This window comes from Ricinus communis, chromosome 6, assembly GCF_019578655.1.
Source record: "Ricinus communis isolate WT05 ecotype wild-type chromosome 6, ASM1957865v1, whole genome shotgun sequence".
Taxonomy (NCBI): domain Eukaryota; kingdom Viridiplantae; phylum Streptophyta; class Magnoliopsida; order Malpighiales; family Euphorbiaceae; genus Ricinus; species Ricinus communis.
The window spans coordinates 12,030,614-12,102,702 of record NC_063261.1 but is presented as its reverse complement, the minus strand read 5'-3'; the positions used below and the strand labels follow the sequence as shown (position 1 = coordinate 12,102,702).

Here is a 72,089-nt window from a genome sequence, read left to right as displayed (position 1 = left end):
GAGGGTTGAACATAAATTTTGTAGGGGGAAATTGTTAGTAATTAAAAAGAATGAGGGACTAAATGGTGAAGAAGAAAAGTTGGAGGACCAACTTGCAATAAAGAAAAAGAAAAAGAAAAGAAAGAAAAAGATCGGGGAAGAGAAGAGGGGAAGAGGAAGCTCGGTGACATGCATAGTTTTACACATATTTGCTTGCATATTATTGCGTATTCTCTTAGCAATTATTGTGTTTTTATTCCAAGATCACCCGTGTTTTGTGTTCTTTTGCATTTCAAAAGAATCTATAGGACCATCATCAGTATTTGAGCAATTATAGATCAATACATGGGAAAACAGATGGGAGTTCATCAAGATCGGACAAGAGCTCGCAGTGCATACATTGGTCAAGGCCGTGCTGAAACAAATATATAAGGAAAACTAATTTTTTAGGGTTAGCTAAGCAAGGAGTGAGAGAGAGCCCTGGCGGCTGGTTCGGTTTTTGCATAGTGCTGAGTGCGGAAGATAGTTGTAGAGAGGAAGAACCCCGGAATCGCAAGGTTCCGAGTGCAAAACAGTAGTGGACCAACTCAAGAGGCAATTTGAGAGATTAATCGTAGTGGAAATCCAGATTTGGAGCTATTCATCCAATTCGAGAGAAAAGGGTGTACATGTTTCATTTTCATTATTCTTCCATTGTAATTGATTTCCTAGATTGTTTTAAACATGAACATGTTTAGCTAGATTGATTAAATCCATTAGGATTTCTTTACTATGTTGGCTTAATATTATATTGTTGGATTGTTTGAGTTAGTTTTGTATTCTTATTGCTTTCAGAATTAATAAGATAATGCATTATTCATGAGACATTGTGAATTGTGGTGTTTAGATTGCTTTGTGTGATTGAGAAGTCCATTTGGCAATTGGAATTTTGAATAGCAAGAGCTGGTTAATAATCACTTAGAGATAAGGATAATTAACTAGCCGGATTAAGAATTAACAAAGCTTAATAGAGGCGGATTAAAGCTTAATGCTAATTTAAGAATCAATCGTTAGGAAGAGATTCCAACTTTAGGTTATTAGGTTTAGGAATTCAGTTATCTCGAGAGAGAAACCGAATTGAGTTAAAAAAATTTCCATGGGTAGCATAATTTGGCTCATCAATCCTTTATCTTTTGTTTGATTGCTAACTAGTTTAGGTTCCCTTTGGGTTTGCTTTCTTGTCTTGTTTATTTCATTTATCTATTTATTCCGGCATCTCCCTTAGAACTTAGCTAGTAGCTATTAGTTAGTTTAGAAATTATTCATCATTCATTTTAGGTTAATGTAACAAAGAACAAAGAAGTAACTCTGGGCTTTCACTTTCCCTAGGAATACGACCTCGATACTCGCCATTAGTGCTAGACTACATCGATAGGTTCACTGCCTTAGATTGTAGCTGCATAGATAGCAACCATCAAGTTTTCGATGCCATTGCCGGGGAATGTTTGAAAACTAGAGTGAAACTTGCTATTTGTTAATTTAGCCATTTTTTTATTTATTTTTGTTTTGTTTGTACATATTTATTTAGTTAAGTTTATGATTCAAGTAGTGGATGATAAGGAGGTTCAATGCTAAACTCTTTGTATGACACGTTGGAAAATGGGATTAGGAACCAAGAGAGTGCTAAAAATTAGGATACCCATGCATCTTTAGAAGCTCGAGTGGAATCATTTTGCAGGGCTACCGATCAACTCCCCACTCCTATCCTTTCATCTCAAGTCTTTTGTGAATTTTGTTGTGGTTTACATTTGAGTAATGATTGTCCATTGTGCAGTGATTTTACTCATTGTTCTTATAACTGTGAACAAGTGAATTATACGGGAAGTTGGCCAAATGACTTGTATAGAAGCACCTACAATCAAGAATGGAGCACTCATTCACCCTTTGGATGGAGCTTAGATGGCCAAGAACCACCAGGATTTCAGCAACTACATCAGTAGCCTAATCTTTCACCTTCAACTCAAGATGAAAAGTTAGTGTCAGAGGAGCTGATGATGAGGTTCATTGCAAGTCTTGATGACAGATCCCAATAAACAGAGAGGGTACTTGAAAGTCAACAAGCCTCAATTGAGAACATAGAGCATCAAGTAGGCTTGATCTTCAAGTTACTAGCGGCAGAACAATGGGGAACTCCATCAAATGCTACTGAATCTGAGGAACATTTGAGCGCCATCACTTTGCGTTCAGGTGAGAATTTTTCTAGTTTATCTACTATGTTTGACGATGATGCTTCTGTGTAGGACGATTTCTTGAACATGGAGATGGAACCAGAAAAGGAAGAGGCGAACATGATTCCTCTAAAAGACTATCAACAAGAATGTACAATTGATGATGCTGAGTTGTAGTTATAGGAATTTTTGGTGGATTTTCCACAAGTCCCTTCGATGATGGAAGATGAGCACGAGTTATCCAATGAAGAAGTTTCGGAAGAGCTCGAGTTTCTTCTAGCAAGTGAACCAAGACAAGGACTGGATAAAACCATTGACATTCCTGAAGAAATTGCCTAACCGTCGATCCTTCCAATTGGTGAAACTTCAGCTTTCAAATTGAAAGAGCCCCTAGAGCATCATGACTACGTGCAATTATACGAGGAGCGAGTTTTGCCTATCATACTGGCAACTTGCTTGACAGTCGGGAAGAGGAAATTGACGATTATCCCTCAAAGCGGATACTTGAAGCCATTTGCTTGGAAGAAGGATGGATGGTCGTCGATCACGCCCGTTTGCTTTTCACCATGAGTCTAGCTAAGAAGACTCATCACATAAAAAAGAAGTGCTTTTGGGAGGCAGCCCAAATTCTATTTTTCATTTTAATATTTTTTTTACCCTTTCATATTGAGACATTTAATTGGTTTTAAGTTTTCATATTTTATTTAATCATTATTTTTAGTTTGATTATTTCTTTATTTTATTATTTTCATATTCTACCGAGAAGGCACTGAATTTCCACAACATCAGCCTCGATGGATGATCAGAGCAGTCCCCTAGATCTTTTTATTTTTCTGCATTTATTTACTTTATTTTTCATACATGTCATGCACTTGGATTGTATTGCTTTTGTTCTCTTAGTTGTGCATCCCATGCGGGATATCCATAACATTTTACACTGAGGACATTGTATTCTTCAAGTGTCGGGTGGTTGTGGGTAAACCTTATAATCCTACTCTCTCATACGGTTTTTAGACATATCTGTGTAGTGTTAGGATGTTAGGACACTGTGTCTTTATGCACTTAAGTATGCTATTTTTGAGCTAATTGATGACTTGAAATATAGAATTGTAGTTACTTTTCTTTGTTGTTCATTGTCCTTGGAAAACAATTGATGGTGTTTTACACATCAGCCCTGCCGGGTTAAACCAGTGTTATTTAATTGTTTTTCAAATTGTCGAATTTTAACTTAGAACGTTGATAATGTCATACGCATGTGTTTCTTAAGTAATAATTCAATTAATGATGTTGCGAACCAATTGCACCTAATACCACACCTCAAAGTGAGATTTTGAGCCTGTTGAGCATTCATTATACTTATGTTCTTTATATTTCTTGTTTGAGTGTGCATTGTACTTGACTTTGCTTCTAGAACTTGCTTTGTAATGCTTGTTGAAGTTGCATGAATATTATGAATACCATGAGATGATTTGGGCGATTTAAGATTCACCACATTTAGCCAAAAGTCTACGCTTTATGTTTCCATTAGTTAGCCAGTTTTGAGCCTTAACCTTTCTTCATAATCTACACCTATACACTTCAATTATACCATTCTTTACATTTGTCTTTCCTTTACCCTTACGCTGAAATTTCTTTTTTATGATTTGCTCACCCTTATGTGGGATTAAAATGCCAGTTGCTATGCTGGTAAATTCACTAAATCTTTTTGATATTTTAAATGCTCCCTCTGATCCAAACTGTATTTTTATTCTTTATGTATGCGGCAGTTCTTATAAGCTGCTAGTTTATTATTCAAAAAAATGATGAAGAAAATGAAAAAGAAACAACAAAAGAGAAGAAGAAAATAAACAAAATTCTTTAATTATTTATCTTTTTATCAGATTTAGAGCATTTGCGAGCGTTATTCTACGAAGTAGGGATCTTAGTGAATAATTCTTTTTGTATTTTAGGCATTTAATCCTTTGAGCATATATTGTTGTTTATCGCACGAATTCCAACATTTTCACACTTTTGTCCAAATCTTCGTACCTTTACCTTAGCCCCATTACAATCTTGGTAAAGACCCTTTGATTTTGGTGTTTACTTATTCACAATAGCGAAGATCTGATTTATGAGCAAGCTTATGGTGAGTGGGTCTTGTGCATTTGCTTTGAGGGATTTTTATTCACCTAATATACACTTTGAGCAACTTGAGTGATCCTTGTGAGGCATTGGTTCGTGATGTTTGAGTTGAGTTGTCATTTAAGTTATTCGTGCATTAATATTATTTCCATTCTCTGTTAATGATTTGCAATTTGATTTATGATTGAGTATCCTTTGAGATGTGTTGAATACTATTTGTTATGGACTAGGGGCATAAACTGTAAGGAATTACTGACTGCAGTTTTGTAAGGAGAATTGTTAATGGCTTGAGGACAAGCAATAGCTTAAGTGTGGGGTGGTTTGATATGCATAGTTTTACACATATTTGCTTACATATTATTGCGTATTTTCTTAGCAATTATTGTGCTTTTATTCCAAGATCACCAGTGTTTTGTGTTCTTTTGCATTTCAGGAGAATTTATAGGACCATCATCAGTATTTAAGCAATTATAGATCAATACATGCGAAAACGGACAGGAATTCATCAAGATCGGACAAGAGCTCGCAGTGCATACATTGAGCACAGCTTAGGTCAAGGCCGTGCTGATCACCACGGCCTAGACTGTAGCCGTGACCAAACATTGGCTTTTGATCCTTGAAATTGGAATTTTGGGCACAGTTTCCGTAGCGACCACGGCCTCCAGCACGGCTGTGGTGGCTCAGCATCGGCGGGGGCACGACCATGAGGAAACGCGAATTGGTGAGATGCGAATGTTCAGCACGGCCTTGACCACGGCCGTGCTGAAATAAATATATAAGGAAAACTAATTTTTTAGGGTTAGCTAAGCAAGGAGTGAGAGAGAGCCCTGGCGGCTGGTTCGGTTTTTGCATAATACTGAGTGCGAAAGAGAGTTGCAGAGAGGAAGAACCCCGGAATCGCAAGGTTCCGAATGCAAAACAGTAGTAGAGCAATTTAAGAGGCAATTTGGGAGATTAATTGTAGTGCAGATCCAGATTTGGAGCTGTTCATCCAATTTGAGAGAAAAGGGTGTACATGTTTCAATTTCATTATTCTTACATTGTAATTGATTTCCTAAATTGTTTTAAACATGAACATGTTTAGCTAGATTGATTAAAGCCATTGGGATTTCTTTACTATGTTGGCTTAGTTTTGTATTCTTCTTGCTTTCAGTATTAATAAGATAATGCATTATTCGTGAGACGTTGTGAATTGTGGTGTTTAGATTGCTTTGTGTGATTGAGAAGTCCATTTGGCAATTGGAATTTTGAATAGCAAGAACTAGTTAATAATTACTTAGAGATAAGGATAATTAACTAGCTAGATTAAGAATTAACAAAGCTTAATAGAGGAGGATTAAAGCTTAATGCTAATTTAAGAATCAATCGTTAGGAAGAGATTCCAACTTTAGGTTATTAGGTTTAGAAATTCAGTTATCGAGAGAGAGAAACCGAATTCAGTTAAGAATTTATCCACGGGTAGCATAATTGGACTCATCGATCCTTTATCTTTTGTTTGATTGCCAGCTAGTTTAGGTTCCCTTTGGGTTTGCTTTCTTGTCTTGGTTATTTCATTTATCCATTTATTCCTGCATCTCCCTTAGAACTTAGCTAGTAGCTATTAGTTAGTTTAGAAATTATTCATCATTCATTTAGGTTAATATAACAAAGAACAAAGAAGTAACTCTGGGCTTTCACTTTCCCGAGGAATACGATCTTGATACTCGCCATTAGTGCTAGATTGCATCGATAGGTTCACTGCCATAGATTGTAGCTGCATACATAGCAACCATCACTCGGCTGCACTGTCGTCTATAGCAGGTAGGGGAAGGCTTCGGAGCTGCGCGAAGATAGCCATCGAAGAAGCTGGTGTTGGCGAGCATGGTGGCAGTAACTCTTCGATGCCATTCAATGCATTCCCGGCAATGGCGGTAGGAGATTTCGGTGACGATGAACTCGCATGAGTGTGGGCTTCCTTTTGGGAGCAGCAGGGACGCAAATGGTGGCCGGAGGAAGAAAATTCGACGAGGTAAATAGTGTAGGGGCGGTTGGGATTTTGGGCTTTTTCTGACCGTCTCTGGTAAGTTTTGGACGATCATAGGGCATATCCGGACTCCCTTCAGCTCAAGCTTTCCAATAGCACTAGTTTTGCAGCGATTAGACTCCATTTAAAAATCGACAACTGAGATCATCCGTGAATTTCTCCGGATGATCGGAGGTTGGATCGGAGGGATCGGGTGCTGGAATCATCATTTGCTCGTTGTCTCGAGTCTGTAGGCGTGCTCGGATCATCGATCGGACTCCAGCGGCTGGAGGCGAGCCGACCAATTGATCAAGCGTCTTTGTAATTCTCTAGCACATTGATTTTAGAGTTTGTTGACAAAAAATTATTTGATTTATTATTGTGTTGATCATTAGAAAAATTATGTGAGGTTTTTTTGTCAAAATAATAGTTTATTAGACTGTCTACCAAAAATTATGATTTGTGTTGTGCAGTAGAGTCGGTAAAAAAGAATAATGTAGTTTTGGTGGCCCGACTCCCGTTAATTAATTATTGAAAATTAGAAGTGTTTCTGGCAGGTCCTAGACCCATTATACGGGGGGTAGACATCTGTACTTAGGGGAGGTTCAACCAAATTTTTGATAGAATTTATCCAAGTCGAAGTTCTTAGACAATCAGTTCTAGGAGTCTAGGCATAGGGTTATTTGTTAAACGTTTTACTTTTATTGATTGAATTGTTCCTATGATTAGATAATCCGCATTTCAACTCGCTCCACCCGAGGCTTAGGAGCAGAGGAAGGATATCATCAAAATTATGAGTTAAAGTCATATATCTGCTGTACATGTGTCATGCTAAAATTTTACATAGCAAATCTGATTAAATGATTTAAGATTTAAATTATTTATTTAATTACTATTCATACGTATATTATTGTCTATATCATTGACACTATGTTTGCATGTTGACTCGGGATGAGACGGCAGTAGAACATGCCACCTAATGGATTGCATCAGGACCACGTGTGAACCGGTATGAATCCGAGGCAGGTAGTAAAAGAATGATTTAGGACTTGCCATGGTCGAGTTCAACTCTCTAGGCTGTGTAGAGTGTGATTGTCAGAGTAAAGGTCCCTGGTCGAGCATTACTCTCTGGGCTGTGTAGAGAGGGTATTTCTAATTCAATATCCAACCCCTTCATAAAAATGACCACTGTAGTTATCCATCTTGTTTAACCTTTTTTGATTTTGAAGATGTTTAAGAAACTGTATAATATTCCTAAGGAGTATACTTTGTTAGCCTAGATACTTTGTCACAAGGCTAAAGTCCCTAATTTTGATCTTGACAGACAAATTGAGGTCTTGATCTAATATTTCTATAAGGGTTGTTGTTGTAGCATTAATCAAAATGAAGAATCCAAGCTATGATCAAAATCACGACCACGCTCTCCCATGGCGCAACCGCAAAATTGACAAGTTTAAGGGCAGAAGGATTTGAAGTCTTATAAGCAAAAATCACGACCCTACCACACGGGGCATGACCGCGAAAATTAAGCTTTTCAAGGCAGAGACAAAAGGGTTGCAAATGTTAAAAATCACAACCGCCATTTGCCATCAATGGCAAGAGAGGGTACGGGTGCCCATAACCCCCTTTCTTGTTTCACTTTATTAAGGAAGTCATCTCCAAAAAGTCCATTGCCCAAACTCACCTTTTCACTTTGTCCATAATCTAAATCACCATTTACAACAGCACATCAGACCTTGAAAAAAGAAAAAAGAAATCAATAATAATATCAGAAATCTTCACTCAAGAATAAGGAATAAGTGAGCTGGGGATTCTCTTGAAACCAAAAAGAACTCTCTTCCTTGGCTGGTCGAATTCAAGCTTCCAAATTTCTTCTTCCTTCTTCACAAGAATATATTGAGAAGCCTTAATTAGTTTTTGGTCGAAGGAGGAAAGAGACCGAGTTCATAATTGAACCATGAGGATTAAAGTCTCTGTATGTGTTGTGCTTGGAAATTTGGAGGATGTGACTGAAATTTTGTGTTAGTCTACTGGAATTGTAAGTTCATGCATCTTACCTTTTTAATCACATTCAAATTCGAGTGATGTTAATGATTGCAATGATACTGAATTAATATGTTGGATTTATCTAGATGTGATTATCTTTTGTTAAAGTTGCTGGAGAGATTTTTGAATTTATTTTAGTAGAATTAACCTTCATGATTTTGGATTATTTTCTTTTCTGTTGTGTTGGGTTAATAAGTATAATACACCCTTTTAGACTATTAACTGTAGGATGAAAGTAGAAATAGATTAATTCAAACCCCAAAAATGAAAAGTTAGCATAAAAATAATAAAGAAATATTAGCACTTTGGTCTACCTAGATGTAGATCAAATTGGTGTTTTGGAGTTTTAACATCAATTGTATATTATTAACTTATGCATATTTTCTTATAAACTAAAAAAATATTAAATTTTCATTACTCCTATCAATTTATAGGTATAAATATTGTGACTATTAATATGACCCTTAGAAATGTGGTTGTGATCATTGGAGGCAGATGTTATAATTATATTTAGAGGTCTCCGATGAGAATTTTTGAGTTGTGATTTCTTATAGGTTGTGGACCTGTTTTTATGAGGGGAATTAGTCCGTTTTATAAGGAAAGTACTGCCTAATTTTCGGTAAAATTAATTAATTGTAATAAATAGATAATAAGATTGTGCTGAAATAAGATTAGAATTAGGTTCTAAATATATAATGATAGATGTTGGTTGAGGCTTATTAGAAATAGGGTTTAAGATTAATTCCAAAGTATGTTTATGCGTGAATTTTAGGATTGTGCACTCGAATAGCAGTCCGGATGAAATTAGCAGAAAAATTAAAAATGAAAGTATAGTCAGTCGAGTCTTGCATATCAGGTGAATGGATAAACCTATAACATCGTATTTTTCAATAATATATTATTTATATTTATTTCCTTGAAATATTTCTACTAAAGTATGTGTTTTACATGAAATTTAGACACTTGATATTTGCTATAGAAATTTGCGAATAGAAAATGGTATTCTTAATTTTTCTTTCTATGAAACTATGATTTTACATAGCTGGATAAATGAGTATACACTCATTTATGTGAGCTATGAGATCACGTAATGGACGTCGGGTGTCATTAGAGTTTATTGTCTTTGGGACAGCTCTTAGTATACACATCACCTTTAAAGCGTATACTAGGTGGTGCATTTTGGAGCTTATTGTTTATGCGCGTATGATTAGAATTTGCACTTTGGGCTGCCAGGTGAGATGTCTTTGCGCCCAAAGTTACCAGGTATCTTTCAATATATTGTTTTTGACTAAATTATTTATTTTATTGTTACTGTTTTTATTTGGTATGATATCCTAATTTAAATTAGTAGCAAAATTTTTTTGGACAGAATAAGGACTATGCAGTTAATTGATTTTAGACTAGAAAAAAAATTGCAGTTCAGATACATATGGAAGTGATTATTATTTATGTAGTTTTCTAAAACTTCATTTCTCCAACTAGAATTATTTTATCAAATATTTATAATATTCAGAATGATACCAATATTTTCTTCACTAGCTAAGTATTTAAGAATAGTACAATATTGTATAAATTTTATCTAAATCCTTCTCTGTTCCCTATTGTTATTTATTTATGCTCTCACTGAGCTTTACTTATCCCTATTTTCCCCACGACTCGGTTTAGGAATGAAGTAATAGTAGTTAAAGCTTTAAGTTGCTAAACTTCATAGTTCGAAAAAATAAAACAAAAAATTGGATAGTTAGGCCCCACATCGGGAAGGGTCATTATACAACTTTAATAATAAATCAAAAGCTAGCGATTAACAAAGAGAGTGATATTTCTTAAAAGAAGAATCACTAAAATACTCAATAGTTTAGCATATGTAATTCTAGTGGCAACAAAGAGGGAGTGAATTGGTTAGCATCAAAAATCAAAAATCAAAACTAAACGAGTGAGGAATGAAACACAAACACAACACAAGAATTTTATAGTGGTTCGACCAACTCTTGCCTACATCCACTCCTCAAGAATTCTCTTGAGATTTTCACTACCTAATAGAAATAAAACCTAATGTTATTTGAGTACTTTTTCACAAGGCTAAGAACAAACCCTAAGTATCTTTTCAAGGCTCGCACTCTAACCCAAGTATTTTTCCTAGATTACACTGTAACCCAATCTAAGATTCTTAATCTTAGTTACAAGAACAATTAATCCCTTACCTAAGTGCTCTACCTAAACCTTTAAATCAATCACTCAACTACCTAAAGATTCAAGCCCTCTCTAGAATCTTCAATACAAGATAAACTCAATGAAGAACTAGAGGTTGTTGAGAGATATTACAATTTGAGGCTCAAGTAAATGCTCTTGCTAACCCTAGAACTATTAAAAATAAAGTTTTTATAGTTCTAAGGGAAATAGAGACGTTACACCGTCATTAAATGTAAATATAGTCATTTTAACAACTTTAAGAAATGCAGCTTTACGGGTAGGAATTATCTTTCACGGCTGTGAAGCTTCAGCACCAAATCCATATTCAAAAGACTAAAACTCATTATGGCCATTAAGGAAATTTCATGGCTTGAGAAACATCTTTCATGGCTAGAAATTTTATTCACAGTAGGGAATGTCTTCTTTCATGGCTGGAAACTTTGGCCGTGAAGGCTATTGGATCATAAGGAAGAAACTCTTCACGGGTATGAAAGTTTATTCACAGTTAGGAAGCTTTCTTTCACAGTTGGAAAGATTTCTTTAGGGTCGTAAATGGTTACTTTCACGGTTGGGAAAGTTGGCCTAAATGCTTCTGAGACTTTTTCAAGGATTGGAGGTAGAATTATTTTTCAAGGGCATGAATCTTGATCTTCACAACTTGGAAGACTCCCCGTGAATGCTCCTTCCTTTTTATTTTGGTCCTTAAACTTTTTTCACGGCCGGGAACTTTATTCATGACCGAGAAAGTGAGATTCAAAACCGTGAATCTGCCTTGCTCTAAGAGAATGAGATATTTCCATACTTCTTTCTTTATACATAAATACTTAATTGAACTTGTTAGCAAAACTCAATTGTTTATGACAATTAAAATATGTTTTCATAATCCTCAAGGTTCAACATTTTCCCTCTTTTTGATGGTGACAAATAACAAATTTAAGTAATAAAAAATGGTATTCTCCCCCTTAATTAAATATATTATGCCAATAATTTATAAAGGTTTAGCAACAATCATAATGCATCTCTTGATATTACAATTGAGACCACAAATAAATTCATTGAGATTTGGTAATTTAAACATGAATAAAAAAAGATATTGAACCATAGTTGATGCTACAATGAACTTCATTCAACCTTATACATTAACAATGAGATGCATTTAAGCTTGCATAAAAGGCTAAATGAAACATAAATTTTACAAAAGCTAAAATTGCACAAAAGGCTAATTAAAACATAAGGAAAGAACAAATAACAACTATTTCTCCCCCTCTTGGCACCAAAAAGAATAGACTTAATCCAAAGAAGGATACAAGGAAAGCAAATAATATAACAATGTTCCTAAAAGCACTACTAGCTATAAACATAATGTCTTAGAGTTTGCAAAAACAAGAATGAAAGTCTAAAGAGGACGAAGAAATTGATTCTTGATGAAGGTCGCGTTGACCTAAAGAGTGTCATATTTTCCCTCCAAGCTCTCAAGACATGCATCCAATTCCCCAAACTTGGCATCAAGCTTAGCATCAAAATGAGTGATAATTTGTTGCACCCAAGCATCAAAGGAAGAAGAAGAGAATGACCTTAAGATGTTTCTGAGAAGAGTCCTCACACCCTTGCCTAAAGTCATATGTGCCTTGCTTTTCCCAAATAAGTTCCCCATTTGCAGTAAGAAGACGATATTCATTTAGGGCAACCTCCTCAATCACCTCTATTTTGGCTAAGATAGAGAGATCAATTGCTATATTCTCAACAACTTTGAGGGCTTAAATCCACTCTTAAGATCAAAGCGCACAAGGATAAAGGCAATACTAGCGATAAGACTACCTTATTACAATGTCACCCGCTTTTTTTGAGCAATTGAGTATAATTTATCTGCAAGCCATCTAATATATGTAACACTCTTATTATTCTCCATGCACCAGAGGAAGAACAATTCATCTTTTGAACTGAGCCAGTACTCTTACCTCCACTATAAATCGAAAATGACATATAAACATATGAATGTACTTATAGGTACAGTCAATTAGGGAGTATGCTTTAGCGGTTTTAACATACCAATTTCCACCTATGATGAGTGGTTGCCAAGCACGTTCGAGTGAAAATTTCACAATCTCTCGCTCATGAAGAGCTCCTCCTCAAATGGTAAACTAAAGACAATAGCAAATTGGGAGGTAGTTAAGGTTTTCTCTTCACTCCCTAGTTAGAAAGACAAATCATTATTGGGTTCTAATTCAAGAATGGAGAGAAATAATAGAGTAAGTTCCCTATAGGTTTCTTCCGTGATACTAACAAATTGCATTCGTCCATTCCTAGTGAGAACATCAATCATCTTTTCCTTCAAACCTAATTTGGCTAACGCATCCAAACTAAATCTCCTAGTGGGAGTGAAATTTCTAGTCTTGAGATATGCATACCTTTTCTTGTAATCTTTTTTTAGCAAGAAAGCCACAAAATCCACATCTCCGTATGATATTCCCTTCTTGGATACTGATTTGAGTTTCTTAGACATGAAAGAGGGATAAGTAAAAAGGAATTTCTAGGGATTTGGACTTGAAATAGGAGAGAGAGAATGGGGGTTTTAAAAAACATGATGAGGGAAAAGCTCAAAATGAAGGAGATTTTGAAGAAAAAAGTGTAGTATATGTGAAATATGGTTAGAACGGGTAAATTTTAAGGGTTTAAAGTGATCTGATGTAATTTTGAAAAAGAGCCGTTAGGTTTTGTTTTTGCAGAAATTGTAGCATTCACACCCGTGAAAGCTTGGTTCATGCTCGTGAGAAATAATTCTCAACTATGAAGCTTAGAATTCATGAGTGGGGCATTTACCCATGAAGTCTTTTGCCAAAATATTTTTTTGCCTCAAAAACTATCTACATGGCTGTGAAAGAAAATTCACGATTGTGAAGGTTTATTTTCACAAGTAGAAAGAAATGTTTCCAGCCGTGAAATAGTGAAGCATAGAAAATTTTAGAAAATTTTAAAAACATGTTTCAAACAAATTTGAGCAAGGAGTGGGCTTTTGGGGAATTAATTTATAAAAAATATACCATATAAGAGTGCTTAATATACATGAAGAATTACACAAACACTCAATGTTCACAACAATTAAAGCAAGTAGATCAAGGAAAGCATGAACAAATCATAATAGACTACCATCAATCATACTAATTCCTCTTTTAATAAAATTCAAACGCTCTTTCATTAAGAAGGTTAATAAAAATATCTGCAAGTTCATGTATAGTATCAATAAATTCTAATACAACATCACCATTGTGCATACGATCACGCAAGAAATGATGCCTAATGTTTAAATGCTTGATCCTAGAGTGTTGAATAGGATTTTAGAAATTTTAATGGCACTAGTATTGTCACATTTGATGGGGATGTGATCAAGAGAGATTATAAAGTCTAAGAATTATTGTATGATCCAAAACACTTGAGTTTAACAAAAACCGACGGAAATATATTTGGCTTCAGCCATTGATAAGACAATCGAATTTTATTTCTTGCTAAACCAAGAGATAAGGCAATTTCCTAAGGATTGACAAGTATCGGAGGTACTTTTCCTATCTAGGATGCAACCCACATGATTTGCATCTGAATAATTAATGAAGTTAAATGCATTACCCTTGGGATGCCAAAGGCCTAGATGCAATGTGCCAGCAACATACTTTAAAATCCTTTTTAATGCATGCAAGTGAGACTTTTTAGGATAAGATTGAAAGCGAGCACATAAACACACAAAAAATATGATATTCGATCTACTAGCAGTAAGGTAAAGAAGACTACCAATCATACTTCGGTATTTCTTCTCATAAATTGGCTTACCACCTTCATCCTTGTCAAGTTTGATAGTTGTGCCATGGGAGTCTTGTTTGGCTTTACTCTTTCCATGCTAAACTGTTTAAGTAAATCCTTGGTATACTTCGCTTGATTGATAAAATTCCCTAATCACATTGCTTTATTTAAAGTCCAAGAAAGTATTTGAGCTCCTCCATCATGCTCATCTCAAACTCACTTTGCATACACTTAGAGAACTCATCACACAAGAATTCATTAGTAGCACCAAATATAATGTCATCAATATATATTTGCGCAATCAACATATCATGCGTACATTCTTTTTGATAAAAAGAGTTTATAGCGACTTTTTTTTTAGAAACCATTTGATAAAAGAAATGAGCTTAATCTCTTATACCAAGCTCTAGGAGCTTGTTTCAAATCATATAAAGCCTTTTGCAACTTAAAAACATGGTTTTAAAATTCATGATTTTCAAACCTAAGAGGTTGCTCAACAAACACCTCCTCCTCAATATGACCATTTAGAACAGCACTTTTAACATCCATTTGAAATAATTTAAACTTCATATGAGATGCATATGCAAGTAATAATCTAATGGCTTCTAACCTTGCAACGGGGCAAATGTCTCATCATATTTTATCCCTTCTTCTTGGTTATAGCCTTTAGGTACTAGCCTAGCCTTATTCTTAGTAATGGTACTATCTTCATCAAGTTTATTTCTGAACACCCATTTAGTACCAATAATAGGATAATCCTTAGGTTTAGGGACTAATTGCCAAATCTTATTCCTTTCAAATTAATTCAGTTATTCTTGCATAGCAAGTACACAACTATTATCAATTAAAGCCTCATTAATAGATTTTGGCTTAAGTTGAGAGAGAAAGACTAAATTAATGATGTTTCTAAGAGAGGATCTACTAGCTACCCGCTTTTAATGGTTCACCAATGACTTGATCTTTAAGGTGGTCCTTCTTGAATTGCCAATCTCTATCAAGTTTGTATGCACTTGAGGGGATTGGCTAGGAGGAATCTCTTCTAATTCTACTTTGTCTGGCTCCATCTTTATTTCTCCTCTTTGATCATCATTTGAAGTGACAATTTGTTGTTGAGTTGAGGGAGTGTCAAAGGTACCTACATCATCAACAACAACTACCTTTCTTGGATCTAGTGGATTAGACTCATTAAATAAAATATGCATGGATTCTTTAACAATTTCAGTTATCTTATTATAAAATCTATAAAATTTACTAGTTGTGGCATTAGCCCAAAAATATACCCTCATCAATTTTAGAGTCAAATTTTTTAAGGTTATCCTTGGTATTTAATATGTAACATGTACAACCAAATATCTTTAGATATGAAATTTTGGATTTTCTATCATTCTAAAGCTCATAAGGGGTTTTATTCAAAATTGGTCTAATATAAACACGGTTGGCAATATAACAAGCAGCGTTGACGGCTTCAACCTAAAAGTACTTAGAAAGATTGTACTCATTGAGCATGGTTTTAGCCATTTCTACCAGTATCCTATTCTTTCTTTCAACAACCCCATTTTCTTGAGGTGTCCTAGGGGAAGAAAATTTATATGAAGTACCCATTTGTTCATAGAAGATTTTTTAGAACTTTCATTATTGAATTTTTTTCCATGATTATTTCTAATGGAAGCAATTTTAAAATCCTTTTCATTCTGAATTCTTTTTTAAATCCTTAAAAACTTTATAGCTTTTATCCTTATGAGCAAGAAAGGCTACCCAAGTGTATCTAAAGTAATCTCCACAATCACAAATGCATATTGTATGCCAACCTAAGCTAGCAACCTTACAAGGTCCAAATAAGTCCATATGCAAAAGTTGAAGAGGTCTAGAGGAGGTTATCTTGTTTTGGTACTTGAAAGAGCTCTTATGTTGTTTCCCAATTTGACATGTTCCCACATACCTTGTTTTTATTGTTTTTGACTTTTTGGAAGGACAAGGACATATGCTCATCTTTGCATAAATCTCTAATGAGTTCCATACTAGCATGTCCAAGTCTTTTATACCACATCCAAGAGTCATCATTCAAAGCTACAAGGCACTCAACTTTTTTATTAATCAATTTAATAAGGTTAACCATGTATATATTGTTAATCCTTTCACCATTAAACACAACTTTCTTCTCATCCCTTTAAGTGATAAAGCAAGTTTGATGATTAAAGGTTACATTGTATCCTTTACCACATAGTTGACTAATACTCAAAAGATTATTTTTTCAAACCATCAACACATAGCATATTTCAATAAAAGGCAATTTCTCTAATGCTAATAATCTTTCCTTTGGCATTTTCCCCAAAGGTTACCTTACCTCCACTTTTCATCTCAAGGTGTGAAAAGAGATTTGGATTGCCTATCATGTATCTTGAGCATCCACTATCAAGATACCACTTGTTTTCATTTATGGTACTCTTCAAGTGCATATACAAAATAATGAATTTACTTCTTCTTAGGTACCCAAATGTAGTTGGATTCTTTATTGTTGGTCTTTAATGCACTTTCAAATAGGTTTCCCAATTGGCTCAATCTTATTGGATACTTATAGTTTATATTTCTATCTATATAACAATAAAAGAAAATGACATCTTTAAGATGATAATAATATTGATGCATATGCCCATTGCTCGAAGGTCAAGTGTATGAGCGCTTATGATCATGCTTCCTCCTTTGTTGTGAGGCTTTAGAGTTTTAAACTCTTAGCCTTTGACTTTCTTGACCACTAGCCTTTTAGTTTGGGTCTTAGGAAGTAGAGTTTGAGCTCCTTTAGGTCTAGAGTTAGGAGCTCCTTTGCTAGAGTTGGAAGACGCAAGTAACTTTAATGGTTTCACAAAGATTGTTTTGTTCTTAGTAGAAGAACCATGTTCAAATCCTAAACCATGCTTTACTAATGGTGACCTTTGAGCATGTATCAAATCATCAAGCTTTTCTTTTCCTTCAGAAAACTTAGCAAGTTGAGAATTTATTTTTCAAAGATCCTTTTTCAAACTCTTATTTTCTTTAGAACACTTCAAGTTTTAACTGGTTAAATTCTCATTGAGCTTAGTCACTTTCTTATGTTCCATAAGAGCCACTTTTTCTTTAGATAAACATTCTTCTAAAGATGTGATCAAATTTTTGTTGGATTTGGAAAATGAACTAATCTTAAGTTTCAATTCATCAATGAGTTTTTTAAGTTCATTTACTTTATTTTTAAAAAATTTCTTCTTCGAAACCATTTGATCATACTTATGCATAATAAAATCACACATCTTAATAAGTCCAGCATAAGTAGGAGAGTTAGAGTCAATTACCTTATTATTTATGGGTTTATACATTACCATAAAGCAAATATTTGCCACTTAATTCTCACTTAAGTCATCATCATTCTCAGATTCATTAGAGTTATCCTAAGTAGCTTAAGTGACTTCTTCTTTTATTTCTTGAAATACTTCTTGAGCTTTGGACAACTCGCTTTGATGTAATCTAGTTTGTTGCAACTAAAGCATATGATGGATTCCTTCTTATTTTCGTCATGCTTTTTGATTGGTTTGTCAAACTTCTTCTTCTTCATAAGAATGCTTCTTATCTTTTTAGGAATGAAAGCGAAGTCCTCATCATAGTCATCACTATGATCATTATCACTATCACTAGATATTACCTTTTAGCCTTGAGAGCAATTGACTTTTTCTTTTTTTCCTTGGCAATTTCCTTTTGGTCATTTAACATGATCATTTCATGAGTAAGGATTTTACCCATAAGAAGATCGGTATAGAGAGTGGAGAGGTTGTTTGCTTCCTCAATTGAGTTGACATTTGACCCCTACTCCTTTCTAGGAAGAATTATCAAAATCTTATTATTGATTTCTTCAAGTTAATATATCTTGCCAAGCTTCTTCAAGGCATTAATGATACTCATAGGTGGCTATATATTTCAGAGACTTTCTCATTTGGCTTTATTTGGAACATCTCATATTCATGTACCAAGATTTGGGTCTTCTTATTCTTAACTTGTTCCTTCATGTTTATTCGCTAAAGGGTCTCAAATCTCCTTTGCAAAAAGACAATGCTCAACTCTACCATGATATTCTCCAGATTGAGCATAATAGAGGATATTCATAGCCTTTCTAACCCTTGAATATAGCTTTTTTTTTTCTTCTGAAGACCATTCCTTCTTTGTCTTGAATTTTCAATACTGTTTCTTTTCTATATTGGAAGAGTCACTCCTTCTACAATTTCCTATAGGTCAATTCCATCACTTTCAAAGAATATCACCACGCGACTCTTCCAATAAGGATAGTCGGTTCCATTAAAGAAGGGATGCCTATTGAATGGTTGACCTATTCCATGATGATTTGATGAGGTTGATATGGATTTTTACTTTAAGATGATTAAATCTTTGATTAAAGAAGACTAATGCTCTAATACCAAATGCGATTCTAGTGGTAACTAAGAGGAGGGTGAATTAGTTGGAATTAAAAATTGAAAATCAAAACTAAACAAGTAAGGAGTACACAACATAAGAATTTTATAATGGTTCGACCAACTCTTGTCTATATCCACTCCTCAAAAATTCTCTTGAGATTTTCACTATCAAATATAATTATACTCTAACCCTATTTGAGTTCTTTTTCACAAGGTTAAGAAGAAACCTCGGTGTCTTCTCAATGCTCACACTCTAACCTAAGTGGTTTTTTTAGGTTCACATGCTAATCCAATTTAAGAATCTCAATCTTAGTTACAAGAGCAACTAATCCCTTACCCAAGTGCTCCACCTAACCTTTTTGAGATTTGAATGCAAGAATCGATCATTTAACTACCCAAAGATTTAGTCACTCTTTGGAATCTTCAGTACAAGATGAATTTAATAACAAATTAAAGATTGTTGAGAGATATTACAATTTGAGGCTCAAAGACTTTATGAAGTTTTTATAGTTCTAGGGAAAACAGAGACTTTATGCCCTTATTAAATGCAAATACAGTCGTTTCGATAACCTTAAAAAATGCAGCTTCACCAGTGGAAATTATCATTCACGACCATAAAACTTCAGCGCCAAATCACAATTCAAAAGTCTGAAACTTGTCATAGCTGTGAAGAAAATTTCATGGCTGAAAAAACATCTTTCACGGCTAGGGATTTTTATTCACGGCTTAATGTCTTCTTTTACGACTAAAAACTTTAGCCATGAAAGCTACTAGACTCATGAGGAAGAAATTATTTATTTATGGCTGGGAAGCCTTCTTTCACAGTTGGGAAGATTTCTTCAGGGCCGTGAATAGTTATTTTCAAAGTTGGAAAAGTTGGCCCTAAATGCTTCTTAGTCTTCTTCAAGGATTGGAAGTAGATTCATTTTTCACAGGGATGAATCTTGATTTTCACGGCTAAGAAGGCTCCCCATAATTTTTACTGTCCTTTTTGGTTTAGCCCTTAAACTTTTCACGGATGGAAATTTTTGTTCATGGCTGGAAAAGTGAGATTCACGACCATAAATAAAAATTTACGAGCATGAATTTGTCTTGCTCTAAGCAAATAAGAGATTTCCATACTTCTTTCCTTGAACATAAACATCTAATTGAAATTGTTAGCAATCAATTATTTATGATCATCAAAATAGAATTTCATAATCCTCAAATTTCAACGTCATACTTTCTGATTATTTGCAAATTTTTCCCCTTCAATTTTATTATGTTCTCTAGTCCTAAAACTACATTTTCTACTAAAAATGCCTGACCTGTTTAAGTTTATTATCATTTGAAGCTTTAATCTTATATAAACCATCACATAATTTGGTAGAATCGTCACTGTGTATATACATACCAACTTAATCCCATGTATATATGTTCTTATAATAGAAAATTGAAAAGAAAACTATACTCTTTATTATTATGATACAAACTAATTCTTATTTATATTAGGTATTTATATCACAAAAGGAGAGTATTTATATATTTTATATTTTAATATTGGATGATTGAGATATTTTTAATTATTTAAAATTAATAAGTATATATTAATTATTTATCGATTTAATATATAAGTGGGACATCTACCTATATTAGGTAGTAATTTTGCTACACCACATGCCTTAGAAAATAATAAATTTTGGTATTGAATAATTGATATATATTTCATTATTTAATACTAATAAATATATATCAATCATTTATCGGTTTAGTATATAGATAGGGACATATATCAAACATAATACTTTTATAATATTTGGTAGAATTAGCAATTGGTTCCCTTCTTATTTTGTCTTTTATTTTTTATATATATATTTTCTGTTCTTATTTTGTCATTATTTTCTTTCCTTGTCTTTTTTTCCCTTTCTTTGTTATTCTTTGTGTCAATATGATTCGTTGCTCTTATTTAGTTGATTTTTTATGTTTCATGAAAAGAAAAGTTTCTTGTCTGAAAAGTGAGTTAAAAAACATAAGTAGGTAAAAAATAAGAGAGGAAATGTAGGATTAAAAAAAGGAAATATGAGATAAAATTTATAGCTTCAATAGCTGGAAAATATATATACATTGAGTTTTCAAGGAATCCTTGTCATAAAATTTGTAATTAGTTTATCGGATTGCAAGCCTAATACTTACTATCTGACAATGTCGATCACTTTACAGCTTAAAGCAAGGCCACTGCTTCCATCTTCTACATGGAAACCGACACAAAACTTCACAGTAACAAGAACAATATACTCTCTGCCTCTCCATAAACCAGATCCTATTTTCTTAAATCCAATATGCCTTAAAACCTGCTGCCGCTTCTTTCACTAACTTGAGCAATATCTAAGTTAAAGGCTGTCGTGATTCTATAGCTAAGTTTGATGGTGAAGAAGAGAGTGTGTTACGTTTGCACCTCACAGGCTCAGGGTTTCCACGGGACGTCGACACACCGGAGCAAGAACGACGGACACACAAAGGTCGGGGAACGGAAGCCCTCTCTACGCTCACAAGACTTGCCGCTGCGATCGCCGGAAAAAGAGGATACCACAGAGGTCTCTCTGGTCTCACACAGCTCAGTTTCTCTCTCTAGGTTATAGGCTGCAGGAAAAAAAGTGTTCTCTGAAGATGGAACAAAAAAGGATGCTTATATGGGAAGAGGAGAAGCTCAAAATATTTAAGCGGACAAAGGATTCAAATTAGGCAAAGTCAACAAAGAGAGATGGGGTTGGGCCCATCATCATGACAAAGTAGGAATGGGTTGCGTAATTGACCAAATGCCAATATACCATCCTACATTCTCCACCTTATTGGCCTTGGCGGTGTGTGGATACGTCGTTGTGGATTCATCACTGCCTGCTCACCGGTTTTAAAACACAAAGTAAAAAAACACAGTGAAAAAAGGGAAAGTTAACCATGGGTGATGCACAAGGCACACCTGCTAACCACAATGGTCAGCGCAACACAATTGGAGGAGTGCTTTGCAACACTCTCCTGGACCACAATGATCCAGTACAATCAGCACACGAGCCAGTCATACGATGGAGCGTGGTTCCCGTAAGCACAGAGCAAAAGGAACCAACACAAAGGGTAAGCATAACCACAGAATCAACCACAATCAAAATTCAGAATCCTTTTACAAGATAGCAATTTCTCAGCAGATAGGCACTTCGTTCCCATATCAGCCGGATTGAATTCTGATGGGATCTTGGTCAGCTTCACATCACCTGTTTCTACAATATCACGGATAAAATGGAACCTAACATCGATATGTTTTGTTCTATCATGGAAAACAGGATTTTTGCATAATTGAATGGCAGATTGGCTATCAGAATATATAACAACATCATGCTTAAGATAACCAAGTTCAGAAACTAGACGTTTAAGCCATATAGCCTCCTTGAAAGCCTCTGTAGCAGCAACATATTCTGCTTCCGTAATTGACAATGCAACAATGGGTTGCAATTGGGACTTCCAACTAATGCAGGACCCACAAAGAGTAAACACATAGGACGTTGTTGATTTCCTATTGTCTCTATCATTAGCATAATTGGAATCAACATAACCACACAACTTAACACTTTCAGGACATCTAGTAAACATCAATCCATTATTCATAGAAGATTTTAGATACCTCAACAACCATTTTAAAGCATTCCAGTGAGCAATACCAGGGTTGGACATGTATCTACTCAATACACTCACAGCATAAGCAATGTCTGGCCTAGTACTTACCATTAAATGCATCACGGATCCTATGGCATTTGCATAAGGTACATTTTTCATCTTCTCAACATCGGAATCAGTTTTGGGACACTGATCCTTACTCAACACAAAATGGGAAGCAAGTGGGACATTCACAGAAGAAGCACCCAACATATTAAATTTACTCAAAACCTTTTCAACATATGAGGTTTGATTCAAAACTAATATGGATTTGCTTCTATCCCTAACAATGTTCATGCCTAAAATCTTCTTAGCGTCACCTAAGTCTTTCATGGAAAAGTTATCACAAAGGCACTTTTGCACGTAAGCTATGGTTTTCAAACATGGACTGATGATCAACATATCATCCACATATAGCAGCAAGAAGATAGGCACATTGGATGCAGTTTTGAAATACAAGCAAGGATCACACTCAGATTTCACAAAATTCAAGGATTGCATGCATTTGTCAAACTTTATGTTCCATTGTCTAGGGGACTGCTTGAGGCCATACAGGGCCTTCCTAAGTAAACACACATAGTCACTTTTCTTAGGATCCACATAACCTTCAGGTTGAGACATATAAATTTTTTCATCTAAATCTCCATGCAGAAAAGCAATAGTCACATCCATTTGCTTCAATTCCCAATCAAAGTGAGCACACAAAGCAAGCATGATTCTGACAGTAGTAAACTTCACAACTGGAGCAAATATTTCAGTGTAATCTACCCCTTCTTTTTGAGTAAATCCTTTAGCCACTAACCTAGCTTTAAACCTAACATCATTAGGTTCCTCCTTGACTTTGTAAAGCCACTTGCAATCAACAACTGAGTGGTTTGGAGGTCTACGGACAAGGGTCCAAGTCTGATTCTTCCTTAAAGATTCCATCTCATTGTCCATGGCACTTTGCCATTTGTGAGATTCATGGGAACTGAGGGCATCTTTAAATGATTCGGGTTCATTTAATTCTAGGTCTTCAAACACATTAAAGTCAAAATCGGACATTGAGTCTGCTTTTCTCCTAATGGCTCGTCTAGACCTATCCCTTGTCAATTGATAATCATGTAAATCAGGCTCAACAGGCAAAGAAATTTCTTCAACTTGTTCAGGAAAATCAGAATCAACATGCACATCATGCAAATTATCATGCTCATGTTCATGCTCATGTTGATGCTCATGTTGATGCTCCACCTCACCAATGGTGGTGGCATCAGTATCATGCAAAGGCTCCACCTCACTAAGGGTGGTATGCATATCAGGCAATGGCACACAGTTGTTTGGTTGAGACTCCACCTCAAAATGAGTCTCTTCCAAACCAAATTTAGGTTCAAGAACAGCATTTGGCAAACAAGGGAAATCAACTTCATTGAAAACAACGTCTCTACTAATCCCAAACTCTATAGCCCTTAACCCCCTCTGGATAACCTAAGAAAACTCCCTTCTTAGATCTAGGGTCAAGTTTATCACCGTTTTGGTGCACATACGCTGCACAACCAAAAACTCTAAGGTTTGATAAATCGAGTGGTTTTCCAGTGAAGACCACTTCAGGACATTCCCCACCTAAAGGTACCGAGGGTGACCTATTCACTAAGTATGCAGCAGTCATAACTGCTTCACCCCAAAACTTCTTTGGTAACCCCGAGGCTGTCAACATGCTTCTAACCTTATCTAAGAGAGTCCTATTCATCCTCTCAGCCACTCCATTCGGTTGGGGAGTGTAGGTGACAGTCCTATGTCTCCTAATCCCACTATCAACACAAAGTTGGTTCATTTCCTTATTGCAGAATTCTAAACCATTGTCAATTCTTAGAATTCTAATTTTCTTACCAGTTTGGTTTTCAATCAAAATTTTCCAATTTTTGAAATTTTGAAAAACATCAGATTTTCTCTCTAGTAGGTGCACCCAGACCTTCCTAGAATAATCATCTATGATTGACAGGTAATATCTCTTCCCCCCATGGGTTGAGAGATTAGCAGGTCCCCAAACATCAGAATGCACATATTCCAGTACAGACGTGCTTTTGGTAAAGCCTAGGGTATGAGGAAATGGGAAAGCTCACCCTATGTTGTTTCCCTAACACACATGCTTCACAGAAAGGCATAGAAGACACAGAGTCCTCCCCAAAATAACCCCCTTTATGCAGAATTTCTAAACCCTTATTAGACATATGTCCTAATCTATGATGCCACAAAGAAGTCATATCAAAACATACAGCATTAGCAGATTCAGCAAAAGGATCAGCACAACAAACGTACAAGTTATTTCGCCTAATAGCATTGAATAACACAAGAGAATTTTTAAAAATTTTCATGCGTCCTTTTCCCCATCTACCCTCTAAATTAGCATCCTCAAGAGCAGCAACAGAGTAACAGAGAGCAAATTATGACACAAAGCAGGTACATGCCTCACATTTTTCACAGTAAACACACTACCACAATCAAATTTTAGGCAGATATTACCTATACCTAGCACATTGCATTTCTTACTATCAGCTAATGACACAAAACCAGAAGTGCATGCCTCATAAGAATCAAACAAGTGCTTGTAAGGTGTCATGTGAAAAGAGCATCCAGAGTCAATTAGCCACTCATTATCAGTCATATTTGTTGTCACAGATTTAACATTGTCACACACAGAGGAGACATCACCAAGTCTATTACCATCTGAAACTATACTATGTTCACAAACAGAAAAAACATCACCAAGTTTATTTCCATCTGAGACTATATTAGCTTGTTCAGCTCTCTTAGGATGTGGACAGGCATTATCAAAATGCCCTGGGCTGTTACAGTTGTAACAAACCCTCTTCTTGGACTTCCCCCTCTTCCTACCATTTTGACTATTGTTTCTAACCTGGCCATCCTTCTGTTTGTGTTTGGATCTACTCTTTGATCTACCCCTCACAAACATGGCTTCCCCTGAATCCCTAGATTGATTACTACTGGGCCTATGTTGTTTAAGGTCTAATTCCTTACTTTTTAAACCATTTACCACTATATCGAGAGATATTTCATCTCTACCATACTTGATGGCAGATTTGACATCGTTATAAGAGTCTGGAATGGCATTAAGAAGAACAATAGGAGTGTAATCATCAATGTGTTTGTCACCAGTCAATTTTATGTCTTGAATTAGCTTATTAAACACGTCTAGGTTTTCTTCAATATCTTTAGTTAGATCAAGTCTAAACCTAAAGAATTTTTCAAGCAGAAACAACTTTCCAGGTAAGGAAGTATCAGTGTACAATGAAACAAGTTTTTCCCACAAATCCTTAGCATTTTCCATGATACCTACCTTTCTAAGCACGAGTCGGACAAGTTCAGGTAAATTGTGGAATATGCGGTTTCGTTAGTTCAAATTTCGTTTTAATTGATCCTCGGTATCTAGGTATATTCCACTACTTGACCCCTAAATACTTTTGTTGGATTAAAACACATTTAATCTTTTGCTTCCAAATATCAAAATCAGTCCTTCCATTGAAAGGAAGAAGACCATATTGATTTGCAGCCATTGCAACAATTAAGAATCAAGTCACACAATCCACAGAGGATAAACAAACTGATCACAGAGGAGTAGAAAACCACAAAGGAATTCAAGCAAACACAAAGTATGCAGAAAAAATCAAAAGCAGAAACACCAAGTAACTGGAGAACCGAGGCCAACAACTCAGGCACAGCCGGGGAGGGGATATCAATGGAAAACGAAAAACGAAAAATAAAGTTGGGCTCCTAGCTGTAATACCTGAGCGAGAACCCTTAGGGTGTCTCGTCTTACCTAGCTGGATAATCTGACTAGAGCAGCGGACGAAGGTGGCAGATGGCGGCGGCGCACGGCGGCGATGGCGGCAGTGCTTGGCGGAGTTGCTCCTGGTGCGACGACGATGGCGACCGAACGGTGCTCTGATACCACTGTTACGTTTGCACCTCACAGGCTCAGGGTTTCCACGGGACGTCCACACACCGGAGCAAGAACGACGGACACACAAAGGTCGGGGAACGGAAGCCCTCTCTACGCTCACAAGACTTGCCACGCGATCGGCCGGAAAAGAGGATACCACAGAGGTCTCTCGGTCTCACACATCGGTTCTCTCTAGGTTATAGGTACGGGAAAAAGTGTTCTCTGAAGATGGAACAAAAAAGGATGCTTATATGGGAAGAGGAGAAGCTCAAAATATTTAAGCGGACAAAGGATTCAAATTAGACAAAGTCAACAAAGAGAGATGGGGTTGGGCCCATCATCATGACAAAGTAGGAATGGGTTGCGTAATTGACCAAATGCCAATACACCATCCTACAGAGTGCATTAACAAAATTCCCTTCTGCGTCGAGAATTATGCTTTGCAATGAAATTCCGAAAGTTCTGAAGTTAATCATACTGGGGGCAGTGGATTGGGTATGAAACTTCAGTTTTTCAAATACTCACTCTAACTGTACTATGGCTGCATCTGGGTCTCAGATAAAATTAGATTGTGAAGAAAGTGTATGGGAAAAGTTTCAAAGAGCTTATCAACGGAATCGCATGAAAAACCAGCAACTCTTCTTATGCTTAAGGTAATACTCTCGTTACCCGTTAATTTGGATTAATTGAAACTCTTCCAAATTGTCTCGAGCGGCTGCCAAATTGCGAGGGTGAAGCCAGTAATTGCCCTAAAGTTTGCATTATTAACTTGCTTTCAAGGATTTCAATCTAAAAATTAAAGAAAAAAAGGAAAAACAATAACACTTGCAAAAAGAAAAGAACTAGGGTCTATGAAAAATTGATGAGCTTGTGCTCTTGAAAATAAGAACAGGCTTTATATGTATTTGATGTTTCTTCAATTCAAGAAAGTAAAGTACAATTGGACTTCTTATCTTTGTAAGTCCTTCAACTTTTATTTCTGAAATTAAATAAATAAATAAATAAACTTTAGACAAAACAAACTTAAGTGTTTTATCCACTTTTGACCTTGAGGGAGTGGGGCAAGACAGGACTGATGTGTCCTCTTACAAAGAATAAAAACTTTTTTTCTTTTTCTTGGGCCTCGAGAGGATACTAAAAAAATTAATATCTAACATATAGAGGGCAATAGCATGTTTCCTCGTAGATTCTAGTGGATTTGAGTCGCCAAGGTGATTGCAGTCTTATGTTTCAAGGTATAAATATATAAAAAGACCAGCAGCCAGGTTTTAACTTCCACTTCAAATATTTCTCCCAATTCCTTTTGAGAGCGTTATCCTGGGAGGAGTCCCAGGAAAAAAGGGGAAGCAAAAAAAGGTGGCATTTATGTAAGTAATGCATGTTTATCATGCTGTAAGCTTAATTAAGAGTTTGATTCAATGCTTTGTTATTGTTCAATGTCTTCAGTTATTACAAATTATGATTCGTGCCCCTTAGTTCTATAATTATAACTATTGCGCATACACAGTGAGTAGAGACAGCTCCCTATCCCTAAAGTGGATTACTAGCTCCGTCCCTGGGGTACATCAGAAGGGATCAAATATTTCTGGTTTCTCCATCAGGATATTGTACAAAATAAGGAAGACTATGCATTGATTCTTCTGCAAGGATTCCATGTGCAAATCTAACTAGATTCATCCCAAAAGCCTTTTTAATTGCTAATTTTGTGTTCTAATGTAATGGCAGGGCAGTAGAACAACAAGGAATATTCTTTGTGATTACAATATTGGGTTCTCTTATCTCAGTGAAAGATCCATCTCAGGAAGCCTCTCCATTCAAGAAACATGAGGTCATTATGACCACCTTCGTGGTTGCACTGGTAAGCTATGGCATTACATTATCTATTGAAGTTAAACTCAAAGCTTTTGGATCAAAATACCATACAATTTTTGGCGACATCCGCCTTTTAGCCAGCTCCCTTGCTGTAGTTTTACTTGTAATTATCATTTTTCCCAAGTTTGGATGGCTACTTTTCGGCTTTTGGAGCTGTTTATTTATGTGGGTAGCATGGAACACATTTCAACTATTGTACCAATTGTTTCCCCAAAGATTTGGTACCCAAAAGAATCTAGCTGGACACGTGGAAAAATCAAGTCTTCACTCTCCTGGGTAAGTACTATTAAACCCTCGATGAACATCAATTTAGGTTCCATTTGTTAAAAAAAAATATTTTTCAGAAAAATATTTTCTATCTTTTTCGGTGTATTTGGGAAAAGGAAAACGTGTTTGCATCCAGTCTCGCATCGCCACTTAATTTAAGGTTTAGACTTCATTGGGACCCACCTGAGAATGTTAAATTAAAAAAAGTTATATGCCTGTGTGGTCCTTCTTTTCTTTTTTCTTTTCCTTTTCTCTAAAGACATTTGTGCTCTATTGCCTATTTTGAAAAAAGAAATCATATTTAGAGAAAAGTTAGAAAAGGTATATACATGTGTCGTCTAATTTTTTTTTGGCAAAAGACATGTGTGTGCCTATTAAACAAAATCATATTTAGAAAAAGAAGACTCCTCTTTCGTTATAAAATGAAAAGAAAAAAGAAAAGCTCTCATCTGTTTCTTTTTGTTTTTTTTTTCTTTTTTGCAAGAATGGAACAACGAAGACACTCGTAAATGAACCATCTCAATTGTTACCATAAATTGCTAAAAGTTTTAAAGCAATACAAGATTCTGAAAATATGAGTGAACCCATAATTCGTTTCATCCAGTAAAAGAAGAGCAACGCCAAATTAATGTGTACAATTTTATTGACGTTGCAAAAGAAAACACATGTCCAAAACTCTCTCTCTCTCTTTTGTTTCTTTCTTTTGTCACATAGATTATCGATTTCTTTCAACCACCCTTAAACTATATCCCTTTCGTCTTTTACTACATTCTGCCTTTTTCTTGCTCACTTTCCCTACTGATGAAACTGTCTACGCATGACCCATCAACGCTTATTTGGTACCCCTCTCTCTCTCTCTCTCTCTCTCTCTCATACATTTAAATTGCATTTCTGGTTTCCAGTTTATAGTTTAGTCTATTCTTTAACTGAAATAAGAGACTACTCACAAGATCTGATTAGGCACAAGATATGAATTTTCCAAATTCAAAACCCTTAATTAAGCTGGTCTTCTCTTCGTTCCTCCACTGCCAATACTCTTCTCAGCAGTACCTAAAGCGGTAATGGTGGTGACGAAAGCGAGGTCTTCAATTTCTGGGCATAATGATAAGATGACAAAAATTATAACTTTTTTTTTTTTCAAGAATTGTGATTCAATTACTTTATTTGAATAAACCCCTTTTTCTCGTATTTCAGTTTTCAATTTCAAGCTCAGGTGTCCTCTAAATGGAAAAGATATTGAAGAAAGAGGAACGGTAAAGAAAGGACAAGAAAATGTTACCCGTTTTTCTTTATGGTATTTGGGTCCCACTAATTTGCCGCATTAGTGATTTTTAACAGACTTTCCGTTAATTGTTTAGATTACAAGGAGAAGCACAGAGTGATTGTTTGATATAAATTTATATATATAATTGCACCTAAAAGTAAATTAAATGCTAATATATAACTTGCCTCAAATATAAGGTAAAAAGTGGACCTTTTCCCTTTAGAAAAATAAGCCAATGAAAAATATTTCCTCATCAATACGAAAGATATTCAGCGAAAATGACTTCCTTATTTTGAGAGGAAAATTATTTGCAGGACTTACAAAATAATAAAAAGTTATTTATGAAATAATCACATACGTATACATGTAATTTATATATCAACCACCGAAAATCACCTTTAATGACCATCGCCCACTAATGAATGGAAATCGTTTTCAGATTTGCTTATTTTTTCTGTAATTTATTATTTATACGTAATTATTAATAAAAAAATGGTTTAGACAAGTTTAAACATTTAAATTGTCTACTAACACAAAAGAAAAAGTAAATAGTTTTCCAGTGTACTTCAAACACTAGAAAATATTTTCAAGCAAATATTTACAGTGTAAATAAACAACACAGAGAAAAACAAGGTTACTTGAAAAAACATTTTCCTCAAAGAATGTTTCTCAGAAACAAATTACTGATCAGAAAAATGCACCAAACGATTTACAGATACAAAAACATATAAAGAATAAAATCAATGGTTATTGATATATGTATGGTTTTTGTGAACAGATCAACCAGCAAATCAAGTGTGGATAATGATGACAACGCAGAAGCTGCTGAAGGTGTTGTTATGATTAGGGTTTTAGATGCATCAGCACAGAACTCAGCTGTAGACAACTTGAGGAAATAGAAACTTCCCAATCTGCCACCGATTCATCGTCTCACTCTTCTTCGCTCTGTTCGCAAGGGTCTAACAATAAAGTTTCTGCTACAATTGTCCTTGGGATCACAATATATAATAAATATTAATGCTCGGCATCTATTTAATAAATTGATAATATATAATATAATATCTATTAAAAATTTAACTGTTTTATGTCTATTTTTCTTTATTCTATAGTAGAAATTTATATACTATTTATAAAAAGTATTAAATAGTAAATAAATATTAAAAAATATAAATAATATTTTCTTTTATGTTACTTGATATTTCCCTGACAATAAAGTAAAAATGAGTATTTAGAATTCAAAATATCTCAAAAATTTTAAGTCAATAAAATATAACAATAAAATTCAATTTCATATATATATATATATATATAGACATTTTTATAGATAATTAATTTAGTATGTATGAATAATAATCCTACTAATGAAGTGTTAAGATAATAATAATGAAAATATGAATTAATAAAATTAAAAAAATAAAGTATCTTATCTTTTTTTTTTTTGACTTCTTGTCTTTAATTTTTGTAAAATTTGTATTGAACTCCATCATATATATATATATATATATAATAATTCATCAATTTCTTATAGGATTAAGAATATATATGAAATTATGATAATATTAGGACTGAAATAGATTTATCACTAATTAATTCTATTAAGATTAGGAGATTAATAACTAATTAATTCTATTAGGATTAGAAAATTAAATTAATTACATATAGAATTAGGATAAGTTTAGAAATTACTAATCAATTATAAGGATATTTTAATCGATTTAAAAAAAATTCCCTTCTTCGTAATTTTATATATACTAGTATTGTTGATTATGCGCTTAAATTATTATTATAAAATATTCGATAAATTAATATATAATATAATATTTATCAAACATGTTTAACTATTTTATGAATATTTTTCATTATTGTATAGTAGGATTCATGTGTTATTATATATTTTACAAATTTAATGAATGAAAAAATGTATATAAAATTATAATAGAAATAAAATTGAATTAGATAAACAATTAATTAATAGATTAATTAATCATTAATTTTAAGGATATTTTAATTAATCTAAAAATTTCTCTATTCTTTTATATATATATATATATATATATATATATATATATATATATATATATATATATATATATATATATATATATATATATATATATATATATGAATAAAAAACATAACAATTTTTTTTAATTTTCCACTCACATTTAATGAAAAAGAAACACCACTGATAATATATATATATATATATATATATATATATATATATATATATATGAATAAAAACATAACAATTTTTTTTAATTTTCCACTCACATTTAATGAAAAAAGAAACACCACTGATCATTAGTTAGTTAGTAGAACAATTATGACATATTTCATCCCTGCAAACTTAACCGGTCAATTATAGATAAAACTCATGATATCAAAAAATAAAATAAAATAATTTAATTTGAATCTGACCTAAAATCCAAAGTAACTGATAAATCATAAATATTTATATTTATTGTGTTTAATTCCCATATATTTTAATTGAATATTGTGCTTAATTATAGAAATTGTGTTTGTTCTGATCTGGATAGTGAAATATTAAGGATTGAGTGAAATTCAGCTTAAAGACATATTTTAAAACATCACTTGTCAAAAATTAGGTCTTTTGGAGGAAGAGTGAAAATTTATGCAGAAGGTTATTTTCAACAAGGCTTGACTACGCCTTATAATTTGTGAGCTGCTGAAATCTATTGAAAAGAATTTTGAATTTTTTAAGTTAAATTTGTGGTGGCCACTTTTATGTTATTGCCTTTATTTTTGAAGTACTGGATAAAGAAAATTATCTTCTATATTATTTAGGACTTTATTTGTTTAGATTCTCCTTTATTTTAGCTTTCCTTATGAGATTACAATTATATAGAAAGGTTGTTTCTTTTTGAATAGGAATTATTTTATTAAGATTTAGGTTTGACTTCCTATATAGGGATGTTAGTTTTACAAAAGGAGACAACTTTTTTTCTTTTCTTTTTCCAGAGATTGCATGCATTTTCTTCTTCTATTCCCTATAACACTTGTGAATTTTTACTCCACCATGTGTTCTAAGCTTTTAATTTTTTGATTTAAGAGTGAATAAATTCCAATTGTGATTTTGTAAGGCTTTGTACTTAATAGGATTTCTTCTTTAACTCCAGTATTTTTTATTTCTTATTTTTATTGTTTATGAATTTTTGATATTGATTGAACTGACAACTCAATTTGATATTGATTTTTCTATTGCTCTCCTTGAGTTTGTGATTTGTAATTGTCATAAACGATTGACACAAGTAGTAAGGAGTTAGCTCATGTGTGCGTGATTGCGGCCTTTCCAAATTACATAGCTTGCATGATAGGCTCTAGAGAAATAAAGGAACAAAATTAATTCAATTGCAGCTATCTTGATTAATTAATGTTGGTTTAGTCATTCTCATTATTCTTAATGCTATCATTGAGTTGATATGGATTGCTATCGTGTCTAGTTGATTAATGGTAAGTTTTATTTTGGATGTTGGGTTTGAGTCAATTATATTAGGAGAATTTACACTTGTTGCGGCTTTTTCGAATAAGTAGACTAAGTACTTGAATAGAAAAATTGATATTTTAAGCTTATGATCAGAATTACAATTTGATGAAATTTGCACTTGAATTGGAAGTTTGGTAAGACTGATTTTTATTTACTTTAATATTCAGCTTTTATTATTTTTTTTGTTTATTTAAAATTTTAGCTCAATCATTCAAAACCTCCTATTTTTATTATTTAATTTTGAGAAGCTATTCACATTGGTTCCCTTGGGATTCGATCTGGTTTCACTATTTGTACAAGTTAATTTAGTAAAATCAATAATTTATTTTAAAGGGCTTCGATAACCCGTTCAAAATTTGACACCGTTGTCGGGGAGCTATTTTAGTCTCTCATTATTTAATTAATTTATTTATGACTCATTTTTCTCAGGCTATTGATTTGCAGTATAACCCTGAAATTAAGAAGACAACACGTCGATTAAGAAAGGAGACTAGGCAAAGAAAGAGTCATCTCATAGAGGAATTGGAGATAGATTTGACTATTGGTAACACAATTATTTTTCAAGAAGTTGCAGAAAATATGGCAAACAGAACTCTCAAAGAGCTAGCCGCGCCGGATTTGAATCAACAAACTTTATGCATTATATTTCTTAATATTACAGTTGATTTTAAACTAAAATCTGGCTTAGTCCACTAACTCCCTTCTTTTCGTGGATGTGCAGGTGAAGATCCTCATAAACACTTGAAAGAATTCCATATTGTATGCTCCGGAATGAAGCCACATGATGTGACCGAAGAGCAAATAAATCTTATAGCTTTTTCCTTTTCTTTGAATGATAAAATAAAAGATTGACTCTATTTTCTACCCTCTAGTTCAATAACGACATGGAATAAGATGAAAAGATTGTTCTTAGATAAGTTTTTCCCTACAACAAAAGCTACCAACATCAGAAAAAAATTTGTAGCATAACATAGTTCACTAGAGAAACATTATATGAGTATTAGGAGAGGTTCAAGCAATTGTGTGCTAGTTGCTCCCATCACCAAATTTCTCATCAATTCTTAATCCAATACTTCTATGAAGGATTATTGCTAATGGAGAGGAGTATGATTGATGCAGCAAGTGGTGGAGCTTTAGTAGACAAGACATCTGAAGAAGCCAAGCAATTGATTTCAAACATGGCTGAAAATTCTCAGCAATTTAGTACAAGAGCTGATGAAGCTATTAGGCGAGTTAATGAGGTAAGCACTGAAAATCTTAAAAATCAAATTTCTGATTTAACTGTTTTGGTTCGTCAAATGAATGTAGGGCAATTGCAAATAACAAAAGTTTATGGAATATGCTCAATTTAAGGACATCCTATTGATATGTGCCCCACATTGCAACAAGACTCGATGCAAGAGGCTAATGCTTTAGGCGGGTTTACTGGTCAACCTCAAAGGAAGTATGATCCCTATTCCAATCAATATAATCCTAGATAGAGAGATCACCGGAATTTGAGCTATGAAAACCAAGGAGGACAACAAAAGTATCCTTCCCAAAACTTCATTAGATCACTTTAAGTTCCCCAAAAACATCAAGCTTCAAATTCAAGTATGTCTTTGGAAGATATTGTTAAAAATCTTACTAACGCACCCTTTGTTTCAAAGAGAGGAGGATGGGTGTACTCTTCAACTTTAATAAGAAACAAGGTTAAACATTCAGAATTTAGGCAATCAAATTACTCAATTGGCTATATCGTTAGTAAATTAGAGGCTCAAAATTCTAGAAAACAACCTTCATAACTAGAGGTAAACCCAAAGGAGAATGTTAGTGCAATGGCAACGGTGCCAAAAACTTGATGGGCCATTTATGCAGCTACAATCCAAGGCAGTGAACCTATCGATGTGGTCTAGTATAATGGCAAGTATTAAAATTATCGTATCCCTCGAAAAAGTGAAAATCCAGAGTTACTACTTCGTTCTTTGTTATCTAACCTAAAATATATGATGGATGATTTCTAAATTTACTAATAACTAGAAATTGAGTTCTAAATGAGATGTAAGAATGAATGAACAAATGAAACAATCAAGACAAGAAAGTAAACCCAAAGGGAACCTAAACTAGTTGGCAATCAAATAAAAGATAATAGATTAAGGAGTCCAATTATGCTACCCGTAGATGGATTCTTAACTGAATTCGGTCTTCCTCTCGAGATAACCGAATTCCTAAATCTAAAAACCTAAAGTTGGAATCTCTTTCTAACGATCGATTATTAAGTTAGCTTTAAGCTTTAAGCTTTAATCTGCCTCTATTAAGCTTTGTTAATTCTTAATCCAGCTAGTTAATTACCCTTATCTCTAAGTGATTATTAACCAGTTCTTGCTATTCAAAATTCCAATTACTTAATGAATTTCTCAATTATAGAAAGCAATCTAAGAAACACAATTCATAACTTCTTATGAATAATGTGATATCTTATTAATATTAAAAGCAAGATTAATACAAAAAGGAACTCAAACAATCCAACAATTTAGTACTAAGCCAACATAGTAAGGAAATTTCAATAGGTTTAATCGATCTAGCTACACATGTTCATGTCTAAAACAACTAAGAATTCAATTACAATGAAAGAATAAAGAAAATGAAACAGATACACCCTTTTCTCTCGAATTGGATGAACAGCTCAAAATCTGAATCTACACTACGGTTGATCTCTCGAATTGCCTCAAAATCCACTCTTGATTTTCAATATGATGCTTGAACCACTGAAATCCGTCCTTCAATATGCGAAATGGTCTCCTAAAGTCAAATATCAAAGTCTGAAAAGAGGTAGCTCGCACACTTATATGAGATCTAAAGTCAGAAAATCGAACCCTCACAAAAGAAATCGATTTTACCTATATAAAACCGTGCTGGTTAGCACGAGCGGAGTCCATGCCGTGCTAGACCTTCGAGTCCTGAAAATCATCCTTTGCTCCCTGACCATGCCCTCGTCGGTGCTGAGCCACCACGGGCCATGATGGAGACCGTGGTGGCCTCAAAAACCGTGCCGAAAGGCCACCTTTGAGAGTCAAATGTCGATGGTTCAGCATGGCCAGAGTCTAGGCCGTGCTCAACCTTAAAATGCTAGCCTTTGCTTAATTTTTGATCGATTCTGGTCCGTATTCGCACGTGATCCCTTAAATGCTGATAATGTCCATCAATGATCACCTGAAACATGAAAGGAACCAAAATATATGTAATTCTAGCATAAAACAAGATAACTATGCACAAAAATGGAAGTAATTGTGCATATAAATATGTGTAACACAATGCATATCAAATCACCCCACACTTAAGCTTTTGCTTATCCTCAAGCAATCAATAACTCAATACATATACAAGCAACAATCACCCTTCAAAATCCATGATAAGGTTCATAACTTAACCTTATTCAACATATAGAGAATGAAACTCAAGTAGCTAAATAAATAATATACCTTCAAAGAAGAACTATAATAATACCATCTCGAAGTACAACTTATATAATAACTCAACATTAAAGACTAGGGACCATTGCCTCATAGGGATCTGTCAAATCACTCATAGTATTTACAGGTAAACAAAAAGATTCCCTCAATGCAGCTGCACAAAACCTGTTTACCATAAGCTTGCTCATAAAACCCATCTTCGCTACTGCGAATAAATGAATACCAAAATTAAAGGGTCTTTACAAGGGTTGAAATGTGGCTCAGATAAATGTAAGAATATTTGGATAGAAGTGTAAAGTATACCGAAAAGTCATGTAATTATTTAGAATGAATGCTTCAAGAGCTGAATGCCAAATCAACAAAAGTACTCACTAAGCCTTATTTGAAGTAGAGGATGCTCAAAGAATTGAATCCAAAAGAGAAAAGAGCTAAGAAAGAAACACAATAAACACTTATTTAGATTTTTTTTCTTTTTTTTATATGCCACTGCAGCTTACACAGGGGCTGCATGGTTAATGACACAAACAACGAGAATAGTTGTACTATTTGGATTGAAGGGAGCATCAGAGAGTGATTAAAGGACTAAGTGAATTTATAACAAAATTAGGCACCATGATTCCATAAGAGAAGAAGCATAACATATAATTATTCAGTATACAGGGTGAATGTAAAGACAAATAATAGAAAATGGTATAAATATAGTGTATAGGTGTAAATCATGAAGAAAATGTTAAGGCTTAAAACTGGCTGACTAATGGAAACAAAGGGTAGGCTTTTGGCCAGATGTGGTGAATCCTAAGTCGCCCAAATCATCTAATGGTATTCAAAAATTTATATTACTTCAACAGGCATTACAAAGAAAGTTTTAGAAACAAAATTAAGTACAACGCACACTCAAACAAGAAAAATCATGAGCATAATTTGCAATGGATGCTCAAATTTTGGTTCAAAAGCTCGCATTTGAAGTGGCTAAAATTTACAATTGGTTCCCAGACTTATCAACTGAATCATCACATAAATAGTATAAGAGATTGGCATAATCAAAGTTCAAAGATAAAGGCTGAAAATTTGCAAAGAACTTAAGCAACACCAGTTTAACCCGGCCAAAGTGACATGTTGAACAAAGTAAAATTGCTTTCCAAGAACAAAAATCGAGAGGGACAATCAATTAAAAATGTGTGAATTAAATCATTAGTTACAAAAGAACAAACTAACATAGGTCCTAACATCCTAACAATATGCAACACCAGTGATAGCAATTTCAGACACATCCAAAAGTCATAAGAAAGAGAAAAGAATATACGGTTTATCCACACCCACCCCACACTTGAAGAACATATTGTCCTTAGTATAAAACAAAGTGGGCACCCCGCATGGGAATATCCAGGTACATGACATGTATGAAAAATAAAGTAAATTAGCACAGAAAATAGAAAGAAGATCTAGGGGGGCTGCCTTGATCATCCGTCGAGGCTAGTGGAGTGGAAATTTGGTGGGTCCTCGGTAGGAGCTGAAAATGAAAAATAAATAAATAATAGAAATTGAAAATAAAAATAAATAAAATATGAAAACTAAAACTAAGAAAAATATAACTTCGGGGTGCCTTCCAAAATCGCTTCTTTTTGTCTCGAGTCGTTTAGCTGGACTAGGTAACTCCTCCTTTCGCGTCTGACGCATTCTAATTGAATTCTTTTTTTTATAAATTTAAAAGTATTTGAGAATTAGATCGAATGTTAGAAGAAATTAGAGAAGAACATGTAGAAACCATTTATAAAAATACAAAAATAGTTAACTAGTTAAAAAAATAGAAATCTATGAAGAAAATGAGAGAAAAACATTGACTTTAAGCAAAGATAGGGAAAAAAAAAGGAGTGGGAAGTTAGAAAAGGGAAAGAAAGAAAAAATGGAAAGTTGCAAAAATAAATAAAAAGCTGTGAAAATAAAAAAGGGTAAGAAAATAAAAGAGATGCATAAAAATGCAAAAAAAAAAAAGCTGAGATATTTTTGTAATTACATTCAAAAAAAACGTGTACAATGTAATTTTCTTTTAAAATATCCTCCCTAATTAAAGGCGATAAAAGAACGTAGAATTCAATTTGTTTTGACCTGAAGACTTATATGAATTTTCGACTCTTGACGAAATCCGACTGATATATATATATGATTCAAACCAACCTTTCTGGAAATAAAAATTCTTAGCTGGTTTACCTAAGATACTAGGTGAAAGGGTTAGGAATACCATAAGAGAAGCCCATAATGGCCAGATCCCTTATAATTTCTACACTTATGGTGAATTAGTTAGCCTTACTCAAAAAAAAGGATTGAAGATTTGCCATGACCTTAAACTCCAAAGACAACTCAAATGGGAAATGAAGAAGACTAGGCAAGAACTAGGTAGTTTTTGTAACCAGTTTGAGTATAATCCCATAGAACCTTCCCCTACCTGCAAAGAAGATTTTTCTAAATCTTTTAAGAAAAAATAGTTTTTCAAAAATAGGAAAGCACCCAAAAACAAAGAGAATTTCTACAAAAGGCCATCCTCTTCTAAATTTCCAAAATAAAATTTCAAAAAAAGATTTTAGCAAAATTACTTGCCACAAATATGGGAAAAAGGGACACACTTCAAAGTATTACAAATTTTCTAAAAACCTTCATGAGCTCCAAATAGAAGAAGACATTTTGAGCAAAATTTCAGCTCTTCTTGTTGATTCCTTTGAATTAGAATTTTCGAATATTGAGAAAGAGTTTCAAATTGATGAAATTAAAACCTCATCAGATTATTCTGAATCAGAATCTGATGATATTCCAAAGAATATTAATATGCTCACTAGGCAACAAGAAGCTCTTCTTGAAGCCGTCAAGCATATTAATGACCCTCAAATCCAAAAATAAGTTTTGAAAGAAATTCTAAAAACTGAAACCCTCGTCCCTTCCTCTAGTAAGAACACCTATGATCTTACTATGATCTTGAAAAAAGGAAAAAAATTAAAGAACCCTCTCCCTACTATCCAAGAGCTTCAGAAAGAAATCAAAGCCATTAAAACATAACTCAAGGATTTGAAAGAAAAACAATAAAATGACTTTGTTTTGCTCCAAAGCTTGATTCTTAAACAAAATAGTGATTCTGATTCTGAAGAAGAAAATGATTTTCAAAATCTTAAGGTTTCGAAAAATGTTCCAGAAAACTTCATTAATATTTTAAAAGAAATAACCTCAAAAAAATATTTGATTTAAATAAAACTCATTTTTCCTAATGATTTCCAGATATAAACTATAGCTTTGTTTGATACGGAAGCAGACCTCAACTGTATCAATTATGAGCTAGTTCCTAAAAGATATCATCAAGAAACTAAAGAGTGGCTCACCTCAACCAATAGCTCAAAGATCAGAATTGCGGGGAAAACTGAAGCTGCAATTCTAAACAACAATATTGCTCTAAAAAATATTTTTATTTTTACAAAGGATCTTCAGCAAACTGTTATTTTGGAAACTCCTTTTATCAATTTAATTACTCCTTTCAAAGTAACTACTGCTGGTATCATTTTTAAAGCTAAAGATTCAAAGACTGTTTTTCCTTTTTTAGAAAAACCCAAGAAGAGAAATCTCAATCTTATAAAAGTTCACTCAATTTATAATTTTGAGATAAATGCTTTGATTAAAGGAAAACAAACCCAACTTTTCCATCTAAAACAAGATATGGGTTTAAAAAGAGTCCAAAGCCAATTGCAAAATGAGTTTGTCCAAAGAAAATTTTTTGATTTGTAAAAGAAAATTGAAAAAAAAGTTTGTTCTGATCTTCCTAATGCTTTTTGGAAAAGAAAACAGCATATGGTGGATTTACCATATGAAAAAAAAAATTATGACAAATAAATTCCCACCAAAGCCAGACCCATCCAAATGAATGAAACCCTAGAAAGCCATTGTAGAGTAAAAATAAGAGATTTAGAGCAAAAGAGTTTAATTACCAAATCTAGATTCTCCTGGTCGTGTGCAGCCTTCTATGTCAACAAAAATAGTGAGATAGAAAGAGGAACACCTAGGTTGGTGATTAACTACAAACCTTTGAATAAAGCTCTAAAGTGGATTAGATACCCCATTCCAAACAAAAAAGATCTTCTTCAAAAGCTCCATTCTGCTTTTATTTTTTCAAAGTTTGATATGAAATCAGGATTCTGGCAAATCCATATTTATCCTAAAGATCGATACAAAACCGCATTTACAGTTCCATTTGGCTAGTACGAATGGAATGTAATGTCTTTCGGATTAAAAAATGCTCCTTCTAAATTTCAAAAAATCATGAATGACATTTTCAATCCTTATTCAAAGTTTTGCATTGTCTATATCGATGATGTGTTAATATTTTCAAATTCTCTAGAGCAACATTTCAAACTTTTGGAGACATTTTTCTATGTTTTTAAGAAAAATGGTCTAGTAGTTTCAAAGTACAAGGTATCTTTATTCCAAACGAAAATTAGATTTCTTGGACACTACATCTCCTAGGGAACTATCACTCCAATTGAAAGGTCTCTAGCTTTTACTTCAAAATTTTCAGATAAAATTTTGGAAAAAACTCAATTGCAAAGGTTCGTTGGCAGTTTAAATTATGTCATGGACTTTTATCCAAATTTGAACTGTTTAGCAAAACCCCTCCATGATAGATTAAAGACAAATCCCCTTGTATGCACTGATGAGCATACAAAGATTGTCCAAAGCATTAAAAAGCAAGTTTCTAAAATTCCATTTTTACACCTAGTTGATCCATCTACATTCAAAATTGTTGAAACTGATGCATCAAATTTAGGATATGGTGGAATTCTCAAACAAGTTCAAAATAACAAAGAATGCATTGTCCAGTTTACTTCTGCACATTGGAATGATACACAAAAGAATTATTCAACTATCAAAAAAGAAATTCTTTCGATAGTTTTATGCATTTCAAAATTCCAAAGCGACCTTTTAAATCAAAAATTTCTTTTAAGGATTGATTGTAAATCCGCGAAAGAAGTATTACAAAAAGATGTTCAAAATATAGCTTCAAAACAGATTTTTGCCATATGGCAAGCCATTCTTTCCGTTTTTAATTTTTGAAATCGAATACATAAGAGGAGATTCGAATTCAATTCCAGACTTTCTAACCAGAGAGTTCCTTCAAAAACAGGAGTGACAATACCAAGAAAATCGAGAGCAAAAGACAAAGAGGAAAAGCCAACAAACGCTGTTCAAAGCCCGAAAAAGGAGATTTTACCCTCCTCTTTAAAGCCTATCAGAACCTGGACTGAGATCATTCAGGAAGAAATGAAAGAAGACTCGGCCCAAAAGCAATTCCATATTTAGGAGTGGCTTGCACAGCAAACTCCTAAGTTTTTAAAGATGGTCGAAGAATATTCAAAGCAAGTAGTAGAGCTTTACCCCGAAGTCTCTCCAAAGACATCCTGCTCTTCCAACAAAGGTAAAGATATACTTTCTATCCCTTTTTCAAAACCTGAGATAGCAATTTTTCCTTAAAATATATCTTAGAGCTCTCAAAGTATTTCAAAGTCTAACTCACAAGAAATAGTTTTGTCCCAAACAAAACTTTTCAAAACTAATGAGTATGTAGAAAAGCAAAATTTTTAAAGCATTTTAACTATTGAGGAAGTATTCTGTACAGAAAGCCCCTCAAAACTAGTTTTAAAAATTTTTCCTCCAGGATGGTACTTTAAACCCTCGAATATATCAAAATCCCAATCTTACTACTAGTCTATCCTTGAGGTAACTGGTTCTGCAAAATTCAAACACTTCAAAAAGCATAAAGACCACAAAGACCCTGCATATTCCACATGCACCATCCAAAGGATCATCCACCCTTCAGATTGAGGAATGGATTTACATTCACCAAGATTTTTTCCAACTTCCCTCCAAAGCACCTACCCTTTAAGCCTAAATACTTCTTTCAACTATTGGGATTACCAACAAGCTTGGTTTAATATCTTTCTTTTATAAAACGAAGGACAAAGCCATTCTTAGCTTTTCTACTTCGACACAAGCACAATCCAAACTTCAAAAATCCCATATTGGTTTAAATAATGGTGGAATTATTATGGCAATGTTCCAAAGACCATAATTCCAGAAGTTCTCCCTTTGTTTATTCTTTTCAAAGCTCATTATCAACCCAACAAAATAGAAAGACGTTTTTCTCCCTTACTTCTATTTTGTTTAAACTTCTTTCTTCCCTGGGTTTGTGTATGGTATTTCCATTTCAACCAAGCAGCTGATGGAGAAATCATCCTTGCCCGAAGATTCAAAGTTAAATGGTGGGATAAATTCAACCACCAAGAAAAATTATCTCTAAAGATGGTACAACGTTTTCTTTCAAAAACAGCTTCTTGCCACCTCCAAAAGAACAAACTACTTTCCTGGCACAAAAATCTTTCATTATTCCAAAGCTAGCGCGGCTCAAACAGAAGAAGATTTCTTACAATTGATCAAACAGTTGTCAGAGACCGCCTCTTCAAAAGGAAAATCTAAAGCTTCGTCTTCCTCTTCCAGCACCAGCTCAGCAGCAATTGATCTAGATGGTGACTCGAACGAAGATGACTATTTTGGGATATTTAAGCCCATTAAATGATATCTTTGTAAAAGCCTTTGGGTTGAAAACCAGAAATGGCAGCCCAAGACAATTCTGCAATGGACCAAATGCTCAACAACAACCAAAAAAAAAAAGTCTTTAAAAAGAAAAGACAAAAGACTCTGCACCGTTACTTTTTTAAAGTAAAAGATTCCTGTTAAAGCATGGCAGACAACTCTTGCAAAAGACGTGGAGCCTCTCACTCCATTATCAAAAGTACCCAAAAGACGTGGAGCCTCTCACTCTATTATGAAGAGTATCCAAAGCAACAATTATTGAACCTCAGGCTGAAGACCTTTATAAATAGAGGAGCTACCAAAGAAGAAAGCGGACTGAAAAATAATAAAAAACTCTTGTTTCTTCAAGTCATTAGAAATATAGTGAGAAAAGAGAATGTGAGAGTGATAGTGAGAAACCACCTTCCTCTTGTATTCAACTACTCTTGTAAGTTATATTTCTTTGTTTAATTCATTTTAAAGCTTTTATTTCAAAGTTTGTATATTTGTTCATGCATAAAATACAAATTTTTATTTTATTATCTTACTTTCTATTTTTATTTAAGATTTAACAAATGTATGCTTTGTGCTTGCCTCGTCTGAGGATTCGCACACCAAAACTTGTTAGTCTCTATTCTTATATATATATATATATATATATATAGAGAGAGAGAGAGAGAGAAAGAGAGTGTGTTTAAACTTTCATTAGATTAAACCGAGTCAAACTGAAACATTTTAAAATTTAGCTCGGCTTGGTTGAATAATAACCCACACCAAAACATCATTTGATTTTCACACTATGAATTGTAGGTTTTTTTTTTTTAGTTGAATACTGCGCTTCGCAGGTGTTACACATTATATATAATCAAATTTAGTTTTATATTACAAATAATTATTAGGTATGAATAAATCTAACTGGTTTAATTAAAATATAAAATAATCTAATCTAATTTGCCAATTAGATAGGCAGGCTATACTGTGTCGTTTTAGTAACCCTAAAATCTAAAGTAAAAGGAATTGCAACCGCCTGTGCTCTAAGTCGCTCGCTATTATTCATGTGCCAGAGAAAGAAGCTGAATTGGTACCCTCAAACTGTCACTTGAGACTAACGCATCTTATTTCAATCTCTAAGAGGTCATTGTTGCCTTCTCTAACTCTTCGATTGCGTCACTTTCAATTTTTTTAAAGTCTTTGTTCTGTTTTTTTGCTGGAATTTCAATGTTAATTCAAAAGTTTAGATGTGGATTCTAACCAATTAGAAGCTTAATATAAGTTTTAAAATCTCGAACCCTTTTCATTTCCTTGTAAGAACTTGTTTTGGCCACTGTTATATATGAACATGATCAGATTTTTTTTTCTTTTGTAGAAGTTGTTGGCAATTTATTGGTATAGTTGATACGCATTGTGTGTTATGATTTTATAGATAATAATAACCAAAAGTTCATATTCCACTTCTCTAGCATAAACAAAGTTCAGTTCTTACTTATATTTTTGTTAATTTATTTTTCACCAGTAAACCACTTCTTGGACATAAATAATATATTTATGCTTTTTTTAATTTCAGGGCTTCTCAGATTTCTGTTCTGGTGTAAAGATGGTAAGCTTCTCTTTTTTTTTTTTTTTTTTTTTTGGTTTCTTCTTTTGTTCTTAAGGATGAAGAAATGTTATGTAAAAAGAAATTGTCTTTGGTCATACATGGGTTCTTTTGTAATGTGTAGTAATTGGATTTGCAGTCAGGGAGGAAAGAAACAGTACTGGATTTGGCAAAGTTTGTGGACAAGGGTGTTCAAGTCAAGCTCACTGGTGGTAGACAAGGTAACTCTCTTTTTTCCTTGGGATTAATGTAATGGTAAATGAGTTGTTAATTAATGAAATATCTAGCTAAACAAACAAACAAACAAAACGGAATTTGGGTCGAGGTGTGATATGCTCTACTTCATTAGAAGTTTCTTTTATTGGCATAATATGTACCAAAGTATCTCCATATTGTTCATAATTTGAATAGAGTTTATCCTTTTCAACTACTACTAGAGCAGATAACTAACTTGAGCTGTGGGTGAAATTAGGTGCTGGACATCCCACTTATATTTTAGATTTTGATTTTGGAGTTTGTCCTTTCAATTGGGTGCTATTACTATATTTGACATAGGTTAAATTTTGAATTACGAGATTTAAGATGTGGGTTGGAGATAAAAGTTAATATACAACAGCATAATGTCTGGTTAAAGTCACCTGTGGGAGACAGCTGAAAACTGTCTACTACTTTAGGTCATAGTGAATATAACAAAAAAAAGTATAATCACAGAGGTAGAACTTTAAAATTATCTGTCTCTTCTTGGTTCAGTCACAGGGACTCTGAAGGGATATGATCAATTGCTAAACCTTGTCCTGGATGAAGCTGTGGAATATCTAAGAGGTACTAATTTATGGCATTGGTGACTGATTTTTGGGAATGCTTGCCTGATATTTTATGTATGTATTTAAACTGTGTTTTTCTGTATATGGCTATATCATCCTATTCCTAGTGATAATGCATTCTTGAAATGATACATGTTCCATTGGTTGTGTTTATATTTGCCGGCTAGGCCAACAGTTCCAAAGTCATGCTCTTTTTGAACTGGAATGACTCCTTTTTCTTTTCTCACTATGTTTCACGTTGATGGATCCATGTCTTTGCAATATATTGCTAAAAAGATTATAAACCTGAATCCTAAATATGCTGGGAGAAAAGGAGAAGGATAGGGAGGAGAGGGACGTGCCTTGTTTTATTTAATATATGGTATCACTTCCCTCTCCTGGATATTTGTTTTAATTGAACATTTAACAGGGCTGAATATGAACCCAGCTAGATTTTGTCCATGATGTATCATTTGCTAGCATCTCTCCAATTGACTCTAATTTCCACTACCTAATTCATAATTTTATGATCACTATGCTGAAATCAATTCACAATAGCTACCACCCTCTTCTTCTGTCTGTTTATTTGTACGAGCAACTTTTGTATGATAGTCTTCCTTTCCTTTGTTCATCTTTTTGTGATTCTCTAATCATAATCTTCGTCTGCATTTGGTTGTTGGAGTATGGTATTGCATGCAGGTTGAGGGACCATAGACTAGGAGACCTGTCAAGTATTTTTACTATTCAGGACTCACCAATTTAAAGTAATAATCTACAGAGCACCATCTTGAATTTGGCCATGTTCTCATATTTACCATCTCTGTTGTTTAAGTGTGCAACTGAAGTCACTGTCTCAGTACAGATGTTCTTGTTGATTTATTTTATACTTGTTGTGACAGTTAATTTCATTGCTTCTAATTTGATGGCAGACCCTGATGATCCTTTGAAGACAACTGATCAGACCAGGCGCCTTGGACTAATAGTATGTTCTCTTTGCATTTATTTTAATTCCATTTATGCTTTTATTAAAAAGGGCAACCCGCATATGTATTTCATACTGGTGCATGTTTTCGGAATGTACTTTGGCTGAAATTGTGGCATATACAGTTAGTGACTTAGTGGTGAATCACTTGTAAAGTTCTAAGAATTGCTCACGCATTTGCTGCGACCAGCTTCTTTTGTCACAGCACATTGATTGTTTAGCTGTTTAAAAACTTACATTTTTTGGATGTCATTAATCCAAAATTTCATTGTTCTGCAGGTATGTAGGGGAACTGCAGTGATGCTTGTATCTCCAACCGATGGTACAGATGAAATCGCTAACCCTTTTATCCAGCAAGATGGGGCTTAGACTATCTTCTGTTCATTTCTCAAAGCTGCTAACTTTGGATCTTTATGCTATTCTAGCTTGTACTTGCTCTAAATTTACTTTGCTCCGCCAACTGCTGTAAAAATAGTTATGCTAGTCCTTCAAATTTCTGTACCATGCGGCATTTTAAAACCTTGGTTATAAAATTTCAATACAGTTTTAGCTCTCTAACAATTTTAATTAGATCACATTTCTACTCTTGAATTGTTTTATATTGCAGACCATTTCCTGGAACTTCTTATTGATGATAGTATAAGAATTGGAGATGTAAATCTTGAAGTAATTAAAAGATGAAAGTGTGTTCTAGGAAAATTTCGTAGGATTTTTCACTCTAATATTTGACCCTTTAGGATAAGAGGCAAAGATAGCATAGATAAGGTTGGGTTATAGAGAAACAATGGGCAACTTATTTTCTGCCATAGAAAGAAAACAGCTGCAAAAATTCAACTTGTGCCTAACATGGTTGCATGGCAGATAATACTAATGAAGTATATATTTCCACATTCAGAGAATCCTTCACATAAACTAGAATGTTAATTGAGCATGAAATGATGGGCAATTTATTTTCAGTCATACGCATCATTTCAGTCCTCCAGAATTTATTTTATAAGCAACTTAGTCCCTAACCCTCTGTTTTCTAAATGAAAATTAGTCCATGACATCAGCATTTTGACAAAATAATCTGACGGAACACTAACAGAATGACAATTCTAATGAACGACACATAAACTAAAGGTATCAAGTTGCATATTTTTTAAAAATTGAGGACACAAATATAGAATAGGATAAAATTTCAGAGGCATTTATAATTATGCCTAAGTTGGGGATTATCAATGGCAAACAGTAAATGAAACAAAAGGGTGAGGATATGGTGGGGATAACTCACCACACACTTGGTTATTTGACAGCTTCTTTTATTTTATTTTATTTTTTTTCCCAATTGATAATTGTATAAATAATTGGGTCTTGTGGCCTGTGTCCTTTCTTTTGATTTTCTTTTGTACATGTCGTTGTTAATTAATAAATTTTCTAACCTTTTCTTTTTAAACTTTCCATGCAATTCTTGATCCGCAAATCCGCTTCTTCTTTTGGGATTTTTACACAAGTACGGAAAAAGTGGCGGTAAAATTTATTTTCCAGCTCAATTATTTTTGTAAGACTTTTTTTCAAAAAATTTCTTCTACGAGTTTTTTTCAAAAGAGATTTTATTTCACTTTTTTCCATTGCATTATAATACTGTTTGATATTTTTTTATATATTTTATTACTGTTAATTAATTTTTTTAGTTTTATTTTAATTTATATTTTTATGTATTTTAAACTGTATTGATATATATTTAGTATAGTATATTGTTTAAAGCACATATTTTTATATTATTAAAATATATTAATTTTTATAAATAAAATATGTAAAATCATTCCATTCATAAATACCAACCAAAATATAAATAATAAATTTATTTTATTTGATTGATTTTATAGTAATATAAAATTAAATAATATCTTTTAAGTATTTTATTGATATATTTTTAATATTTTTTCAAACAAAATTTTTAAAAAGATTTATAATAATATAAATTAAAATAATAAATCTGTAGTATCTTTTAGTTACATTTTTATTATTACTTTCTGATGAAATTTTAAAAAAATAAAAAAATAAAAAATAAAAATTAAACTTATGATAATAAAAATTAAAAACGTAGGGAAATATTGGGTAGGAGGCAGAAAATGATAAGAGGATTTAGATATAACTTAATAAGCATTAGCAAATGTGACCTAACAAATTTTTTTCTTTTCTCTTGCCCATTTGACCCATACCCATTTGTTTTTCTTTTGTCTTTTAGGGAGGGGCCTTCCTGTGACATGTTTAGACCCAGAAACAAGGTCAAGGTGACAACATTTTTTCTTGTATTTTCTTTTTTCATTTCTTTTTTAAATTTCACATGTTAGTTCTTTGGATAAGCATAATATTTATGTGTCCAAAGCATATGCTAGAGACGTTAGTCGGCTTCTTGCAGATGTTCAGACAAATAGAATTGATCCCATTCTTGTCATGGCTTAGACCAAATTCTGATTATTAAATTCTAACCAATTAAACAAACTACAAAATGAAAAACAAATTCCTTTAAATTTTTAGTCTCTTTTTCTTATATATAGAACGGACTTTTGATCACTAAAATATTTAATATAATAAAAAACAATAACATTAGTTTCTATTAATGCAATGAAACCAATTAAATATGCTTGCCTTGTTAGTATTTTTATTTATAAAGATTGAAAAAAAATTAAATATGAATATTGTCACTCCTTATCTATTAATATTAATAAAATTTCATCATTTCTTTTGTTATCTCATCTCTTAATTTTTAACATCAAGTGTTTATTAAAATTTACTTAATTTTATATTCAGAAAATTAAAAATAGAGAATAAAATAAAATTAGAAAATAAAATTTCAAAATGACTCTTTTATGAAGAAAATATGAAAAGAAAAAATATTATTCTATTCCTCTGTATTTTCTCTTCTCTATACAGGAAAATAAAATTTTTAAGAAACTATTGTTAAAAAAATATAACTATATTCTATAATCTCATTTGCTATTATTAAAATATAGATATAAAATTCTCCATTTATAATATATAAAAAATATTAGATTATTTTCTATAGTTCTAGCAAGTTGAAGGAAAATAGAAGAACTTTTTCTACCTCATTTTCTAGTTGCCCAAACAAAGGGTAAATCACAAATGGACATAGATAGTGCCACCTTGGATTCAAAGTCCAAAAATAATAGATAGGGACTTGAATTTTATCACTCTCATTAGGTCCGTAGAAGTTGTTCAATTGGGATCCAATAATATTGGAACAGGTGGAATATTTATGTGCCCATCTGTCAGCTTGAGTGGTCCCTTTACCTGATTACCAACAACCCTCTCTTCCACCCTCAACCTTCACCATAAAACCAAAAACTGCAGTCTGCAGAATAATTCTATACTTTTTTATTACATAATTAAAAATATGTAATAATATATATAAAAAATTTGTTATTTAAACTAATTTTCCATGCTATAAACTGGGGGTGGTCATGATCTGTAATTGGCCGTCCCAGTTCCAATTACGAACCGGTCTGTGGCCCGTCCTACCATAAACGTTGTATTACTGAAATAATCTATAATCTCTTTTAGCTTTTCTAAAAGAAAACAAAACGGCGAATATTTAAGTTCATTGAACTGCTTGATAATAAAATCATCATCCCAATATTCAATCTTTAAAAAGAAAATAAATTGTTATTTTTATATATAGAATGATAAACATATGAGCACCAATAATAGAAAAGGTAAAAGGGCAAAGGGCAGGTTCCCCATCATTTGGCAACCAAGTTGCACACTTTTATTATAAAATAGGACCATTAATCTGTGATCAGCCATTCAGATGGTCCACTGCATTGTTAATTTGTTACCAGCAATTGTGCCGTATATAGCATGCCATTTCTTAGTGTTGTTTTTGCATAATGACATGATTCAACTCAACTTTATATGTAGGTCAATTTAGCTCAACTTTATATGTGTTACTATGACTAGGATCCTTTGATGCTAGGAGAAAAATATACTATTATGTTTCTGAAAATTTCCATCCTTCAAAATGACTTCACACAAACCCTTCGATGACTTATCGGCTGCCTTGCTTGAGGAATAGTTTCACAAAAATGGAGACGGACCGGAATAACGTCCGATCTTGTTTCTGGATTAGGTAGAAAAGGGATATATGAAGTTGGTTCAATTTCCATTAGATTCATTCCTAAGCTTAATGATTATAATTTTCATTTAAAAATTAATGGGACAATTATGGCCGCCTCCGATGTATAGTTGTATCAAAATGAGCAACTAACATAGCATAGCATAATTGTTTTATATTTTGATATTTAATAATAATATATTTAATTATTTAAATATAATTAATATATCATCATTTATCAATATAAAAAGGATTCTTTGAGAGCAAACTTAGAACTTTTGAAAATCAATATCAAAGTCCAAAGAGCACATAGCTTAGGTAAACAAAGAAAATTTGGAAAGTTATAACAGTAACTTCCACCAAAAGGAAAAGAAACAAAATTTGCCAACGAGAGTTGATGTAGAGTTGCTTAAAAGCAATGCCAAAATTCTCTTTTAGCAAAAGAACCTCATAATCTTCCTCATATATAATTATTGTAGAAAATGCAAATTAAGCTTACTTCTAATCAAATATCTTTTTTACCCTTCACCGTACCTAAGTTTAAGGGGGAAAAGAGATGGATTAAAAAATTAACCAACCTTAGAATCTAAAATGTTTGTCAATGACAATCAAGGATATCACAATCACCCACAATCCTGTTGCAAGAAAAAGGCCTAAACCCAACTCACTCCACATAAATCCAGAAAAGAGGTGTCTCCTTCTCATTGGTCAATATCTTCCAAACAGCTTTTCAAGCCATTGAAAGGACAAAACCCACTAACAATCCCTTTCACAAAGTGGTCCCCGCCCTCTTTTTAATTCCCAAATCAATGCGCCTTTACACACCATCCAATCCCCACCGTTGGATCATCATAACAGCCCAATTTTCTCGAAATCTCAACCCTGCACTGACAAAACCCAAAAAAGACAATTTATTCACGCAAATGCTCCCGTCCGCCCCAACCTTTTACACTGCATTTTTTTTTTTCTCTCTGCACCTTTCCACATACGTGGCGTTACGGGATTGGACTATGCTCTATGCCAATCATGTCAAGCTGAGCAAGGTAAACTTATCACGATATGTAGCTCAAATATAGAAAAGTAAAAAATCGTGATAATAACGAAAAAGGACAGAAGAAAACAAAACATCACATGTCATTGCCTTCGTTTGGTGTTCCCCACAACATCTTTCCAAAATCTAATAAGACCTTTCAGAGAAATTAACTAAAATGACATTAAAACCCACACACTTTATTCTAATTTAGATTCACATACCATTGCCCGTCTGTAATTTCTGTAAAAAAACAAATAAAAATTAAAACACAACAGTGGACGCGATTAAGCCACAATCATAACATTAATAATCATATTAATAATAATAATCATATCTTTCATTTCAAAAGGAAAAAAAATTTTAAAAAAAAAGAAAAAGAAAAGAAAAATTTATAGAAGAATTTTGATCTTGATCTTGATCTTGATCCTGATCTTGGATTAATCTTCGCCGTTGAATTTCTCTGATACTTGGATCATGAATCTCCTTTTTTTTTCCTCTTGCACTAAACTCTGATCTTTAAAAATCTTTTTAAGAGGAAAAGAATGCGAAATGATCAGATCAGATCAGACCAGATCGAGAGTATCGATCTTGTTCTTTGTTCAAGTTTTTCAAATTCGTTTTTTTTCTTATTTTCAAACTCTAACAATCTTAGCTGCTTTAACAACGGGATTCTCTCTAGCAATCGCTTCCCGGCCAACTGTTTTGTAATCGTAGCTGCAATCGTGGCGGTCAGAGTATCGATGTTCCCAACAGAACAGATCACCACACCGACATCGAAATCCGGTCAACCCTACCTTCCTCCTGCAACCGGAGCACCGATTCACGTCTCTCTTAGCCACTAAGACATCATTCTTTTCCCTATCCGCCGTCGATTCACTAGTCTCCGGTTGCGGATCTCGAATAACCATCAGAGATGCACTAGATCTCGGTGATATAGTCAAGATCCCGCTGCCTGATGAGCCAGCAGAAGCTGATATTATGGCGGTTGTGGTGGTGGAGGTGGTGCTGTTGCTGGTGCTGGTGCTGGTGGTGGCGTTGAAACATTTCTGACACATGTTGTTGGTGGCTGGATTACCTGTAACTCCACAATTATTGACGCATAAGGTAAGTGTTTCCGGTACCTTGAACTCAGTCTCTTCTTTCTCCGTCTTTTGTGCCATTTTCTTTCCTTTTGATCTTGGCTTTGAGGATGAAAGTAATAACGTTAAAACAAAACCGAATCCGGTTTCAAAATTATAAAAGACTTTTGCAGAGAGAGGTATGAGAGGGAGAAAGAGAGAGATAGATGATGCGAGATGGGGAGTTTTGGGGGGGTAAGGGAGGGAGATGAGAAGGGGATATGAAGGAAAGGAGAGGTCGGTAATGGCGATGGAATATGGGCCTCATAGAGACGCGTATCAAACATTTCTTTTGCGACTTTGTTTTTGTGATTTTACAGAAACGCCCTTTTGTTTTAGGTGGAATGACCTTTTCTCATTTTTGATTTTTTCTTTTACGTGTTAGTCGTCATTATCGAGAGAAAAAGTACTCAATGCGGCTTGCTTATTCCCTGTTCTCATGCTCAATTATAGCTTTTTGCTATTGTCGTTTTGGAAATTTATTTTATAAAAGGATTATATGTTTTCTTTGATTTTGGTTTTTGTAAATTTTAAATAAAAATACCTACTTTCAAAATGATCTTATATATCTTCCCATTACATTAAGACAGCTTCTCATATTAACTCTCCTTCCGTCAATTTATTTAACCATTCAATTTGCCATTTATTGTAAAGTATAATTGTCATGAGATGCATGCATCTCAAAACTGCCTATTCAAGCACCATGGTCTACTATTCTTATTCTTATCTTAACTTCATTTTCTCTCAAGTAGAAAGTTTTCTGTCTGTGAATTAAGATCATAAGCCAAGGATTTCTTTGTATATTCATTGAATTATTGTTTGACCTCAAAATTTACATTACAAAATTTTAAATGTCAAAGTCTTGGAGAACCGAAAATGAATTCGATACTTTCTAAAATGTTCTTTAATATAAATGATGACTAAATAATGAGAAGAAAACATCATAAGATTTGAATAGTATGCCTTTCTTTATATTATATTTTTCTTTCCAATAACGTGCTTTTATTTTTTATTATATGTTGATATTTATGTAAAACTTTGAGTTTATTATTTCAATTGAGAAGGTATTTGGTTCAGAAGTTGTGTAGTTAATACTTTTTTTCATTGAACAACTATATAAAAACCGTTGGATAAAGACTTTAAAATTAGTAATTGATAAATATAATTTAATAAAAAATTTAATATTTAATATTAATTTATGAATTTCTAAAAGATAACATCAAGTTCACTATTTTTAAATGTCTTTAATACTCTTAAAGTTAAATTTTTATTAAACAATAATATAGAAATTATTTACTAATTAATTTTAATATTATATAAATTAATATATCAATATAATTGATTAAAATCCATTATATAATTAAAAAATTAATTTATTATTAAATATAATATTAAAGATATTATTTAAGATATTATTTTTTAGAATTAGAATTATTATCTAATTACATAACTGATTTATTAATTATTATAATATTAAAAAATAATTAATATGCTATTTTTAGAATAGACTTAATGTTATTATCTAACTAGAAAACTATTTATTAGTTAATATAATATTAAAATATAATAAATATACTATTTCTTAGGATTATAGTCAATATTTAATTAGAAATATAATTTATAAATTAATAAAAACCTATAAAATTATACATAAATTTAAATTTTATTTATTGAAAATAAGTACGTAAATCAAAATAAAAATTTTATATATTATAAATTAAATATACAATTTAAAAAATTTAAATCTAAAAAATTAATATGTATTTTAGTAGATCTCCGAACTCATCATCATTTTCATCTTTTGAAGGTCATTTGTATCAATTTGCGTTTTTGCAGGGCCAAACTTAATCCTTCGGACTCGAGTTGTAAAATTTAGTGAACTCAGAGTCTCCCTTCGATACAATCTCTAGGTAACGCGTCTGAAATCAAACACAATTAACTCTCTGGATTTGTTTAAACTATAAAAGGTTGAAAAAGATGAAATGTTTTCTAATCTTGTAAGAAAGATATTAATAAAACATTCACAAAAATTTACAAAATGATACATCAAACTATATTTTACGTGTCAAAAATAATATATATGTCAAAATAAAAATTTTACATATTAAAACTTGAGCATATATGTCAAAAAAATTTAAGTCTTAGAAATATATATATAACTTACTTTAAATTAATTTTATATAATTAATTTTTATAATTTTATAATAAATTATTATTATTTTAAAATTATGTATAATAGTTAAATAATTATGGTATTTACAATTATAGTACTTGAACTTTTAAAAAAATTATTAGTAAGATTTAAATTTATATTTTTACTTTAAAATTATTTCTATAAATATTTCTAATAATAAATACAATTGAGTTAAATTAAATTAACTATAATATTTTAAAGTATTATTAAAATAGTATAATATAATAAAATATTATTTAAATTATAATCTCAATAGTCATTTAACATATTAACAGCAACTGCTAATAAAATTTTACCAAATGGTTTAATTTATCAGTTATTGGTCATTAACTACCAGCTACAAGAGTTAGTTCAACATCTTTTATGGCTAGGCAATATTTAATTATATAATATAAATATATTATAAAATTATTTTTCTTACTTTTTGAAATTTGAGATATAAAGTCACTAAATAAGTTTTTGTATTTAAATTTAAAAAGTAAATCTTTTCCGATTGATAATATAGCTAAATTGTTTATTTTTTCTTACGACATGGTTAAGGATAAATAATATTTATTATTTCCAATTTTATTTTTTTTATTGAAGCTACCGTGACAAAAATAGTTAATAGTATTTTACAAGCTATCCATTCATTTAGAAAAGAATTTTTTTTATAAAGTTGAATATCTCAGTTGATATTTTTATTTTATATTTATAATTTTTTATAATATTTAATTTTAAAAATAAAAATAAACCATCAAAATTAAACATAGAAAATTTTATAAATCCAAATAACTTTTTTTCGAATCATCACTAAACAATTTTAAAGCTAAAGTCCTAAACATAAACCTTAGCAGCCTATGACTTGAGCTGGCTCTTATCAACTACCAATTATATTAATCAATCAAACTAAATATGCTATAAATATTTTTTAAATATAATCATTTAAATGTTAATAAATATAAAAATTTAGGTTTATAAGTAGCAGATTTAAAATAATTTATTATTATTATTATTTTTTTAATAACAGTACTAGTTTCAATTAATGAGTGTCTGATGGAGTATAAAGGTTCAAAATTGTATTTATTTCTTAAGATCTTCAATCATGGAAAAGCAAATACGTGGTGTAAATGAATTTAATAGAGTATAAATTAATCGTTCATGCTACTTAAAAAGAAAAAGGTTGGTTAAGGAAACGCAAATGCCAAAATTTCAGAAAAGTGGTGGGTGGGTGAGTAGGGAGGACGGGGCAGCTTGGGAAGTGGAAATCCAGATAGCTTAAAATTGAAGCGATGTTGCCTCAATTATATTAGTTTAGTACTTTGATGACAAATCCCAAATGCGCAATCATGCATCTCTTCACTATTTTATGTACCATATCCTGGCAAAAGCCAATGCCATCTCATACTTTTCATACACACTTCACATAATTTTATTTTCTCTCGATTAAAATATTTATTTATTTCAGCAAGTATTACTATAAATTTTAATATAGTAAGAATAAGTAGGGAACATTATATATATTATGCCCGTTTTAAAATATAGTCTATTTTTCTTCTCCAATTCTTAGTTTAATGAGTAATTATCAAATACACTCTTTATTAATTAACATATATATCACCCTTCTTATTTAGTAGATGAATTAGATAGAGAGATAATTCAAATTTTATTAGAGTAAAATGAGATAATGAATGAGTTAATAAGTCTATTATTTAGATTATGATATATTACATTAAAGATGTTGCCAAGAGTATTATAAGAAAAAGAAAATCAAAATTTAAAGATCTTGTCTGAAAAATAATAATTTTTGTAATCTGTATGTAAAGTAAAAGTTGACTATTAGAATAAGATAGAGTGCATATATATAACACTAGCAAAATGAAAAAAAAAAAATCTTGAACTGATTGACACTATTAATTTAGTAATAATGTAATTTTAAGAATTATTACTATAATAATTTTTTAAAATTTTATAAATAAATCTTTCAATTCATAAATCACATATAATTTCAATTTTTGTAAGAAAAAAATATTATTATTGAAAAATAATTTAGTACGAGAGTCTCATTAACCTTTCAAATAAAATTTAAAAGAAAGGATTTTAAAAGAAAAAAAAAAGAATATCCATTCAGATCATGCTCAAGTCACACTTGTTTATAATCAGAAATGTAATTAAAAGGTGTGCAATATTATTATAAATTTTTCTAGTAAAAACATAACTAACTTATTCATGTAAAAGAATAAGCTTGCAAATACTTGCAAGAGTCAAATTAAACTCAAAGAAAGCAAGAGTAAAATCATTCAATAATTTAATAGCTTGTAGGCAATCATATTCCGCCATTGCCTTAAGAAAACTGCATTCTGAAAAAAGACAAACATTCTTTAATAATTGTGAAATCACCACAAAGCATCGAAGGAACATTAAGATCTCAAAAGCATAGGCAACTATACATAGTTTTTTTACTATTATGTACAATTGCTTACAAACCATAAACCTGAGACTCCTAGTTCCAACAAGCATTAGCATTAAGCTTATAGCAACCAGTAAGAGGCACCTTCGAGGATACTAAACCAGCTTGACCATCATGAACAATCTAATTTCTCGGAGAGCTTACCCCCATTTCCGCCCCTTTAAAACAAAAGAACCATCTAAAAACAGAAGCACCATTTAAGCACAAAGCTCCATGGATCATATTATTATATCTAGCCTAAGCCATCCAACACCAAATAGTGAATAGCTCAAAATTGTGACTCTTTAACTTTTCTCTCACCATCTAAAAAGCTTCTAAAGTAATTCCTTTTAAAGCATAGGAATAAGAGCCTCAAATGAACTCTAGGACCAAAGATCTAAAGAAAATGGAAAAGAAGAAAGAGCATGCACACATCCTTAAACCTAAAACCAAACTTAGGACAAGAAGGACGAAAAAGCACATAATTCTATAGCAAAGAAGTATGCGCAAACAAGGTAAACTCAAAATTTGTAAAATATTTCACTTGTCTTCCATGCTAGAATTGGGAAAAAAGAGAGTAAAAATAAGCATAACTCCCACTTCTTCGCTTACTTATTCCTATATAAGCATTTTTTACTAAATATACACCTTTATTGTCAAAGAATTAATATAACCAAAGAAGTATAGGATATCTAAGGCAAGTTGAAATAGTAAGAATTGCCTTTTATCATGACGAAAGCGTGTTCTTTAAAGCGAGTTCATCCTAATGTCCATTAAGAAACAACAAGTCTAATATAAAATTAAATGGTTTAGGAACAAATTTTTCAAATTAGGCTCTAAAGGAAGTACCATCACTAACACTAATGAGATCCTTTAACAAAAAGAGCTCGCCCTAAAAGTAAGCTATGCTAAATGTATGAAGGATTATGGCATAACTAAACCTATAAAAGACAGTACCATTAAGGAAGTACTTGCCTTTAAGAATTTTTGAAACCAATGAATTAAGCCTAGTAATAATCCCCTAGATCTGCTTGCAAAATACTATAAAATTAAAACTGTAAGGTCTTTGTAATACTTAGATCCATGTGCAAAAGACCAATTTTCTAGTGGTGCTTATGTCAGCCATCCTCTATCCCCTACTAAAAATTACTTGGACAAATAGGTAGGTAGGTCCTAGTAACATCGTACAACAGTTGGACAGAGCTTTAGCTAACACAATATGGAGGGTGCAATTTCAGTATGCTCAATTAACTCATGGAGAATTCATAGGCTCTCACCACAGGCCTTTGGCTCTTGTTCTACATACCAAGGTTAAGCCCCCTTAAAGATGCTTCCTCTTTGAAGCTAAATGGATGGAATTGTGGGATTTCAAGCATGTGCTTGGCGAAGCTTAGGACAAATCTAATCAGGGATATGAAATGTTTGTTCTATCGAGGAAGTTGGATAAGTGTAGGAAAGCCTTATGTAATTGGAACAAGGGTATTTATGCTAATTCGATCAATGCCAATTAGGATATTAAATTGCAGTTAAAATCGTTATAAGGAATGAACTATATTGAAGAAATAAAAAATAGAGAAGAAGCCTTACTTAAGGAATTGAATGTATGTTGGAAAACGAAGAAAATATATTGGTACCAAATCTAGAGTCAAATGGCTCAATTTAGGGGACATGAATATGAGTTTCTTTCATACCTCTACCATACAATGTAGGCAAGCTAACTAGATTCTTAAGTTAAAAGATAAGAATGGCACTTGGATAAAGGACAGCTCCCAGCTCAAGTCCTTGATAACTTCTTTCATCCAGACCCTTTATGCTATGGATAGAAGTGATATGGATACCATTTTTCAGTTTATTCACCCTTGCGTTTCAATGGAGCTAAACAACACATTGTCGACTCAAGTCTCTAATTTGAAAATAAAGGATGCGATCTTTAATCTTAGGAGTTTTAAGGCGTCTAGCTCAAATGGTTTTCAAGAGATGTTTTATCAAAAGAATTTGGATTTAGTGGGCAACCAAGTTTGTGCTACTGAGAAGGCATTTTTTCAGTGTGGCTACCTTCTAAAAGAATGGAACAAAACAAATGTGGCTTTCATTCCAAAGGTTCCATATCCTGAATCTATCACCCACTTCAGTCCATCAATTTATACAATTTAACTACAAAGTTATTGCAAAGATTCAAGTGTCTAGGTTCAAGCCATGGCTGTCCCAATTGATAAGCCTTTTCCAGTATGCTTTTGTCCATGAGAAACATATTTTTATAGCATTATGGTGGCTCATGAAGTTTTCCATAGCCTTCAGACTAACATGAACAAAGGTTTTAATAATATGGTAATCAAATTGGATATGCATAAAGCATACGATAGGGCTAGTTGAGAGTTTCTTGAGAAAGTGCTAGCTAGGATAGGGTCCTGTTCATAATTTATTCACAGGATCATGCAGTGTATTGCCATTGTATCATACAGTGTTGTAATCAATGATAGCCCATCCCCTTTCTTCATATGCACTAGAGGCCTTCGCCAGGGGATCCTCTCTCCCCATACCTTTTTCTATTAATATCTAATGCTCTTTCTTTTGCACTCCAAGCTGCAGTGAATAATAGGTTGATGATGGGTCTGAAATTAATCCTCTATTCTACCTCTTATCTTTCAGATGATACTTTGATCATGGGGCGAGCATTAGAAAATGAAACTGAGGTGATTATGGATATTCTGCAGAAGTATAACAGAGCTTCAAGATAGTATATTAATATTTAAAAGTCTTATGTTCTTTTCAACAGAAGGGTGACACCTGAAGCAAAGGGCCGAATTATTAGAATTCTCAATATGAGTGAAATGGACCAGTCTAAGGAATATCTTGGGCTTCCTGTTATTCGGGGCACATCCAAATCAAAGGCATGAGGTTTTTAGAGGACATGTTGTGTTCAAAAGTCAAGAATTGGAAGAGATCTTTTCTTTCTCATGCAGGGAGAGAAGTGATGGTAAAATCAATCCTCTTCTTAATTTCAACATTTGTAATGAGCTATTTTTATCTTCTAAGTATAGTGTATAAGAGGCTTAATCAATTTATATCTGCTTTTTTGGTGGCGTCATAACTTGGATGAAAGATCTTTACATCTAGAGAGGTATGAGATATTAACAAGATTAAAGTTCAAAGGTGATTTGAGATTTTAAGCTATGAATTTGTTCAATCAGACACTCCTTTACAAACATGCTTGGAAAATTGTAATAGAACCAAACAGTTTATGGCCTAGAATTGTAAAGGCTTTGTACTTTCTGAATGGTTCTTTTTAGGGGGCATCCAAAGGCATTAGATCTTCCTGTGGATGTTCTAATATACTTTCAATAAGAGACATTGTTCAGAAAGGCTTCAAATACAATATTGGTAATGGAGAGGGTGTATCATATGGGAATACCCATGGGTCCCAAGTCTTCCACATTTTAAAATTAAGTCTCGAAGACCCTCACACTGTCAGCTAGTCTATGTTGCTCACTTGATGAATGAAAATAGAGATTGGAATATCTCTTTACTTAAAAATTTATTTCAACAGAGGGAGGTAGGGGCCATTTATAGAATCCCTATTGGATCCCAATCCATAATCAATAGGCATGTCTGGCATTTTGACCTAAAGGGCAGACTCTCTGTAAAATCTGTATATTATATGCTATGTAATACCAAATACTCAGGTATTAACAAGCAAAACCTACAAGCTCAGTCAGCCTTACTCCTTCCTTTTGGAAATCCATTTGGATTTCCTCTCTTACTCCAGAATTAAAATGTTCATTTGGTGTGCATCAAGAAATTCTCTAGCAACTAAACCTAACCTCTTCTGAAGACGATTAGAAATGTCCTTTATGTGCATAATTTGTGGCAGAGCATATGAAACTATTGAGCATGTGCTACTTTTCTGTGATCATGCTAGAGCCTCGTGGCTATCTTCTAATCTATGATACATCCCTAATGGGCATGGGTTCACCACCTTTGCCAACTAGAGGCAGAGTTGAAATTCTCTTAAATTCCTTTTTGTTGATGACTCTTATTATTATGAGTGCTTGCTTGTGCTATAATATATGGAAATGCAGGAACATAGCCATGATAACTAAATATAGATTTTGAAAATAAGGCACGACATAAGTAGGAAAACCTTAAATGACATATTAATAAGTATTTTACAGCCACCTATAAGAATTTCATTATTTTCAACATGCATCTACTTGATGACTATTTTTGAGATTCTCAAAATTTGACCTCTTTAGAAAAGGTTGACATGCCTCAATAAACATCATGGCCCAAAAGCACAAGAACAGAAAAATATCAGCAATAGCAACTTCAATATTATAATGAGTATTAGGACTAAAGAAAAGAGATAAGTCTCTCTCAACACTCAACTTTTGCCCTTTAATTTTTATAGCTCTAGGATGATAGCCGCAAATGTTGTCTCGGTTTAGTGGACTGATTCTGCAGTTCTTGAGGCAATACGGTCTAACCTGTTGAATAACTTCATTATTGCATGAGCAAAATTAGTTAAAGCCCATGTTTAAAGCTTAAGAAGGCCAAGTGGCATAAGAATGAGCGCCTGATGGGTCAAGGACATGCATATGACAAGTCAAGTTAAGAAAATTGAAAAGAAAGGGGAGGTTAGCATGCGCGCCTTAAGGGGTTAGGGCGTATGCTTAGCATGTCGGGCACGCTTTCACCATAGTTTAAGATGGTGGATTGTTCTCATATGGCAATTAGAAGTCGTGTTATAAGGCACAAATATTTTTCTCTTTTCTCTACAAGAGACATATACTCCAATCAAGAGTTGGCCTAATGATAGAAGGGACTCTTATCAGTAAGAGCTATAAATCATGACAACTTTTAGACGATTGAAAATATATGCATGCAAGTTACCAATAAGAAAAGAGAAGAGGGAGACAAAAAGAAGGAATAAAAGAAAAGAACACAAGAGAGTGACATTGAAACTAGTAAGGAAAGAAATAGAAAAACGAAAAACAAGAAAGATGAATAACAATTGGAAAAAGAGTGGGAAATGGTAAAAGTGAAGGACAAAAGATAGGTTAATAAAAAGAACAAGAGAAATAGGATCACTTAGGAAATAAAAGAGGAGAATAAGAACAACACTAGCAGAAAAGAAGCCATGTTTAAAAAATCTTATAGAAAGAGAACGTGAAGTACTAAATAAGCAAGAGAACCGAGAAATCAAAGAATTATAAAAATTTGACTTCTAACCTTAGATCATCATAGTATCATGGCGTTTTAAACAATTTTCGAAGTCCTACTAAGATTTTAAATATGATATAACGGATCATTTGCATATTCAAATATGATTTTTATATTCTTGTGTGTCACGGGCACACAACTTAAACTAAGAGCACTTTTAATTAAACACAACAGCCGCTTTTAGTCATGGACACACACCCTCAATCATAGTCAATTCATGTCGCCTTGCTATAGCAAAGCTAAGTACTTGATGATTATGACATACCCTTCAAGACAACTAATAGATTTTTAAAGAAAAGCCTTGAATTAGAGAAAGATGCGGGGCAACCACACCCTCGGCTATGTAAGAAAAATGAGAAATATGAAGCATACATATGTTTAAAACTCTAGTAGTCGCAACACCTTAATTTCTCATTTCTGTCATTTCTTTCAACTATAACTCTTAATTTTTCATTTCTGTCATCTCTTTCAACAATAACTCTTTTAACGTTTTAATTTAATCATTAAAGTGATTGTCAAACACAGGGTATGCGGCTCTCTTATTTTCTATTGTAATTTCTATTGTCCTTCTATCTTGAATTCTAATTAACTTTAATCATAAATCACTTAATGGGAAATAATTGGTTGTTTACTAAAAAGAAAAAAGAAAGGAAAGAAAGAACTATTAGCGGACAGTCTTGTACCAATCTCTACCAACATGCAACCACTGTGTTTGGACTTGGTCCATCCATCAACTTTAATTTTTAGCCCTTATTTAAAGGCAAAACTACAAACTAAAAATGAAAGAACTCAAGGGGTAAATCAGTAATTGTATATCCACTTGATGAAAAACGGTGACAAGGAGGTTTTGAGCCGCCCAATCTGACCGCCCCCACCATTACTTTTCTCCCTTTTCTTTTCACCAAAGCTGCTCTGGTCTTCTACTACTTGTTCCCCTCTTCCTGTTGGCGTGGCATACACGTGCGCCTGTTACGCGTCTACGTGTCTCCGTTTCTCTGACGCCTGTCCCTCTCAGCGCGTGTTTCAACTTCCTCTCTCCAACGATTAAAACATGTGATTACTTGGGTTTGATTACTGGTTTAATTTTATTTTTTTTCCTTCTTTCTTCTCACTCTACCTTTTTCATTTTCTTTTTAAGCATCTTGAATATGTGATTATATTTGTAATCAATCGAAGTCCTTTTCTGCTATAGAAAATGCATAATGTGACACAAGTCTCTAATCAGAAATATAAAACCCCATATTAACTTTACCTACAATATTCCTTATCAACTAATTTATATAAAAATCTTAATAATATTTTTTTTTTGTAATATATCTAAATATTGATATTAATGAGACATATTTCCACCAGTGATCAAAAGTTACATTTCTTTTATATTAAAATAATTTTATTTGTGATCCCTGAATATATAATCTTTTTTTTTGTATTAATTGAGTTTTTAATACTAGTAGAAGTTGTTTTCTGTTTGATGATAAATTAGTTGTACAATGCAATGCATATTACTCTATAATGGCTATATATAATAAAAATAAAATTGGAACACTGTTTCTCTTAACTATTCTATGTGTACTAATTTGTATTAACTAGAAAATTAATTATATTATTAATATAATTATACAATTAATTATATCAACTAATAATTAATTCTGTTATTAATACTAATAGAATTAATGAACTCTAATTTATATATATATATATATATATATATATATATACTAATTTTCTATTTCTATTTCTATTTTATATTAATTTATTAATTCTTATTAGTTCTATCTATTTTTATTTATTTATTTATTATATTTATTATTCTTAAAATAAAAAATAGTAAATATAAGAATCATAAAATCTCATCGAATCATAAAAGGTAAAGTGATTCTTCAACTCTAATTATATTATTTTGCGACAATTTCAAAAAATTATTCATATTATAATATCTTGGTGTTCAAATCATCCAGTGGTTTAAAATATCTCTCTTTGAAGGAGGCACCATAAATAAGAATAAGCTTTTACTTCAATATTATTGACGGACAATAAATGAGTTGTGTTTACGGTCTTAGATTTCAACTATCTGAGTTATTTTCATTGTCCGATACCTCTTTTTCAAAGACACACTATGTTAGTAGTGAACAACATACTGTAGAAATTCAGCTACAAGCGAGGATTGTTGAGCTGAGTGAACTGATGTCTCAGTAAAGTCATTGAGCATTGGCTGGAGATTTAAGAGTTAAGAGGAACTGACAAGAGATTTGATTGTGCATATTAATACAATGCAGCCTCCTCCTCACCCACATTTTAAACACCATGGTTTTCAACCTGATTGGATGATGGTGATGATGACCAATCACGTATAACTTAGTATTATGTAAACTTCAGTTCTAACTGTACCGTAATTAGTACTATGAATATTACTTCTTTTGAATATTAAATAATTTACGTTATTCATAATAATATAAATTCTTCCATATATATATATATATGATCTTTTTGCAATTTAGATTGTATACTCTTAAAGATGCAAAGTCGAGCCGCTCGCGAGCTACTCGAAATTCGCCTCAATAAAAGCTTGCATTAAGACAGACGAGCTGAGTTTGAGCTTACTAGTGCTCCACCTTATTTAAGCTCATGAACTGGCTCGTTAATGAGCTAGCGAGCTAGTTTGTTACTGAACTCATGAGTTAAATTCATTTTTATATAAAAAATTTAGTCTAATTATTTAGTTTTGAAATTTAAATGCATATTTTATTTTATGTATAATTTATTTAAAATTATAAAATCTACAATTGTATATTTGAAAGGCTCGATCTTACTTAACGAGTTTTATTCTGAATTTGAGTTCGTACGAGCCGAGCTCAAATTTAGCTTGTTTATATAGAATACCAAGCTAATTTACAAGCCAAGTTTGAGTTTAGCTCGTATATATAGTATATCGAGCTAATCACAAACCGAGCTCGAGCTTATTATTCAAACTCGATTTAGTTTTATGTGAGCTGAGCCTAAACATTGAAAAACTGTACTCGTTTGTACCCTTATATACTCTTATTTAAATTATTATTATTTATTCTCTGCTTTAAAAATAAATTAAAATATACTATAACTTAAAAGTTTAAAAAATATAATTTACTGATGGACTATCAATAATTTTTTAATAAAATTAATAACAATTTACCAGCTAATATCATTTTGTCAAGTTAACAATCAGATTGTATGTATATTTATTGATGATTTATCGATAATTGTTATTATTAAATATTATTATATCGGGACAAACAATTTACCAATGAAATAAATCGTTGATAAACTTACTAACTATTTACTGACAACTGTGGTTGTTGATAAATTTCTCTTAAAAATATTTTGGTAGGAGAACAATTTACTGACTACTCAATCACTTACTAAAAGAATTTTAGTCGGAAAATTATTATTTTGGAAAAATAATGGCCAATTTACCAATAAAAATAGCCAGTAAACTTACCAACAATTACTAATTCGTTGGTAAATTTTTATTGACAATGAAATTATCGACAATTATGTAGTCGGTAAACCGTACCGACAGAATATCTAGTTCGTAAACTAGCTGTTTTTGTATTGCTAGATTCCATTTGCATGCAGGAGAAGGATGGAGCAGCGAGCGGAGCAGTTTGTTTAGGAGCACAAACACCTACTGGCAAGTAAGGCAAGAGAGGGAGCATGGAATTGAGCCTGGCCTGAGGCCATGGCTCAATTGGTCGGTGACTTTGGTCATTGTCCGCTTTACTTTCTTTATCTTCCTTTAAATGACAGAATTTGGATACATGTGACATTACACTATAGTAGAAAATAGACATCTAGGACTTTATCGTTCCTAAACTGACAACGTTTGTCCAAATGACCACCACTGATGTCTTAAAACCCTGGCAAGCAGGGAAAGAGTCCTCTACTTCTTCAGTTTCCAAGGCAATGATCAGGTAATCACATTGAAGGTTTTGTGTTCATTGTATAAGTGCATGCAATGCATTACCTTCACGCCGCATGTTGATGTTAAGGGAGCAGCGGAAAAACGAAAGGCAACAAAAAAGTGTAAAGCCTGAAAAGGAATAAAAAGATATGTGAAGAAGATAAGAGAAAAGAGTACCGAGTCTTTTGCTTAGAAATAAATGTATTGGAGAAAAAAATACACGCACTCAAATTAAATGCCTTAGAAATGAAAAAAAAAGAAAAAAAAAAGAAAAGAAAACAGATGAAGTTATAAGAGCAATCTCTAATGTCTTTTTTATATATGTCAAATCTTTTATCTTAAAAGAGTCATTATAAAATAATATTTTAATACACTTTTTATTTTTTAAATATAAAATAAAAAGTCAATTTGACTTTCTATATATGGAGAGCCACACTTCACTCTCTACTCTTTATTTAATAAATACACTATAAGTTTTTATGCATTTGATTTAATTGATATTTATAATTTTTATTTTTTAATTTGTAAAAATTAAAAAGAAAATGAAAGAGAAATTAACATTATTAATACTCATGAAAATAAAAATAAGACAAATAATAAAATATAAAAAGTCTATTGGACTTAAATAAAATATTTTATTTTTGATATTTGAATATTTCTTAAGATACTTTTTATTATAAAAGTTATATTCTTTAAAATAAAGAGCATTTTTGGAAATGCTCTAAGAGCATCCTCAATGCACTATTTATATATGACAAACTCTTTATTTTAAAAAGTCATATCATAAAATGACACTCTAATGTACTTTTTATTCTTTAAATACAACGTAGAGAGTCAATTTGGCTTTCTATATATGATGAGTCAAACTTCACTCTCTATTCTATATATAATAAATACACTATAAATCTATATGCATTTGATTTAATTGATGTTTGTAATTAATTGTTTTCTATCGGTAAAAAATTAAAACTCTTAATGCTTATGGAAATAAAAATAAGATAAATATTTTACTCTTTATTCATGAATATTCCTAATGCTCTTTATTATATAAATAATTTTATTTTAAAGGGCATAACTTCTATAACAAAGAGTATTTTAAGGAATATTTAGATATAAATAGTAAATTTTTTATTAAGTTCAATAGATCATTTGTATTTTATTCATTATTTTACTTTTATTTTTATACGCATTAATAATTTTAATTTCTCTTTCCTTTTCTTTTTAATTTTTACCATAGAAAAATAAGAATAACAAATATTAATTAAATCAAATACGTAGAAATTTATAGTGCATTTATTAAATTTAGAGTAGATAGTGAAATTTGGCTCTTTTTATATATAGAAAGTTAAATTGACTATCTGCTTTATATTTAAAAAATAAAGACTGTATGCGAGTGTTATTTTATGTTATAACTCCTTAAAATAAAGAATTTAACATATATAAAAAAATGCATTGGAGATGCTTTTAAAGAATATCCACATATAAAGAGTAAAATATTTTATTGACAAAAGGTACAAAAAAGTCCTCGAACTTATTAGAAAAGTTCAATTAAGTTCTCATCCTTTTATTTGGCTCAATTAAATCCATTAACTTTTATAAAATGTCAAATTAAGTTCCCATCCTTTTCTGGCCAACTAAACCCATTAACTTTTATAAAATATCCAATTAACCCCTAATGCTAACAACCTTCAAAATATCATTAAGTATAAGGGTCCTATTATTTTGAGAGCGTGAATAATAACCATTCTAAATATTTTAAAGTCACGTCTATATCATATGTGAGGGAGAGAAAACCACTTTTTCTTTTTTATTTAACTTACATTATAGTTTTTACAACTGTAGAACCACCTTCCAGGATTGTTCTCCTTCCATGAAGTGTGCATCTTTATAGTTTTATTGCAAGAAAATATTATAGGTGATGGGATGTAATTTTAACTCAGCAACTTACACTCACCCTCCAATAACAAATGAGCGTGATGAAAAAGACAAAAATATTGCTGCCATTCCAGGTAAGGAAAGAAACCACTACTCTTCTTTGTAAATTAAAGTTTATAGATACTAATTGTGCAAAAATAAAGAAAAGGAAGTGGTTTTTCTCTTCCTCATGTGATACATGCGTGACTTTAAAATATTCAGAGCGGTTATTATTCACTCTCAAAATAATGGGACTCTTACACTTAATAGCATTTTGGATGCTGTTAGCATTATGAGTTAATTGGATCTTCTATAAAAGTTAATGGATTTAATTGAGTCAAAAAATAGAATATGAACTTAATTGGACTATTTATAAAAGTTAATGGGTTTAATTGAGCTGAAAAGAAAATGGGAACTTAATTGGATTTTTCTAATAAATTCAAGGGCATTTTTATACATTTTACCTATTTTATTTAAGTACAATAGACTCTTTTATATTTTAATCTATATTTTACTTTTATTTCTATTAACATTAATAGTTTTAATTTCTTTTTTCTTTCCCTTTTAATTTTTACCAATAGAGAAACATGAATTACAAATATGTAGTGCATTTATTAAATATAGAGGGAAGAGTGAAGTTTGGCTCTCCATATATAAGAAGCCAAATTAACTTTCTACTTTATATTTAAAGAATGAAAAGTGCATTGAATTATCATTTTATAATATGACTCTTTAAAATAAAGAGTTTGACATATATAGAGAGTGCATTGGAGATACTCTACTTCTTATTATAAAGAGTCATTTAATAAAATTAGACTCCGACACATTCTTTATCTTTTGAAGATAAAGCAAATAGTGGATTTGATTCTCTACATTAGGAGAGGCAAAGTCACTCTTTATTCTTAGTATAATTAGAGCATCCTTAATGAAAGCTCTTTATTTTAAATAGCATAATTTCTATAAATAAAGACTATTTAAAAAAATATTTATATATAAAGAGTAAAATATTTTATATAAAATTAATAAACTATTTATACTTTATTCTATATATTACTTTTATTTCCATAAGTATTAATAGTTTTAATTTTTCTTTTTTTTCTTTTTAACTTTTTTCAATGGAAAAATAAAAGTTAATTAAATCATATGCATAAAAACTTATAGTATATTTATTAGATATAGAGTAGAGAGTGAAGTTTAACTCTCCATATGTAGAGTGCCAAATTGAATCTTTATTTTATATTTAAAGCATAAAGAGTATATTGGAATGTTATTTTATGACATTTTTTATATATAAAAAGAATGTATTAGAAATAGTCATAGTAAATTACAAGTTCTTATACATTTTACTAATTAAAATCTACTATTTTTGGCTTTTTCTAAAAAGAAATTTTTCTTCTCAAGAAAAAAAAAGAGAAATTTAAAATATTAATACTTATTGGATAAATTAAAATAAAAATAAAAATAAAAAAGACTATTGAATTAAAGATAAAATAAAAAAATACTGAACTCAAAAAAAAAATTATTTTTTTATATTTAAATATAAGGAAAAATGATTTATATTAAATAAAAGATAGTCTAAAATAAAGAGTAGTATTAAAGGAGGAGCATAGTAATAGAAAAATCCAAATGAACGTCCCAAAGAGAGGACTTACTCTCAAACTTAATAAGCTTCTTTGAGTTTGACTTTTCATTTTTGTTAGAATTTCTATCATTAAACAAAAAGTAAGAATTAATATTTTTAGACTAACCAATCATCTGACCTTCTGTAGTTTTTCACTATAAGTAAAATCTTGAGTTGAATGTTTTATGGCATTATTATTACAATAATGGATAATAATTCTGGTTACTAAATTAATTCAAATTAAAAAGAAAAACCTCATATGAGTAAAGATTCAGAATCAGACAAGCACCACTATTTTATTTTATTTATTAACCTAACTTCTGTCCAAATTTGCCAAGCAAGCAGCCTTTTGCCTCTGCCGTTGTACCTAATAATACTCCTTGTCTGGCAATTAGCCAAAACTATGCGGCTAATCAACGCTACAAAATTTTATTTTTATTTCCTTTTTCCATTTTTCTTTTCACCAAAAAAAAAAAATTGTTTTTTGGACGGTTAATGGTGGACCCACCACTTGACCTGGTCCGGTTCGATAGTGACTTTCTATCATAAAGTCAAACAGGGTGGCAGGGTTAGAATCAACGGCTGTGATTAATTCTTATTGTGTGCTGTGACCATGTGGCATTTGCTCGAAATGGCGCATGGAAATTAGGGTAATGTGGTTGGCTACACGTGAGCGTAACACTACTAGGCACGCAGGATCGCTTTCTTCAGATAAGGATACGTTTTCATTTATTTATTTATTTAAGTGGGTCCAGCTTTAAATTGGTCCCCTTTGAACACAAATAGATATCTATTCACTTTTCCGTAGCTTGATTATGGAAAGTCCTGCTCCTACTATAGTCTTACGTTAATGTTAACATGAGATTAATTAAAAATAAATAAATACATACAATAAAAATAAGTTATATTAATTAATAATGTTATAATTCTAAAATAATTGATTTAATGTTTATCGTACATTTTTATCAAAAGATTATAAAATAGATTATTCTACAAGATATAACATTGTTAATTGGTCTTGTGCATTTTTATTAAATATTACTAGAAAATCTATTTAAGAAGTTAAAGAAAAGAATTAATTATTTTTTTTTTTTTGGGTAGGATATTATTAGATTGAGTTGCTGTTCTACATCAGTTATTTGTTACAAAAAGATAGAGCCCAAATTTAAATTTTAAAATCTAGATTGATTTTAGGTTGTCTGGAAATGGAAATAGAAAATGTATCATTATTTGGGTTTTATTTGATTTCTTGAAAAGATAAGATACAATTACCAGCGATGTTACATAAAATAATTAATGAACACTTAAATTGACTTGGAATATATAATTATCCCAAAATATGAAATCAATAAAGTAATTAGATCAAATAGTTATAAGTAATGTCAATATTCTCAAATAAATAGCTAATGATGAGTACGTTTTCCATTTTGCACAGTTCATAACAGAAAATGTAAAAAAGATTAAATAGAAAAGATTAAGAATTCTTTCTTTAAACAGGGAATCCAAATAAATAATTAAGAACATAAAATCTGAAATACTTTTATGCTCTTCAGAATTTCTACTTCTATAAAATTTAAAATATAAAAATAAATAAAGGAATTCTTTTAGACTTTTCAAAACGCTGTAGAATTTTGATGTCTGACATAAAATTATCTATGAAGGTTCTGTAAATTCTGAGTTGGTTCAATTTGAATTCAACTTTCTGATGTTTTGCCTCAAACTTAATCTCGATTAGACTTGTCAACGTTAATTGCATGCCCAAACTCTTGTT

The 72,089-nt window shown here is 32.2% G+C and overlaps 3 protein-coding genes across 4 annotated transcripts; 2 read left to right on the top strand and 1 right to left on the bottom strand.

Annotated features, from left to right (window-relative positions):
• The first annotated feature begins 26,650 nt into the window (after window positions 1–26,650).
• On the top strand, window positions 26,651–30,693 carry LOC125370276. Its single transcript, XM_048375279.1, has 3 exons — window positions 26,651–27,044; window positions 28,117–28,539; window positions 30,573–30,693. Exons 1-3 carry the CDS (start codon window positions 26,929–26,931, stop codon window positions 30,691–30,693), a joined length of 660 nt encoding a protein of 219 aa, XP_048231236.1. The 5' UTR covers window positions 26,651–26,928.
• Window positions 30,694–44,335: 13,642 nt separating this feature from the next.
• On the top strand, window positions 44,336–47,306 carry LOC8260774 (sm-like protein LSM7). Of its 2 annotated transcripts, none has more exons than XM_048376190.1 (6): window positions 44,336–44,491; window positions 44,922–44,954; window positions 45,091–45,172; window positions 45,702–45,773; window positions 46,654–46,736; window positions 47,016–47,306. In XM_048376190.1, exons 2-6 carry the CDS (start codon window positions 44,952–44,954, stop codon window positions 47,103–47,105), a joined length of 330 nt encoding a protein of 109 aa, XP_048232147.1. In that variant the 5' UTR covers window positions 44,336–44,491; window positions 44,922–44,951; the 3' UTR covers window positions 47,106–47,306. The 2 variants fall into 2 exon arrangements, with proteins under 2 accessions (XP_048232147.1, XP_002513176.1); XM_002513130.4 differs by having other exon boundaries at window positions 44,339–44,491; window positions 46,684–46,736.
• Window positions 47,307–52,161: 4,855 nt separating this feature from the next.
• On the bottom strand, window positions 52,162–53,254 carry LOC8260779 (zinc finger A20 and AN1 domain-containing stress-associated protein 5). Its single transcript, XM_002513131.3, has one exon. The coding sequence runs from the start codon at window positions 53,044–53,046 to the stop codon at window positions 52,519–52,521; it is 528 nt and encodes a 175-aa protein (XP_002513177.2). The 5' UTR covers window positions 53,047–53,254; the 3' UTR covers window positions 52,162–52,518.
• Window positions 53,255–72,089: the final 18,835 nt, after the last annotated feature.

What these genes read in the sequence shown, in the direction of transcription:
- LOC8260774 (XM_048376190.1), top strand. An exon ending in AGCTGTGGAATATCTAAGAG is followed by an intron (nt 45,774 to 46,653) that starts GTACTAATTTAT and finishes TTGTTGTGACAG; the next exon opens with TTAATTTCATTGCTTCTAAT. An exon ending in CCAGGCGCCTTGGACTAATA is followed by an intron (nt 46,737 to 47,015) that starts GTATGTTCTCTT and finishes ATTGTTCTGCAG; the next exon opens with GTATGTAGGGGAACTGCAGT.
- LOC8260779 (XM_002513131.3), bottom strand. Translation starts at nt 53,046, where the DNA reads ATGGCACAAAAGACGGAGAAAGAAGAGACTGAGTTCAAGGTACCGGAA.
- LOC125370276 (XM_048375279.1), top strand. Translation starts at nt 26,929, where the DNA reads ATGGCTGCATCTGGGTCTCAGATAAAATTAGATTGTGAAGAAAGTGTA. An exon ending in CAACTCTTCTTATGCTTAAG is followed by an intron (nt 27,045 to 28,116) that starts GTAATACTCTCG and finishes ATGTAATGGCAG; the next exon opens with GGCAGTAGAACAACAAGGAA. An exon ending in TCAAGTCTTCACTCTCCTGG is followed by an intron (nt 28,540 to 30,572) that starts GTAAGTACTATT and finishes TTTTGTGAACAG; the next exon opens with ATCAACCAGCAAATCAAGTG.